The sequence below is a fragment of the Notamacropus eugenii genome, chromosome 4 (assembly GCF_028372415.1).
Source record: "Notamacropus eugenii isolate mMacEug1 chromosome 4, mMacEug1.pri_v2, whole genome shotgun sequence".
NCBI classification, from domain to species: domain Eukaryota; kingdom Metazoa; phylum Chordata; class Mammalia; order Diprotodontia; family Macropodidae; genus Notamacropus; species Notamacropus eugenii.
In genome coordinates, this window is record NC_092875.1 from 168,203,064 (window position 1) to 168,275,152 (window position 72,089).

The following is a 72,089-nucleotide window of genomic DNA, read 5'->3' on the forward strand; positions in this document are numbered from 1 at the left end:
AGGAAGGAAGGAAGGAAGGAAGGAAGGAAGGAAGGAAGGAAGGAAGGAAGGAAGGAAGGAAGGAAGGAAGGAAGGAAGGAAGGAAGGAAGGAAGGAAGGAAGGAAGGAAGGAAGGAAGGGAGGAAGGGAGGAAGGGAGGAAGGGAGGAAGGGAGGGAGGGAGGGAGGGAGGGAGGAAGGGAGGGAGGAAGGGAGGAAAGGAGTGAGGGAAGAAAGGAGGAAGGGATGGAGGAAAGGAGGAAGGGATGGAAGAAAGGAGGGAGGGAGGGAGGAAAGGAGGAAGGGATGGAGGAAAGGAGGGAAGGAGGGAGGAAAGGAGGGAGGAAGAAGGAGGGCTTTGAACATCAAACAGCATTTTGTATTTGATCCTGAAAGCAACAGGAAGCCACCAGAGTTTATTGAGTCAGCAAAGGGTGACATGATCAGACTTAGTTTTAGAAATACGACTTTAGCGGTTGAATGGACTGGAGGATGGACTGAAGTGGAAAGAGACTCAAGGCAGGCAAATTCACCAACAGGATATTGTAATAATCCAGGCATGAAGCGATGAGGGCCTGCCCTGGAATGGTGTCAGAGGAGAGAAAAGGGCATATTCAGGAGATGTTGTGAAAGTAAAATCAACAGGCCTTGGCAACAGTTTGGATATGGGTGATGAGAGATAGTGAATACTCCAGCATGACTCCTAGGTTGACAGCCTGAGGAACAGGAGAGATGGTGTTGTCCTTAATAGTAATAGGGAAGGTAGGAGGTGGAGAGGGTTTGGGGAAAAGATAATGAGTTCTGTTTTGGACGTATTGAGTTTAAGATGCCTAGAGGACGTTCAGTTTGAGATTTCTGAGGATGTAGAGATGTGACTGGAGATCAGCAGAGAGTTTGGGGAAGGATATGTACATTTGAGGACCATAAATATGGTGCTGGTAATTAAATCCATGGGAGCTGATAAGATGACTGAGTGAGGGAGTATAGAGGAAGATGAGAGAAGGGTCCAGGACAAAACCCTGAGGGACACCTACAATTAGAGGGCATGATTTGGAAGAACCACCAAAGGAGACAAAGGAGTGGTTAGAGGGCAGGAGAGTGTTTATCACTAGTGAAACAGTTGTGCTAGCAGAGATTTGATGTAAGGTATGGTTTTTTTTTTTTTAAATTTCCATAGTATTTGAAATAAAGCTATGGTGTGCCTTTCAGGAGTCTTTATGCTTCACCTACCTGAGGAGATGGGGGTGGGGGGCAGCAGGGTTTCTGTATGTATACCTGTGAAGAGCCAGAGTAGCTGAGGGAAAAAAGACCTGAGTCCATAATTCTGCTCATTTGAGTTTATGTAGAATTCACTCAATAAATCTTTTAATAATCACTGTACAGAAGTCACTGGAAAACTCAAAAGGAAGGTTCTTCCTTGGAATCACTCCAAAGCACCTATAGACATACCCCTCAAAATCTTCACTTCCATCCCTGCTAACTGTAGTCCTATATCTCTTCTGCATTTTGAAGATAAACTCGAAAAGGCTTTCTATAACATGTGCCCAGTAGAATGACCATCATCCTGCTCCCCTCTGATCACAAAGATAAAGGGATAGCAGAATTAACATATAAGACTGGATAATTCAAGGAAGCTGTACGACTGAGCTCTTTTGCTTTCCCACTATGGACATTATGGCTTCCATCTATACAAAAATATAGTTATCACACCTGAAGCACAAGATACAAAAGTGGAGTTTCATTCCCTCTGCCTTGTACAATGATCAACAGTACAGGACCCAGTTTCAGAATGGGCATATTCAATATTTAAATAGAGGTTGTAACCTTGGAAAGAAGATCACGTCAGCACAAGTGTGGCTATGGTCACAACAACAACTTTCAGTCATGTTCAACGCTTCATGGCAAAGATACTGGGATGCTTTACCATTTACTTTTCCAGTTCATATTTAGAGATGAGGAACTGAGGCAAACAGAGTTAAGTGTCCTGGCCACAGAGCTGGAAGTGTCTGAGGCCAGAATTGAATACATGAAGATGAGTCTTTCTGCTTCCAAGGCCAGAGCTCTATCCACTGCATCACCTAGCTGTCTCAACATTTTCCTATAATACCAATCAAATATGGGAGTCACAATGCTCAAGCCATTTCTGACTATAGGAAGATGATCTTTAATTACTTTAATTATGTTGTCTACACAATTTAATTCAAGAAACATTTATTAAGTACTACCACTTATCTGGCTCTTTTCTCTATTAGCTTAGCTTAAGACTATTAGCTTCTTAAGGACAAAAAGCATATCTTATATCTCCCTTATTACTTAGTACAGTCTTTTCCAGTAATAGGCATGTATTAAATATTTGTTAAGTGAATTTTAAAAATCCAGTTTGACTAAATTCAGTAAAATGACAAACCCCAAATTCTTTGTGAAAATAAGGTTTCGTTCAGTGTTTTACTTTTCCTTTCGTTGTTCAGGCATCATGCAAAGAGAGACAAGAGATTCAGTCAGGACCACAATGAAACCAAGACACCATACTGCTTACATCCAGAATCAACTTTATCATAAATCAATGGGAAGATACATTTAAAAGTTGTGGCCATATATTAGAGACTATTATACATATTCATATATTAGCAAATACAGCTTTTATAAATGCTCATGAACAGTCTAAATCTGATTCTCAATCAAAGTATTAGGTTACCCTGCCATATAATTACCCTGGCACACCATGAATATTCAAAGAAATTTTGCAAAAAATAATAGTGTTTTGGTTTTTGTTGTTTTAAGATAATGAGTTCCTAAATAAGTAAAGAAGGAGATCTGAAAAGTGTGTCAAAAATAGAGCATAAGAAGGAAGGGTATCAAGTTTACTTTAAAAACCATTTGAAAGACCATGAAATGAAGTCTGAGAATCACTGATCTGAGGTTTACATTTCCCAAGTTTATAGGAAGTTCATTTCTGAAGTTTTACCACAAGGTGGCACAAACTAGCTAAGCTAGTTTGTGTACAATTTTGTCAAAACAAAAACCTTGGTCAGGAGACAGCCCTAGGGACGTAAGTTTCTATTCTGGATACTTGCACAGCTGCTAAGATGACATGATCTATTCAATATATATATGTGTGTATATATATATATATATATATATATATATGCATACATATATGTGTGTGTATATATATATATATGTATATATATACATATATATATATATACACACACATATAAAATCAATTCCACAATATCCTCTTTAGAAACATGAATTCAAGAAGGGAGAGGTCATTTAAAATACAAAGCTCAATCCAAATGTGGCAGAAGAGATAGGGATTGTTATTGAAACTACATGCTTTTCATAAAGTGATGAAAATAGAAGTGTGAATGCCTTTAATACAGCATATAAAATAGGCAAGAATTTACCTTACAACACCTTATTCTGCATCGGTAGCATCTAACCATGAACTCAGTGGCATCAGATTGTTTGAGAGGAACATTCCAAGCAAATGGTATAAAAACAGGAAAACTCTAAATCTGTTTTTTTCCGTGGTGTCCCTGGCCTAGGGACCTGGGTGATTTAAATGCCCTCTGTTCATTTAAATGTTACATTGACTTTTTTTGCATCTCCAACACTTAGTGCAGTGTTTGGCACACAGCAGGTGCTTAATAAATGTTAGCTGATTATTGATTAAATGAAGTAGAAAAATTGGGGGCCATTTTTCACATAATTCAAGCCCCAAGACAGTAAAAGAATGACCCATTATTCACTACACAGCAGGAATATAGACTAAAGAAAGGATTGCCAACAAGACGTGAGGCCACAAGAAGTAAGATGCCATTAGGTGAGTATTGGTTAATAGTGGTTTGCCCAATTCCAAAGACTTATAGGGGCTTCTGCAAGGTCAGTCAGCTAGTCTACTCAGGCAAACACAACATGGCAGCCAAGTAAAATCCATCTCAGATTGAACTATCCAGTCACTTTAAAGAAGCCTGAGTTTGCCAAACCCTAGTTCTCTCTTCCACACTGCAATGAAGGTGTATAAAACTAGACCCAGGAACTGGAGAATTTTCAACAAGACTAAAAATCTAGACTAAAGGATATATAGGTATATATACCTATTATATCCTTATTTATACATGTATATTTGGACCAACACAAAAAAAACCATTAACACACACACAATTTTCATGTAAAATATGTACTGGTTTTCAGTGTTGTACTTTTAATATGTATTAAGTATATGCTAAAGGGCTTATAAATACATTTATGTTAATGGATTTAATGCTGTTTTAGATATACATATGTTGGTGGTACTAGATATGTCCAGAGTTTTAATGCTGGGTATTTTTCCAAAGCAATTCATGAAGAAGAAATATGCTTTAACCCAGTGTATTCTGGAAAAACAGTCTTCAGAATGGAGAGGACTCTACTTTGAGTAAAAACACAAAGATAGAGACTGGACCCATGATTTGGTTGATAGAGGAAACTCCCTTCACAAGTCCAGGTTAATTCCTTCTCTGAGACATACAGTCTAAGACAGTTACCTAGAGCACTGAAAACTGAAGCAATCTGTCACACATCAGGTACATTTCCAAAATGAGACCCGAACACAGGTATCTTCAGCACTGAGCTTGGTTTTCTGTCCATTACCACAAAGCTTCCAAAGGCTTAAAAAAAATGAAGATATTTAAAAGACTTCCCAAATGCGATTGATTGATGACTCAAAAACAATTTTTTTTATTTCTGAAAGATTTTATACTTGAATGTAGGATACATCTTGTCATTAAAAAATAATATTCTTATAAAATAATAGATTAATTAGTAGGAAACTACTATTATCTCTCAAGAAAAAAAAATTCTCTCTTAAAAAATGTTGTACAATGAGGCAAAACTCATTTCCCTGGCACTGATTAACATGTGGTGTGTAAGAAATTGTAAAGCAGTGAGCTACAAAGAAAGCAAAGGCTATCTGGCTTCCAGGACAGTGGAGGCACTGAGCTATTCCTAAGTGTATTGTGGTTGATGAGTCTTCTTCTCATTAGATCTCTTGACTTATCAACCTCAAACATGTGACACAGGTAACATGAGCTGCTCCTTACCAACTGAGCAGATCTGGAACCACAGCAATAAGAACAAAAGCTATGTCTTTAATTTCTAAAGGATCTTCCATTTTGCCTGAAGCAGTTAAAGAAGACCCACTTTCAACCTGATTATCTTCAGAATCTTCTATGATGAAAAAATTATTTTCAAAGAGCCAAAAAAAGAAAAGGCAAGAGAGGATTGTTTGTCTATAACAGGTATCTATTTAGTGATTGTTTAATAAGAAACTAAATCTGTGCCTTCCCCTAAAGGCAAAAGCACTAATTTACCTAATGATGTGGCTTATAGATTACAGCATTATGTAGAGGCAAGTGAAGAAAACTGACACTCTATGGGCAATAATGAGGTATAAGAAGGACCCCCAAATCATTTCAACTAAAACAGCGTTATCTTGATCAAAAGTGGGAGCTTGCATGTAGAATATATACTGACTGAGACAACAGCAAAGCTTAGCAGTTCATAGGTAACATTTGTTCCAGCAAAGGGACTTAGCATCATTCACAAATGACTTCATCACAAGCAAAAGTCATCTTACTGCCACTTTCTAACCCAAACAGGCCTCAGTCAATCCCTACCAATTACTGATTTGATTACACAGAGATTCACTTTTCAGGTTAAACAAGAAGAAATCCACAAGCATATACAAAAATGATGTTCCAAAAGAAATGCATTAAAACAGATACAGTTCTAAGTCAAAAAAAAGAATCATGTCACACAGAGAAAGACCGTAATGGGCCACATGAAACAACACTGGTGAATGCATCTTGGGGAGAGATAATGCACTCCCAGCTCCACCTGGCATAAAGGAATTCTCCTGAGCTGTTTCCATTACTTCATAGCAGGATTCTTTGGAGGGAGGAGTTTGTATGTGTTAAAGTAACCCACCACTTGTTGAGGAACCTCTGCCAGGACACACTGAGCAAGGGCTTCCTTTGGAGCCTTGTTTAAAAAAAAAGAAAGAAAGAAAGAAAAAGAAAACAAGCAAATGTCTGTTAGCAACCATACATTTAAACAACATATTAGGCACCTTAACTTAGACAAGATTGCCTGACACTAAAAAAATTCCATTTTCTCCTTCGGTGGCTCGAGGCTCATTTCTTATCTTGGCATCATCAAGATAAGGAGCAGTATAAGTTAGAAGCCTAGTGCACTTCCTTTTAAAAAAAACATGGCATTCTTTTTTCATGCGATCATTTGTGACAGGACTAGAAAAACAGCACCCAACACTTGTTCACCTTAGAATTGAAAACTAATAGGTAACCAAAGATTGTTACACACAGACTGGACAACAAACCTGAAAAAAAAACTGATCATTGTGGGTTTTTTTTTATTCTTTCCCAATTACATGTAAAAACAATTCTTAACATTCATTTTTTTAAATTCTGAGCTCCAAATTTTCTCTCTTCATCCATAATATGGTAGGCAATCTGACATTGCTTATATATGGGTAATCATGCAAAACATACTTCCATGTGAAAACTGATTATTGCAAGAAAGCAAATTAAACATTTTCCTCAGTTACTCCAAGCAAGCTTAAGATGAATAAGAAAATGGGATTTTCAGCTAGAATATTAGAACTACCACAGTATGGAAGGTAAAGAAAAAAATGCATATCTAAAACATTCACACAGAAAGAGTGAAGTCTTCCTCACCTTATCTTTACGCTAGGAAACTAGCCATACAAACCTGGGAAGAAACTGCCACTCCTTCTAGGGCAAGGATTCTTAACCTAGGGTCTTAGGACTCCTTGGGAATCTGATGAAACCTAGGATTCAGGGGGTCCAGAACTTGGATCCGAAGACAATTATATCTTTATTTTTACTCATCTTTGGTTTTCTTTCAAATCCAAATATTTTGTTTTACGCATTTAAAAACACTATTCTATGAAAAAAAGGCTCCATCAGAATGCAAAAAGGATCATGATGGGGGAAAAAAGGTGACTAATCTCTGTTGTAGTAATTAGAAAAACAGATGTGTTATACATCTGCGATGGCCCAGAAAAATTTAAGAGACCTACTAGACCACCTCCCTCTTAGTCTTATGGTTAAGACCATAGATGCTGGAATGTATCAAAGGAGCCTCTGACTAGAAAAACAATGACAGACTTAAAAACATGGAGTACGCATGATTCTTACTGCCCAAAAGCACTGCAGAGGGGCACAGGCACAGAAATTTCAAGAACTGTATGAGGAAAATGATGTACCCAAGATTGCCAAAGAATGTGACATACCCCGTCCCTGAGCATGGATATCTACTCAGTTGGCCAGCTGTGGAACAACACAGAGGTCCTGCAGTCAGGACACTCAACTCCACACATGGGGCGGGGAGAGGGAAGAAAAGGAGGAGGAGTGGAGGATGGCGATACTCACATTCTGGAATTGTCTGAAAGGAACAAATTGAACAATGTCTCTGATAGCAGTCTCACCACTTGGGGACCTGAGTGCTCCACCATCACCATCAAGGAACTCCATTGCACTGAAGTCTGCACCTCCAACACCAACAATGATGATGGACATGGGGAGTTTGGCAGCATTCACTATGGCTTGCCTGGTTTGATCAAGGTCTGTGATCACACCATCAGTGATGATCAGGAGCACGAAATATTGCTGTAAAATAAGACAAGCTTTGTTACCCTCGTAATCAAATGGTTTGTCAGCAAGGACAAGCTAAGCAGCTGGATGGTGCAGTGGGTAGAGCACTGGACCTGCAAACAAGAAGATCTGACTTCCAATTCTGCCCCAGGTTTCCTAGCTGTATGACTCCAGGCAAGTTACTTAACCTTTGTCTGCCTCAGTTTCCTTATCTGAAATGAGGATTTATTATCCTCATTCTTAACATTCATTTTTTTAAATTCTGAGCTCCAAATTTTCTCTCTTCATCCGTAATATGGTAGGCAATCTGACATTGCTTATATGTGGGTAATCATGCAAAACATACTTCCATGTGAAAACTGATTATTGCAAGAAAGCAAATTAAACATTTTCCTCAGTTACTCCAAGCAAGCTTAAGATGAATAAGAAAATGGGATTTTCAGCTAGAATATTAGAACTACCACAGTATGGAAGGTAAAGAAAAAAATGCATATCTAAAACATTCACACAGAAAGAGTGAAGTCTTCCTCACCTTATCTTTACGCTAGGAAACTAGCCATACAAACCTGGGAAGAAACTGCCTAGATCCCAGGATTCTTGTGAAGATAAAATTAGATTCTATTTGTAAAGCACTTTCCAGACCTTAAAGCACTAAATAAAAGCCAGCTATTAATAACAATAATATTAAAAAGGATAGAGAAGAGGTGGGATCTAGCTGGCAGGCAGAACCCAACACAAACAACACAAAAGGTTATCACTAATTCCTCTGCTGCTTTATCATGCTCCTAAGGTTACTTGATCTCTTTCCCACTGTTCCCCTACTACTGGAATAACCTTGGAATACAATCTATTAAGATCCTGGACAACAGATTGACTTGGCACAGAAAGCAAGAGAAAGGCTATTTAAACTAAAATGGGAAGGTTTTTAAAGAACTGTAATAACAGTCCATAAAACAGATTTGACCTGAGGGTCCCACATCTTAAGCACTAACAGAATTCTGTCCTGCCATCCCACTGTCAGAAAAGGCAAAACAAACTAGGATTTCTACAAAGAAAAAGGAAAAAAAATCAGTTCCTAGTCTTAAGAACTAAAGATACATACATTTATGTATATATATAAAATTAAATGTATAAGTAAATGTACAGTGTAATCAATCAAGAGGAATTTGTGAATTTGTCATTGTTTAGTCATTTCAGCTATGTCAGACACTTCATGACCCCACTGGAGGCAGATATTCTAAAGTAGCTTGCCATTTCCTTCCTTCTCCAGCTCATTTTGCTGATAAGAAACTGAGGCAAAAAGGGTTAAGTGACTTGCCCAGGATCACACAGCTAGCAAGTGTCTGAGGTAATATTTGAACTCAGATCTCCTTAGCTCCAACACTCCTACTATGTGCCAAATAGAAGCCACTTCACTGCATACTTGACCACATCAGTTCATACATTTTCCCAGTTTTTCTCTATATTTCTCAGAGTGGTTGTTCCTAAAGCCTCAATATTTCATTACATTCACATACCAACAATGGATATCCATTTTATTTACAATTCTTTGCTACCAAAAAAAAAAAAAAAAGACTCTGCCTGAATATCTTTGTATATATGGGTCTTTCTCTCTTTGACATCCTATCTACAAATGGGATTTCTGGGTCAGTTTTTGGCACACTTCCAGACTGTTCTCCAAAATAGTACAACCAATTTCCAACTCCACCAACAGTTTATTAGTGTTCCTGTCTTCCTGTAGCCCTTCCAACAATGTCTATCTCTGTCCTTTTTTGTTACCTTTGCCATTTTGCTAAATATGAATGAAATTGAATCAAAATTTCAGAGTTGTATTTAACTTATATTTCTAGGTGGTACAATGGATACAATGGTACACCGGGGTCAGGAAGACCAGAGTTCAAAACTGACTTCAGACACTTATTAATTGTGTGACCCTGAGCAAGTCACTTAATCTCTGACTCAGTTTCTTCAGCTGTAAAATGGAGATAATAATAGCACCTTCCTCCCTAGGGTTGTCATGAGGATCAAATGAAACTATACTTGTAAAACGCTTAGCCCAGTGCCTGGTACATAGTAGGGGCTTACATATACTTGTCTGTTCTGCTCCATTATCTGTGATTTGGAATAGTGTTTAGTATTTAATTTAAAAAGCATTTATTAAGAGCCAGGCCCTATTGCTTACAATCCCTTTAAGAACTACTTGTTCACATTCTTTGACCACTTATCCATAGAGGATTGGCTCTTGGGAGGTCGCTGACTTCATATAAAGAATGAGAATGTTGGGTAAGTAACAGCAATATTGTGTTAAGGACAACTTTGAATGACTAAGTCATTTTGACTATTATAAATACCCAAATTAACTATAAAGGATATATGAAGGAAGGAAGACTCTATCTGCATTCAGAGAAAGAATTGATAAATAGAAGTACATAGAGAATGATTTTATATATACACTTATTTGTATCTAATGGTAGTCACCTGGAGGAGAGGGGAGGAGGAAACAAAGAAATATGCATGATAACTTTATTACATGGTTAAACGGAATAGCAAGTTATACATAATAGATTTGCAGTTTATTATATTATGTTACATTATATATGTTAATATTGTGTTATGCATGTTTATTTCATAAATTAATAAAAAATAAATTTAGTTGTTTTTTTAAAAAAATATTTGATTTATTTATAGTTTTCAACATTCAGTTTTATAAGATTTTAAGTTTTAAATTTTCTCCCCCTGCTTTCCTTTCCCCTTCCTCAAGACAGTGTGCTATCTGATATAGGCCATACACATACAGTCATATTAAACATATAAAATCCCTTTTCAATTCATGTTTAGTCAAGCAAAACAAATTTCCACATATGCCTGTGTTTAAAAGACCAATCTAGATAAATTTAAAGCTACTCAAGACTAGAGTTAGGAACAGGGTTTTTATTATAATTTTCATGAAGATTTTATCTCTCTCTGCCTGCTGTCTATTCCTTGGTTCCTTTGCTTATTGGCTAAGCATCTCATGAAACCATCAACTAAGGCATGGTGAGATCCAGACCTGTGATGGATGGATGACATGCCCTGATGGAAGCATAAATTCTTTTTTTTAATTAATTAATTTGTTTTCAATTTTCAGCAATCACATAAGTTTTAAATTTTCTCCCTCTCCCTTTCCCTTCCCTCCCAGAGAAGGTATGAAATCTTATATGGGTTCTACACATACATTCTTATTAAACACATTTTCACATTAGTCATGTTGCATAGAAGAATTAAAACAAATGGAAAAAAATTTTTTGTTTTGTTTTTTTTTAAAGAATTTCACCCAAATCACCATGGGCCAGGGATAGTCATGCATTCCCCTCTTGGCCCTGTTACTCACTTTCTGGGCTTCAAAACCCTGCCTCTGCTGCTATCATCCTGGAACTTCCCACAGTGTCTGGGGCCTCCTTACCCCAGAACATCCAACCACCCCTGTGGTCTTCTGACATTGGACTATATCTCCACTAGACTCTCCCTGTCTCCCATTGGCGAGTTCCCTCCTTTCTTCATAAAAAGATGTCTCATCTAAACAGACACAGGCCAGAGAAAATGGAATCATTGAGAAGGACCTTCATCCTATCATGGAGCTCGCTAAAACTCAAAGTTCTCTCTTTCTTCTTTTCGTCCTTATCTTTTACAACTCTATCCCCAGCTCCCCTCTTCTCTGTTCCCTTCCCATTGAGAAAAAAAGAAAAATAAAACTGTTGAACCAAATATTCACAGTTAACAAACAAATCTATCATCATAACTTTAGAACTAGACAGAAGCTTAGAGGTCATGTTGCTCAACTCCCTTTTGAAAAGCTGAGGAAACTGAGGCCCAGAAAAGTTAAATGACTTGGCCCAAGTCCCACAGGTAGTAGTATTTGGCAGATCTAGCATTCAAGCTCAGAGGTTCTGACCCCAAATCTAGCATTCTTTCCACTGTTTTCAAGTCATAAAAGTCATGACCAAGGGGGAAATACACCCTCTGGCCCACAAGATGCCACTTACTGATGCTGTCTGTTGCTGAGTGGCTGCAGCAGCAAACCTGGCCACATGATTTATTATTGGAGAAAAGTTAGTTGGCCCATAAAGTCTTATCTGAGGAAGGCAGGTCCGATAGGCTTCTATGATGCCTTGGATTCCTACAGAACAAAAGCAGTAATTGTCACCAAGTATGTCAAATTATCTACAAAACTCTCTTCCTTGGCTAGCACTTCAATTCAGACCCTGTAAACATCTGTTAATCAGAATAAGAAAAAGAATACAACCTTTCTGAAGCAAAGCAATAACTGCTTTTAGTTTATCAGCTTACAATTTCATCAAATCACAATCTTCCTTTTGGGGATGAAATAACCAATGAAACAAGTTTCTATGAAATTGAGATTCAGTGTCAAATTAAAACAAGGGAAGAAATTTCCTTATCTACAACCAAGAGTGTGGGGATCTCTTTACCTTTAGAACCCTAAAGTATTGCTCAGGAGTAAAGATGTACAACACACAATCTTTTTTCTTTAGAGAGCACATTATGTTGAAACTCATTTTGGAAAGCGTTCACTGAATTAGGTTATTTATAACCAAGAGGCACCATGGTATACTGACTGTTGAGCTGTTTCTGACAGTATGAAGGCCTACCTACCTCTGACGTACTGGCTTTGTGAACTTGGGTAAGGAATTTAACTTCTCAGAGCTCTAGGCAACTCCCTAAGGCCGTAACTGTAGAGAAGATAACAATCTATATTGGGAGAGAGAGTTTTTTTCCTCCTGCAGTTCCCCAAACCAATAACATCACAGAACTAATGCCTGTCTTCATCAGTTTTTGTTATACTTAGTCAAAATAACATGTGCATTCAAGAGCTTTAAAAAGTCAAAAATGCAACAAAAACACAAAATGATATTGAAAACAGTAATATGATCCATAATGACATTTGTTGCCAGGATCTGGAAAAAGTTTTAAATACTATAAATATTTTTATTATTTGTCCTAAAATTATAAGAAGAATGATAATGCAATTTTTCAACTTAAATAATTTAGTGTTAAAAATTTCACAGAAATTATTGCTCCTCTTTTTTTCTACCACCAAACATAAAATTTTCAGAGAAAAAGAGGGGGATTTCAAGTTATGTAAAAAATCAGCGCCACTGAGACTTTCAGCTTAAGATCTTCACGTTAATCGTGAAAACTTACCATTACAGAAGGGATTTGCTGAGTTAAAGTTTAGGGGAAATTCATGTGATACCTGTCAACACACAAATAAGAGAATAAGGTTTTGTTCATATTTCAATAAGTAGGGAGCTCTGGGGGTAAAAGTACTTCTTACCTGCCACTGGGGAGGTATCTGGGCCCCAAATCCAAAGGCTGGAAACATCTTATCACTAAAAATAAAGTTTAACAATATGAAATGTTTTGTTTTCTTTGAATATCAGGCAGATTAATGACTGTCTCCAACAGTTTTAAACATACAAGAGCTAGTAGAAAAAATTAAAAGCACATTCACTCGAGATAACAGACCTAGAAAGAAATTGGTAACACAAAACTTTTTCTAATGCTCACCTATTTGTAAAGAGAAACTATAAAACAACAACTACAAATAATTATTGAGTAGCATATTATAAACCAGATATCCTGCTAGGCCCTATAGGGACAAAGAAAAAAAATAGTCTGTCTTAAAATTCAAACCCCATGAGGGCAGAAATTACTTTGCAGCACCATATTTAGAGTTGAAAGGAACTTTAGAGGGAACTGAATCCAACACCCTCACTTTACAAATAAGGTCCACACAGACTAAGTGGATTGTCCAGGGTCACACACCTCAACGTCTAAAGAAGAATCTGAATTCAGATTTCAAGCCCAGAGCTCTATCCACTCTACCCCATGTCTTTTGATTTTTCACTTTGTATCCCTAATGCCTAGCACAGCACCTAGCACCTCACAGGCACTGTACGTACTTTTTAAGTGAATGAATGGAATAAAAGCAGGTGATTTTTTTCTGGGCAGTTATAAAAATCAATGCCATCATTGTTCTAAAATCAATCAACAAACATTTATGAACATATTCTATGTGCCGGGATTTTTCTAAAATCAATCCATAAATATTTATTAAGCACCTCCTATGTACCAGGCATTGTACTTAAGCACTGAGGATACAACAGAGGCAAAAGACAGTCCATGCCCTCAAAGAGCTCACTATTTAACAGGGGAGACAACACACAAATAAATATACACAAAAAAGCTATGTACAGGACAAATGGGAAATAATTAACAGGGAAATGGCACCAGAACTAAGAGGGATTGGGAAAGGCTTCCTGCAAAAGATAGGATTTCAATTGGGACTTACGTATCATAATCCTGAATGACCATCCCAACAGACCAGATAGCAGTCAAGTATTCATTAACTCCATTGGGACTGATATAATGGAGAGAGTCAGGAGATCGAGGATCACCATTTGAGCCAGTGAAGTCTACTCCCACCTGCAATGAACGGTAGGATAACTGCCAAGGCTGGAAGGCACAGAAGTCAGTGCTTGACCTCAGGAAAAATTTCCTGCACCAAACCCATTGCTCACTAAGTCTGTTACTGACTGCTCTAAGAGAAGGCGTATGCCTTGGCATTTCTGTAGACAATTAAATCTAGTGTTTAAAGAGTATTTCTTGGCCTCATCATGAAACTACCTCTCAAACTATTTACATGAAACACATACCTGCTGTTCCCATTATTCCAGAAGCCTTAAATTGTGAATTTCTATTGCACTTAGCCCTTAACTTTGTGAATGTGCTACAATGGTCACCGTTTTCAGTGAACAGTCCTCTGAATTACTGTTTATTACCAAATGAGCACAGATTCTATACATGTCTGCTTGCTCTCAGGAATGACAGATTTTCTTGTTCATAAAACAGAAAACTTGTGACAAGCTCAGAAACTGGATATGGGCAGAGCACATTTAATGAATTTACAGAAAATCTGGTCACACATTCAGTTACAAACAAACAAAAACAGCTTTAAGACAGGCAGTCAAGCCTTTGTATCACAGCCCACCTTATAAAATTCAGTTCAATATACACTGAAATTTATTTCACGTACTGTAAAATTCAGCTGACATCCTCCCATGATGTAGTCAAGGAATGTGCATTCCACTGTAATCTAAACACAGACAGTTAAAGTTAAAACCCTCCCTTTGTAAAATACAGAACAAGGAGTTCCATTCACTTAGGTTTTAAAGAGGACATAAATTATCTTGCTGAGCCAAACTGAATAAACTGTAAATACATGCAAATTGGTGCTAAATTCTAGTCTATGATGTCTCTGCTTCACTAGTCCCTCTATTCCTGAATTTATACCTCCTTCCAAATACATGGGAATAAAGACTCATGTTACAGTATTTGCAAAGCTAATCCATTTTGTCTTACTTTCTTTGCCAACTCCCTAGTAAAACACAAAATTCATTGCTATGCCAACTCATTCCATTCTGGTTGGATTTTAGCACACAAAGCCAGCCCTCTACTTATCAGTTCTTCAGCACTTCTTATTCCACTGAAAGACCTTCTAACATTAATGGTGGCACCTTGGCTCAACATCCCAGGGATGTTCTAGGTGGGATTATATGTCAGGATTACATTTTACTTTCAGTGTAGTGATCTTACTTCCAAAAAGGTAGGATTGAAATGTCACCTCAACCAAAAATGAGGAAAAGTCAATGATTAATTTTAGGAATTTAACAGTGGGTAAAGTAACAAGGGCTTTGTTTGTAGTTTTTACATCCAAATAAAACAGGAAACAACCATCTTATATAATAAGAAGTCTCAGAAACATATAGCCTGGGGAAAAAAAACATTATTAAATCTTCTCATCTTGAAAAGATTAACAGGATGGACAAAACTGGGTCAGGCTAGTCGCACTTCAGTAAGCTTGGAAAATGCTAGGCACCGTGTGCAGGGATACTGGGCCATAATTTTTATCTGCTTTCTGCTGGAAAAGTACCAAATATGTGGAGTGTCCTACAGGTCTTTAGGCAAATGCCCCCACACTTTCTGAGATGTTTTGACTCCTGAATTAAACATACCATTTAAAATATTTTGTTGCAACTCACTATCCCTATTCCCCTCTGCTCCCTGAACATCTCAAAACACAATGAAGATTCAGGTGCCCAGACGTACAGCATGTTGGCTCAGGGAACAGGGAAAACTTTTCAAATTGACCTGAAATGAAAGCAATTAGCCCAATTAGTACTGACCTCACAATGTTTCACACTGACAATACCGGAATTTTTGTAACTTTTCTTCTTCTGCCTCTTCTTTTCATTTATGCATTCAAATTCAACCTATAGGAATTGGAAGATAAATGTAAGCTACAAAAAAATTCCATTACCCCACCAGAAGTCCTAGGAAGGATTTAAGTAATGATTTTTTCCCTCTCCCAACATTACATCTCTCATTCCTATGCCAAAAATCTCCCAAGCCCTGAATTGCTTTATTTATTCATCAAGTATGCAAAATATCACTAATAGCTAATCTTGTCATTGGCATAGGTCTGAAGAACAGGATGACCCTCGTCATTCCAGAGAGAGAGCAAAATGAGTGGCTTGGAAAAAGAAACATGTGATGATTAGAGAATCAAGGAACACCAAAACTACCTCTACCAAATAGCACCACTGCCTTAAAGATAGCTTTTTTAAATTACCAGAGGTATTCATTAAGAGTAGAGCAAACCTTTCTACCATATACAGTCATATTACATGTGATCTGTAGCCTGATCATTCTGTTGTCCTACATTCTACCTTTTATCCCCTCTTCACAGATATCCTCAGCCCATCTGTCAAAAGTCCTTTCTATCCCTCAAGATTTATCTCATCGATAAAGTCTTTCCTGTGCGATCCAACCCTTTGAAATCTCATTACATTTAGAGTCTCTATCAAGGATCAGCAAACTATTGCCTGAAGACCAAATCCAGCCTCAGCCTGCTTTTTGTACTGCCCAAGCCAAGAATGACTTTTATATTTTAAAATACAGTAAGATGCTTAAAATGCGCATTGTAAAAAAGACATTTAAAAATGTAAAATCTAGCCTCAAAGGCCTTACAAAAGCAATAAGATGGCTGTATTTCACCTTCAGACCTCTATATCATACAGTTAAGTGCTTAATTATATATAATGTTGAATTACTCTTATCTTATCCTCACCTCACACTGCTGTTAGTAAAACATAAACTCCTTCAGAGTGAGGACTTTCATTTTTGTCTCTGTGTACTTGGCACCTAGAGGAGTGGTGCCAGTGACATAGTTGGTGCTAAATAAAGACCTATTGAAGGAAAATAGGAAGTAAGGAATGAAATATTTGAATAGGGGTTAATCTTATCTTTCCAACTAAACTATAAATTCTTTAAGGTCAGAGACTATATTTTGCTTCTGTTCCCTGTTCCCACTGAGAGCACAGTTCAATTCAAAGCATTATTCTAGCCAAAGAAAATAAGTAAAATAGTCTCTTCCCACTAGGAGTTTTACATAAAATGTAGTAACTGGTTATAGTCCAGTGGAAATATGCAGTGCAAATCTGAATAACACGACCCCTTCTGGAGATTTCTTCTCCACACTAACAGTGACCTAGCTATAATCAGGCTAAAAAATGAATAAAAATAATGAAAGTTAATGATAAGTACCATAAAAGAACTATAATTATAGCGGTATGACAGGTGAGAGGCAGGAAATATCACATCCTTTGGATAATCAGGAAAGATTTCTTAAAGGGAATTGCATTTGGATGGATAAGATGTTGACAGAGACTGTGAATAAGGAGTACTGGAGAATAAAAAAAACAAAGGTATAGAAGCAGGATGTGCCTGTCAAGTTCAGGGAACAGAATAGTCCAATTTGGCTAATAAGCAGCCAGTGACAGTCAAAGGATATAAAGAGTTTTTCTTTTACTTTATTTTATTTTTAAATACTATTTTATTTTTCTAATTACTTATAAAGACAATTTTCAACATGCATTTCTTTTAATATTCTGAGTTCCAAATTTTTCTCCTTCCCTCATCCCCACCCAAAATGGCAAGCAATTTGATAAACATTATACACATGCAATCATGTAAAACATATTTCCACATTAGTCATGTTGTAAAAGAAAAAACAGAACAAAAGAAAAAAATACACAAAAAAACCCAAAGAGTGAAAACAGTATGGTTCAATCCTCATTCAGATTCTATCAGCTCCTTCTCGGAATGTGGATAGCACTTTCCATCATGAGTCTTTTAGAACTGTTTTGGATCACTGTATTGCTGAGAAGTGCTAATGAACAGGTAGTTTTCAGAAGAAGAAATCAAAGTTATAATCACATAAAAATGCTCTAAACCACTATTGATTAGAAAAATGCAAATTAAAACAATTCTGAGATACCACCTCACACCTGTCAGACTGGCTACATGAGAGAAAAGAAAGATGATAAAAGTTGAAGGGAATATGGAAAAACTGGGACACTAATGCATTAGTGGTGGAGTTGTGAACCATTCTAGAGAATAATTTGGAACTGTGCCCAAAGGGCTATAAAATTGTGCATATCCTTTGACCCAACAATACCATTACTAAGTCTGTAGTAGATTTTTAAAAAAGGGAAAAGGACCTAATTGTACCAAAAATACTTATAGCAGCTCTTTTTGCAGTGTCAAAGAATTGGAAATTAAAGGGAAGCTCATCAATTGGAAAATGACTGAATAAGTTGTAGTATATGATTGTGATGGAATAGTATTATGCTATAAGAACTGATGAGCAGGATGGTTTCAGAAAAACCTGAGAAGATCTGCATGAACTGAGGCAAAGCAAAGTGAGTAGGACCACAAGAACATTATACACAGTAACAATAATACTGTAAGATGATCAGCTGTAAAATATTTAGCTACTCTGATGAAGATAAGGATCCAAGGCAATTCCAGAGGATCTAAAGATGAAAAACACCATCCACCTTCAGAGAGATAACTGATGAACTCTGAGTGCAAACTGAAGGATGCTTTTTTAAAACTTCTTTATTTTGTTTTATTTTGTCTGCATTTTCTTTTGCAACATGGCTAATATGGAAATGTTTTGCATGACCTCATATGTATAATCAATATTAAATAGCTTAATTTCAGCCAGGGGAGGACAGCAAAAGGGAGGGAGAGGATTTGAAACTCAAAATTTTTTTTAAATGATTATTTAAAAAGTTTTACATGTAATTAGGAGATATTCAATGAAATAAAAATAATTTTTTAAATGATGTTTAGTTATGTCCTTATTTAGGGCTTTCTTGGCAAAGAAACTGGAGTGCTTTGCTATTTTCCTTCTCCAGCTCATTTTACAGATGAGGAGAATGAGACAAGGTTAAGTGGCTTGCCCAGGATCACACAGCTAGTGTCAGGCTCAGGAGGATAGGCCTTCCTGACTCAAGGCCCAGCACTCTTATCACTCTTATCACCTAGCTGCCTTCTGAGGATAAGGACAAGAATAGTCTATGTGAAAAATAATAACAGGAAATTAAACTGGAAAAGATGGTTGCTCTACGACTACCAAAAAGGATACCTTTCCCTCCTGGTGTTCCTTTCCTTATCTCCCTCATGGTTCACTTTGGGGGCCTCTTCCTCAATAGATTCCCACATCTCTCCAACCTGTATTCTTCCAAGAATCTTCCCAACTTTTAGATCAGAGAAACCATGTTCTACTTCTCACCCTCAACTCTTCTCTTTTTCCAGTGTGATTTGTTGTCAGGCCTAGAGGCCTAAGGGCTACCCGAGTCTTACCTTACCTATCGCAGGTCTTCGGCTGGCCAAACCGGATAAACGTATGAGAGAAGAGACTTTCCAGAGTCAAACAAGGGTTAGGCTTTATTCAGGGTCTTGGTTACATGTGCAGGGGGAATTCTTCCTTAGGAGAGAGGAATCTCCCAAGGAGGCAAAGATCTTACAGTAAGAGATTGGAAGCGGAAGTGGAAGAAGGAGAGAGGGGAGAGGGAAGAGAGAAGAGAGGAGAGAGGGGCCTTCTGTCCTCTAAGGGCCCCTCAGCGCTAAGAGCGCCTTCAGGCTTTCCTGACCCTACTTAAGCTCTCCCACCGCATAGTTTGCACCTGAATACTGTGCCTGTTAGACAACAATAGGTGTGCTCAGACCCCAGGCCAATCTCGAGGGCGGGGATGCTCTCTCCCAGCACGTTTCCCACGGGAAGAGGCGGAAATGCACGAGATAGCCCGGTCTCACATCTCAATTCCCTCCTGTTCCCTGGGGGGCCTCATGAGAACTCTAAGGTTTAGAAGTCCTCACCTTTACCCACCCGAGACTGTCCACATGGAACTGAGCTTACACCCCCAACAATTTGTTTTTTAATCTCCCTAGCTTTCTTCCTATGTGGGACCTCATTTACTTCCTCAGATATACCCAGGGAATAAAACTGACTCCCTTGCTAAAACAAACAAAAACAAGTGAGAGAAGACCACGTTGGCAAGGGTTTTGAATATAAATTAAGTCCAAATTCCCAGGCTAAAGGGTTTAGGTTTTATTAGATAAGCAATAGGGAACAGGTAAAGGTTCTAAGCAGAGATTAGAGCTATAATAGTGTAGACTGCACAAGTTGAACCACAATAACAAAATAAAAATCAATCCACAAACATTACTAAGCACCTAGTATATGCCAGGCAATGAGCTAGACACTGAGAATACAAGAATAAAGAATGAAACAATCGTTTCTCACAATGTGTTCACATTTTTTTAAGTCCTCTGCATAGAGATGACAGTTAAAACCAGTTTTAGACATATACAGGATGAACTAAACAGGTAACAATGTAGAGGAAAAAAGATGAGTGAGAATGTAACAGTGTCTAAAGGAGATTTTTGTTGTTTAGTCCTGACAGATCTTCAAGACTCCATTTGGGGTTTTCTTGGCAAAGATAATGGAATGGTTTGCCATTCCCTTTTCCAGCTCATTTTCCAGATGAGGAAACTAAGACAAACAGGGTTAAGTAATTTGCCCAGTCACACAGCTTGTAAGTGTCTGAGGCCAGATTTGAACTCAGGAAAATGAATCTTCATGACTTCTGGCCCAACATTTTATCCATTGTACCACCTAGCTGCCCTAAGCAGGTACCAGATAGGTAATAAGGATGTAAACTAGGGCAGTGATAGCGGGAATAGAGAGAAGAAAAACTCACATGACAGTCTAGAGGTAAAGTTTTAAAGATTTTGCTACTCAATATGGATGATAATAAAGAAGGTATAAAAGACAGTACTAAAATTTCAAACCTGGGTGACTGAAAGAATGATGGCACCATTAGTTTAATCAGGAAACTGACTTTGGTTAATGAGGATTACCATTTTTCAGACTTTTGGAATACGATGAAATACACTAAACATTCAGGTGATGTTAAATGAAATTTAATCTTGTCTTCATGGTCCAAAAGACAGACACTTCAGCATCTTGATTATGCCTCAAAACCATCATTACAAACAGCAATTACCATTATAGGATAAATTCCAAAAGTGTCCCTAAAAGACTTTTGGTGACAATAAAATGTTGAATAAAGTGCAATTTAAGTACATTTTTAGTACAAATAAAGTCTCATTAAATCAAAATTATCTTTGTCCTGAGAATTCTACCTACCACAATAAGTTCTTGAAATTCATGTGAGGGGAGGAGAAGAGGGAGTAAACATAATCTGAACATATGCTTCCTTTAAGTCTTTTTTTTTTTTGGTCCTAGTTTAAAAAAAATCCAAAGATTATAAATGAAACAGCAAAATATTGGCCTTGGACATTCAGCAGGAAATATGACTGCTAACTGTTGTAATATCAAACAACCACTTATTTACAGAGATATAACATTATCTCAGATCTGCACTTCTCACTGATGATAAAAATTCTCAAAAGATTTCTATCGCTGGAAGCAGTTTTGTATGAAAGATGCAGTTTGAAAAACTTGCGTTCGCAAATATATAACAACTAATTAAAAGCATAGGGTGATGTGACAAAAAGACCTCATACTTTTCAGTCTAATACATTCTACCAGGGTCACTTGGGAGTGCTCACAAACACTGGAGTAGCATAGAACCAATGTACTCCATCACTGGCCACCAAGTCAATAGCATCACATAAAGCCTGACTGGTTCCAAATGACTTTTTCCTCTTTTCAAAGCACTTCTGCCTTGGCTACTGGTGTCTGAGCCTCAGATGAAATGACCCAAGATCAAAGAGGGGAAACTAACATCAGAATTTGCTTTTTACAACCAAAAACATTTATTCCTTCATTCAGAGCTCTGACAGAAAAGAATGCATATTGGGAAAATCTACCCCAGCTACATTACAAATCTCATGTCCCCAGTTATATAGATATTTCTAAAAAATGCTTTTGTATGAAAAGGTTTTCCTTGTTGAAAGTTACCTAAAAGTCACTACTCAATGTAATGGTAATTTAAATGGGAAGATCTTTCCCATTCATTAATAGGCCCATGTGACCTGCTTAAATCACATGGAAACCTACATCACATGTGGTGGAAGGAGCTTGCTGAATGGGTGGAAAAGGAAGGGTTGAGCAGAACTGAGAGAAAGTGAGTGAAAGCAGTTAAGGTGGAGAAAGAGAGGACACAGGCAAGCAGACAGCTAGGCTCCTGAGTATTTGTTTGTGGGAAGACCCCAGCAGGGGGAGGAGGCTTGGGAATCGCTTTGTCTCCTGCAGTGCTAATGTGTATTGACTTTTTGGCTACTATGACATATTTGGCTTTCTAGTGTCTGAATAAAATGTTTTTCTTCTGCCTTCTATATGCAGAGTCTGTTATACTTTGTGATTGAAAACTCCATCAGTGCTGTGAATATTGCCTTGCAAATACTCAGTCATAAAACAAGATAAAATAAATATTCAAGAACTTCTACATATTATACTAATATATAGAATATATTATTTTTAGATGGTATTTATTTATAGATTATGTTTTATATCCACCTCAAAAATCAGATTCTAGTGCATTATAAAGAAAATGGCATCCCCCTGGCTTGAGCTAAAAGAACAAAAATTCTACTAGGCCATAACTACAATTCGTAGCCAAATGAAACTGAACCTCTAAAATTAAATATAAAGCAAGAATACCAACTCACACTTCGTGTTCTTTTACTAGACTTAAAAAGATTTAAAGTATTCTATGTAATTATATGGAAGGTACATGCTGAGTTTCTATCACACTGACAGAAAAAACCCCAACGAAAAATTTATTTATTTAAAAATAAAAGAGGTATGTACAAATTCAAAAAGTTACTCACAGGAGAGTTTCGGGAGGCTTCTTTTAGTTTTGTCATAGTGGTTTGAAAAGTTCCAATGAGATCATGTGAGCCATCACTATCATAATCATAACACTCTACCTGAAAATAAGCATAATTAAAAATAAAAATCAACATCTTTCTGATTAACAAGGTCATATGGGAATAAATGTGATCTGATAACACCTACCCTTTACCTCTTAGGATGCCAAAAACTTTGCATTTAGGCATTAGACTAACAAAATCAAGAGATTTAAAATATGCTCCCTGCCAAATTATTGACACACATAGCCTGAACTAGTAGGATACGGCTTCCATGGAAAAGGCATCTACTCACCTATCTCAATCATCCATAGTACAAAGACAAAGAGAGCAGAGGTAAGTAAAATACTTGGATCATTTTTTAAAATATAATTAAAAATGCCCCTCTCCCTCTAAAAATCTTTTCAAAAATTTTAACAAGTAGCAAAATGAGCTGATTTTTATCTTCTTTTCTATCCTTTTCTGAATTCTCTTGTGGCAGCAGACAAAAAAGTCATTACTTCCAAGGAAAGCAGGGGCAAAGTCAGAATGTTGGGGTATTTTCATACACTATTTTACTATCAAACCTTGAGCAATGAACAATTCCCCTTCACTGGCTTTTCCCTAGTGAGACTTATCTAATATCAGTTAGACTGCCTAAGGCCTTCTTAGTGTCACACTGAGAATCCAAACTGTCAAAAGGAAAAAGAAAAAAAGCCAGAGAACCACACCGAAATCAATGAATGGGCTATCTCAATTGTTTGTTATTTGTTCTTCATCGGTGCAACTCAGGCTGGTAAAGCTTTTGACAGGGAAGATACTAAGTGCCTTAGCCTTGGCTTTCATCTCTCTGCTGCACTCCAATAGCCAAGGGTCTCCATTTTCCACTTCCTCTGACTGTAAGTAAGGCTGCCTCCTTTGCATTAAATAGAACTCCAAGTTATAGATTTACTCTGAGTTTTTCCTTCTTAGCCTTGCTAAATTCAGAATAGGAGGAAATGATGAAAAGGCCTATCCTTGTAACAGAAAGAACTGCAGAGGAAGGGGCAGCTAGGTGGCACAGCGGCTAGATCAGCAGCTTTCTAGTCAGGAGGACCAGAGTTCAAGTCCAGTGTCAGACACTTATTAGCTGTATGACCCTGACCAAATCACTTAACCCTCAACTGCCTCAAGAAAAAAAAAAAAGCTGAGGCCTCCCACCTACCCTGTTTTAGAACATAACAAGGATGAAACGATCTTCAACTCTATGCATTAATAAAAACAAGGATGAGAATGCAGGCCTAGATGATCACTAAGGTCTCTCCTATAGTGATTCTATAGTATCTGACCTGTAATTTATGAAATACTGCCTAGTAAGGACAGTGAGGTGGCATAGTGGATAGAGAATTAGCCCTGGAATCAGGATGACTCATGTTCAAATCGAGCCTCCAACACTTACTAGCTGTGTGACCCTGGCCAAGTCATTTAACCCTGATTGACTAAAAAAAAAGAAAGAAAAGAAAAGAAATACCACCTTGAAAACCTCTGAATTCTCTTAGGATATGTAGTCCTCACAAAAATTCTTTAGTTGAAAAGCTATTCAGTTTTACCCCAACATTTCTGTGACTTCTGCTCTACAAGAGCCAAATTAAATAATTTTTTTCTTTTCATTTTAATTATGGTTATCTATCTTACCAGGAGGTCTTTCATTCCTAACTTAAACCTCCCTGTAGGAGACTAAGAAAACATAGAAAATAAAAAAAGGAGGCAGCATGTTACCATGGGAAGAACACTGGATTTGGAGTTGAAGACTTATGTTTAAATTCTGGTTTTCTCACTTAATAGCCTGTGTAACTTTGGACAAGTCACTTACCTTATTTCTTAGTTTCCCATCTGTAAAATGAAGGGGTTGGACTACATGGCTTTGATGGTGCCTTACAGCACTAAATCTTTGACTTTGTAATGTGCAACAACTGATGACTTCACATAATGATATTTAAAGTGAAAAAGATGTTTCTAACACTTAGAACCACCATCATTTCCAACATTTTGCCTGCTCTGCCCCACTTACTCTATTTCCAAGCCCCAAATCTTTACTTTTTTCTTAAAACTTTAGAGTGGAAGGAAAATGAATGACTTTAATTCAAGCTTCCTGCTTTTCCTAAAAACAGAAATACAAAATATAATACAATCTTAATTTTAAACAAACTTAATAAGTTTTCAGTTATTTTCCAATAGTGGGAACTTTTAGAACAAAATTTCACATTGTACATGTACATGCAAATGCTATTTCACACACAAGCTTTGGAAAGAAAAGAACTTACAGAAGAAAAATGTTATAAAGGAGTAGTAATTGCTCATATGTTTAGTTTCCCCTAGAGGTTAACTTCTCTCCAAAAAAATTCTTTTAAGGTTGTGATCCTTGGCTATAATCAGTGCACATGGCACATTCTAATTTCTCTCCTCAATTTATACTTTATGTTTGTCTAGCACCTTCTGATTTCAAAACACTTATACAATGTTTTCTAATATCCTTATCCTACCTGTAAGGTAGACAAGGCAAACAGGCCCCATTTCATATCAAGGGAGAACGGAGATTTAGAAAGGTTAAGTGAATTGTCTAAAATCACTCGGTTAATTAATGGTAAAGCTGGGCCTTGAACTCAGGCCTGAGAGTCTTTCTATGTATGGCATAGGATTCATTTTTAAAAAGGCAGGGGAGGAAGAGGTGCAGACATGACTGTGACACTCACTGGAATACAGTGAAGATAACGCCATAGGATTCCTCCTTTAAAATGCATGGATCACGTCATTACTTGGTGTCTATCAATAAGAAGAAAAAGTGATACAAGGACACTCTCAAGGTCCCTCTTAAGAACTTTGGAATTGACATGGGAGACACTGGCACAGGACCAAGCAGCATGGCATGCCCACATCAGAGAAGGCGCTGTGCTTTATGAACAAAGCACAACTGAAGTAGCTCAAAAGAAACAAGAGATGTGCAAATTTAGAGAATCCACCCCAAATGTTCACATGTACCCAACCCATGGTGGAGCATTCTGAGCTCATATTGGTCTGATCAGCCACAGTCAGAAGCCCTATAATTTGACTTAGCATAGTGATGTCATTTTGGTCCTCTGAGAATGAAGGACAACAACCAGCCAATCAACCAGAAGTAGCATTTGAAAAATTTAGAGTTTAACATTTAAACACATGCACAATACACACACACACACACACACACACATACACAAAGACAGACATATAGAAATATATAAAGAAGCCCCCATACCACACAGCTCCACAACATATGATGCATTCACATTCTTGGAAAGGTGGCAAGCATGCATGATTTTTTCTCCTTCTGTCTGCTTGATGTTATGGCAATGATACATGCTAAAAGCCCAACACTTGGCAAGTTCATAGGGTACAGAAGTCACTGCTGACTTCGAGAGCAGCTTGTCCTCCTCGACCCCTCAACTGCTCATTTCTGTTAGTTCTCAAAGCAGAAAGACTTGCAGATCTATAAAACTTCCTAAGACTCACTGCAAACACACATACACGCACAATTTAGAAGAAATGTAACTGACAATGTAGGCAGTCAGTTTGTGCATTTTTTGTCAACACACAAACTGAGGGATTTTGAAATGAAGAGAGGCATTCACTAGAGAAAGCTCAGAAAACCAGTTTACTTACTATAATAAAATAGCCCATTAAGCATGCCACTGTGAGCAGAAAAGTTTAAAAGCATTATTTAATCTTTAACACACCATTAGAAATTAAAAACAAGAGTCATAATTGGGGCAGCTCCAATATTCTCTGCCTGCTCAGGTCCTATGGATGGAGCCCCAAGTTTTTATATTTGAGGAAACAGTAAAAACTCAATAGATATAATGCTGCATATAGGCATTTTAAGCTGTTTTCATGGATTTTCTTTTATTTCTAGATTATTACTCCTAGTGGTGGCTAAAATGCTTCAGAAATAAAATATATTCTCTGCAAGACAAAAGTTTATGAATCCAAGATGGAGCATCCAAATCTATACACTCCTGCTTTATTCAAATTAACTGCAACATTACAACTACTTTGTAGTTCTTTCTGAGTGAGGGGAAAAACCATCCTTGGAAATGCACAAAGAGAACTCTAAATTTAATTTACTTTTTTGTGTCATTCAGTTTTAATAAGAGTTTATGCAGCCTTGATCCCAGGATGACAGACATCACTCAATCTCTTCCTTTTGGATTATCCTATAGACTCATCCTACTATTCTAAAGTTCTAAATAAATGAGATAATTGTGCTTTCTTTTGAAAATGATGAATGGAAATATCAAAACCCTCCCTCATTTCTTGAATATTGGGCTGTGGGCTTCACCTTGGTTAAAACAGAGTACACACTTAAAAAGTTCCTGGACTCAAAGCAAGAGAATTCTAATTAAATACAAAGACTAACCAAACAGCTGGATTTTTTTTCATTAGAAACAGGGAGGGAAATTAAAAACTGTTTATGACACTGAATTGGTAGAGATAAGGATAAAAGGCTATGCTACATTATTTCAGACTCTTTGATTCACTTCCCTGGAGACAAGCTTCGTCCTCTGGAATTCTCTAGATACGAATATGAATCCTGCTCCATAGATATCTGTTATACATACATACGTCCTACTTTTTCATACATTGCTTCACATTTCAAAAAGAATGAACACAGACAACATTCACGTTACCTTAATGGTTTTGTCCATATCACCATAGCACAGAGAGTTAAGAGAAATTTTAAAAGGTCTCCAAACAGGATTCAAATTGTTTTTAATGACCTATGAAAAGAAACGGAAAAGGAATGTAAAAAGATTGACTAGAAACAATCCCCAACTTAATCAAATCGGCTTTGCTTGCACTTTCCCCTTTCAGATTCTTCCATCTGCTCTCTTTGTATCTTGTATTAATCTAGTTATTTATATGTTGTCTCTTCCATTAGACTATAAGTTCCACGGTGGGGGAGGGGAGAAAAGGGGGGAGGGTAAGATTGCTTCTTGGCTTTCTTTGTATCTCCAGCACTCAGTACAGTGTCTAATGCATGGTAAACAATTCAAAAATGTTTATTGATTAACTGACTACTGATTTTCATGCAACTATTAATCCTCCTTTTTTTGTTTGCTGAACTTTTCATGCTTTTCTTAAAAGAAAATCCAAAGTGGGATCTATTTTTCAACCTCTATGAAAACCATACATAGAAAACACAGTCTGGTAATGTTATGAAGAAAAAATAGCTATTGGGGCAGTATGTTCATTCCTTACAAAACTTTTAAGGGTAATAAAGATGGCAGTCAGGAGACATATATTACCATTTACATGTAGGGGGAAAAAATGAGTTAAAAAAGAAATGTAAACTTCCAACATTAGACACTGTTTCATCTAATTACAACTAAATCAGTGTATCTCCTTGCTTGCTGGAAAACAAGAAAAAAGGCTAGTACATATTAATCCAAATATAGACCAGACTTTTTTACCTAAATCTGACTTCCATAAAACCTAAGTGCAGGTTTTTTCTCCCCAATATATAACTATGTACTTGACTTTGATCTGTGAGAGCTCTCACTTTAAGGAGATGTCCTATATTTAACAGTAGCCTGCCTGTATCTGAACTAGTCAAATAACAGGTTGGCATTGTTGTGAGATGACTATAATATACCCTAGAATTCTTAAAAATCATAAGAGGACGTACTGAATGCTGTAATACCCTCTAACTTTTTTTAAACATATATACATTTTAAGGAGGATGTATAATGAATAATTTGTGCAGCTTAGCCTTTGCAAGTCTGGACTTCAATGGCTATTTTTTTCTAAGGTAGGTACTGAATTTAAGAAAATGCTCAGGAGTAAAGAGGTAGAAGAATAACAGTCGATGACAAAAACAATCTAAATATATGCATGTGTATGTACGTATATGTATATATACATAATAATAACATAAATATAAACACAAGCCTAATTAGCAAGAAAACTCAAGTCAAACATGACAGACAATGTTGGTATCAAGTATGAAAGTTAAAGCACACATCCTTTCTTTGGGTAACAATAGGTTAAGCTACAACAGTAGAAAGTGGCAGGTCCTAATCAGGTACAGTCCTTGTGTGGAGGATTCTGCTTAACTGATTCCTGGAGAATGTAAGTGGTGGAAGGTTTGTTTGTTTTGGAATTCTCAGCTCTGTCCAGAGAAAACATATCAATTGGAAGAAAAAGAAAGAAAACAGGCAGAATATTGATACACCATTGAAAGCAACTTCCTTCTGAAACATAATTTTCACCCTTATACCCCACTAACTTACCTCGGTTCTGTGTACCATTAGCCACTGTCCATCTGATGTCTGCTTGTGAAATTCCAGGTAGGGATCAGATTTTCCAAATAAATCCTAAAAATAAAGCAGTGAAACCATCTGCAACCATAGTGTACATGTGCTGAGCTACATGAAGTTAGAATCAGCTCAAGTATACATTTGTATTAATTAAATTTTAAAAAAAATCCTACTATCTACCTCCCCAACCACGAATGTGCCAGAAAACACGTAAACTTAGAAATCTCTTTGCAGTGATAGATGTTCCCTAAGGAAAAAGTTGCCTTAGAGAGCAGATGGCATTAAGAATCTGCCCTCACACATTGAAAAAAATGCTATCCTTCTGATACAAAGATAGTTACTTTGACCACCAATGAATAAAGCGTAAATTTTGAACTATTTTTCTAGTAGAGATGATAGATTTGTATTGATCACCTACTCTTCATTATGACTGATGCATGATAGCTATTTGGCTAACATGGACACGGGTTCAGTCTATGGATAAAGAAAATAAAGCTAACTTGATAATAAAGAATACAACAGTAGTCTCTGTTGGCTATTTGCTTTAAACAAATAAGCTAACAAGTAACACAAAAAATTCAGGAGCTCAAAGTGACTTAACTGATCAGCTAAAATCGACACAAACTCTACATTTATATTTTGCTTGAAAATTATTGTACTGGCACCTAAGTTTTTTTTCCTGGATGCTTTTCCTCCTTTCATTAACTCCATTTACTGTCCCAGCCCCTAAATCTTTCTTCCTACCCATTAGTACAGAGACTCCATGATATGAGCATGTTCTGGGTTGGTGGCGGTGGTGATGGTGGTAGTCTGATTTTCTAAAGCCTTTGAGAGCTATTATTTCATTTTATCCTCATTACCACCAACAACAACTGCTAATGCTTTCTCCTTTAACATTGCCTCGTATCTACTCTGAATATACCTTGATATGCCTGTTTGTATACATATTACATCCTCCATTAGGATGTAAGCTCCCTGAGGGCAAGTATTGTTTTCTCTCTCTTTTTTGGACCCACAACATTTAGCACAGTGGTTGGCACATAGTAAGTCTCAGAGATTATGGGTTCAGATAAAAAATGTGGAGTTCGTATCAGAAGTAAAATTAGAATCTGAGAGAAATTAACTACCTAATCAATACTCAATTTATACATATCACAATATTCCAGAACTCATCTCCCTTCTGTTCTTCTTACAAGAGGCACATTACTAGGCTTTGTTTGAAACCAAATCTCTCTCCAGAAGGGAAAGTATTACCACATTATTGAAATCTTTACATTCTACCAACCTTGTTATCCAGTTTTCTTGCTTCTATTTCAAATAAGACCACTCTGTTATCCTTTACTTCTTCAGCTGAAATCTAATAATAGACAATTTAAATAAGAAAAAAAATAGGATCTCTGTAGGACTCAGGTGTATTTTTCTAGTACTGAAAAGATGTTTAGGAAAGGTGTGCCATGGTAAATGAAGAAAAAAGTCTGAAACATCAAAGAATTGTTCTTAATGTGTCAACCCCACTATATTTAAATGAACTACAAAAGGAAATACATCCAATATTCTTTTTCTAATCTGGTTGTCCCCACCAATTAAGGAATGGCTAAACAAATTGTTTACATGCAATAGAATACAGCAGTGGATATAAGAAATGACATCTATGAAGAATTCAGGGTTGATGCAGAGTGAAGTGAAACAAATCAAGAATATGATATGCACAATAACTACAATAATATAAACAAAAAGAACAATAAAAACAAAACTAATTTGTAAAATTAAAATGATTAAGTTTTGCCCTGGAGAAGAGTTGAGAAAATACACTTTTCTCCCTTTTTTTCTTAGGTGAAGGACCACACTGTCAAAAACTATTAATGGATTTATTGGCTTTACTAAACTGCTTTTTTCCCTTTATTCATTTATCTACTGGGAAACATTTTATAATGTAAAATCTCAGTAAGAAACCACGTAAAATGACATAAATATCCACTTTACATAAAAGTCCCAAAAGAAACCCCATACAGAATATCAATTTTAATTATAAAACATAAGAATATGAACACAACATTGTAAAATAATCTCAGATTATCTAGCAATTCATTACATCATTACAAGAAACAAGTCTGATTTTAAGAAAAGTTTAATCTTATGAAAAACTTAACTTGGACGGTTTGTTCTTAGAAGAGTTCAAACATGTTTTTAAAAAAGGGGGAGCTCTGGCTAGGTTTTACTCTAAAACACCTGTGTACAAAATGGAGAATAAAATGCCAAAGCTCTATAGATATAAGAAGAAATGGGTTGTTGCTTTTTTTTTAAATCTTCGATGGATCCCTCATCACTGAAAATGACAAATTACTGAAAGACCAAAGTAAGCTTTAAAATAACACAGAATAGCTCGGTTGAATCTCAACTGGAAAAATTTCTGTTGAGGAAGGCATCAATTTTCCTAAACTAGAACTACTTTTACTTTATTTAAATTGGTAATAAAGTCACATATGTGATCCTTAATTTTTTTAATCTTTATTACAAGGAATGCCTTACTGTATGGGGAAAAGAAAGAAAGAAGGAAGGAAGGAAGGAAGGAAGGAAGGAAGGAAGGAAGGAAGGAAGGAAGGAAGGAAGGAAGGAAGGAAGGGAGGGAGGGAGGGAGGGAGGGAGGGAGGGAGGGAGGAAGGAAGGAAGGAAGGAAGGAAGGAAGGAAGGAAGGAAGGAAGGAAGGAAGGAAGGAAGGAAGAGAGAAAGAAAGAGAGAGAGAGAAAGAAAGAGAGATGGAAATCAATAAGCTGTAAAAACAGAAGAGATCTATCAAAAATAATGATACCCCCCCCAAAATATGACTGTCTAGATATCAGTGGACCGAAGAAGAGAGGCAAGCAGTAGAGGTCTGAAATTACATCATTATCTATAAGGTCCTCTAACTACCAAGGACAGTTCTCCAAAAAACTCTTCTTAAAATTGAGTTATGGTATTTTTTACTTCATGAACTTGAAAATACTAATCCTATCATGAACTTGGAATTTCAGTGGCTCAGGGTCTCACAGCAATAAAACTAACTGTAACATGGTTTTCCCCAGAGGAATTTTCAATGTTCTTAACAGAGAGGTCTGTGGGAATCACAAAGAGATTGACAAAAACTGCATAAGATCCAATAATCCAGTAATTCAAAAAAGAGAGACCTATTTTGATATTTGAAAATAAAAAATATAAAATTAGAAATCTGTTTGCTATAATGTACAGTCCCTGAAGGCAAGAACTATGGAGTTTTTTCTTTGTATCTTCTAGTGCAGAGCACCATCCCTAGAACATGGAAGGTGTTTAATGGCTGCCACATTTTATAGAATCTCCATTCTTGGACAAGATATGTATTGTAACAAAAGAAAATAAGTGATAGACAAAGCTGAAAAAAGGAGTATATTTTAATATCTAAGATAGTAGTAAAAGACGGATAGCTTGGGAATATGTGTGACCATATGTTATATGTCTCTGCAGAATGGGTAGTTAAGATAGGAAGAGGAGAGAAGAGGATACAGGAATGGCTACATCTCAAGATACCACCCAAAATATTTCACAGAGGTGTTCTTTTCAATTACATATATAGTCTGTTGGTTTAAGAAAGTATGCTCAAATTAAAGAGCCAAAATGTGCCCCTTAGCTTGTGTATCACTTCCCAATTAGCTGGTCATGTTACAGGGCTGAGGCTATGCAGGAAATGTTATTTCCACTGGCACTGGAGAGGTAGGAAAGAACATGTGGAGATAGTTGGCACAGGTCTCACATGGCAAACACACAAATTTCCAGCGCAGCTGAGCTCCTGTTTCTTAAGCATCCTGTAACTAAAAGAAGAAATTTCCAGAGCAGAGTTCTAAGAGATCAAGGAATCCCTACATGGCAAGAATAGCCTTTTTTTTTCTTTTTCCAAACATTTGAAGCCCAACTCTATTTGGCAAAAAAAATTTTTTCATTTGCTTAGAAGAAAATGATAAAATGTTACTGAAAAACAGCTGTCTTGTGGTTTGTTTGGTTGGTTATTATTCTTTTTTTCCCTAAAGACTTGTGATTTCATTTATCTAAGCTGCTCCTGGAAAGAAACTCCCTCTTATAAATACTGATTGGCACCTTCTCTACAACTTAAGAGTCTCAGAGTTGCTGAAAGCACTGAGAGATTAAGGGACTCATCCAAGGTCACCCAGCAAGTATGTGGCACTGGCAGAACTCGAATCTATATCTTCATGGTATTGAGGCCAACTCTCTAGTCACTACACCATGCTGCCTCTTATATATCTTGCCATAATGTTACCACTTTCTTCTAAATAATTTAACAAAAGCCTTGTCTTACCGTGATGCTCCCTTTCCCTGCAGGTTTTCCATTTTTGAGAATTAATGGTCGAGTTAACTTCTTACTAGAAACAATCTGTTAGAATCAAAAAAACAAACAAAAAAAACTATAATGAAAATCAATTTTACTTCATTGAAGAAGCTTTGAAATTGAAATTTTTAGTCATGAGAAATGAAAACATTAAATGTTCTCCATGTGGATTTGGAAATTATAAAAAAACACTTAAAACATAGCTATTCATACAGCATTTATTAGAAATTTTCAAAGTGGCTACCCAAATAGACACCATCTCCTAACCCACCCTAATTCATATTCTTACAGATGAAGATTTTATAACTTCTGACTTTTAATGGAAAAAGAGGGCAAGACTCTCATCTCAGATTCAAATCACACCCAAGTCCCCTCCAGGTCAAAAGATTTGATAATGGCATCTAAGGCAACTTCAGCTTTTCAACTTTTAAACAACTTCAACATTCAATCCCCAGGAAATACTTTTTTGACAAAATAATGTACAGCATATTTCTTTGGATTATCATCTTGTCTAGATCTATACCCACAAGTCTAATCCTTAGCAGAATTATGTTTCTAAGCTACATAGAAATATATTATTCTCAAAAAGCTAAGGCTCACTTTAACTACTAGTTGTGATAGTATCTGACCTAGTTCAAATAAGATGTATACTACAGAGTTATAGGAATCAAACAGTATATTCCCCCATGGTAGAAGACACTAATACCGACAAATGTGTACCAAAAATAATCCACCCCTGAGGAATAAAAAGATTCATACGGGCAATTTTTTTTGTTTTTTGCTGACTAAAAATAAATACTGCATAAAATAATCTCTAGCCCTCTAAAATATTATTCTATAAAATATCTTATTACAAACTACATATCTTATATATTATACAGAAAAGTTCTAACAGGATTTAAATATATAAGTAAATGAGTATGATTTTGAATAAGATTTATCTTAATGAACTTCAGCAAAAGTAATCTAATGCTATTCTTATGTCAGCAAAGAGAAGCAGTGAATTATAAGTACTACTACATCAATTGATATAGAAATGTTTAAAATTAAGTTTTTTAAAAGGGTGGGTTCAAAACTCAATTCAAGAGTGATGTGCTAAGAGCAGTTGAGGAATTAATACTTCAAAAGATCTTTTCAACATTCTTACCAGCGCTTACTCTATGGTAACAAAGCATGGAATACAACTGCCTACAATGAACTAAAAATGAGTATCACAGGGAGGGAGATGAAGAGGTGCATGGGGGGTGTGAGCATGCTACAATGTATAATCAAAGAGGAACTCTGAGAAAGAACAGGAGTAAAAAGATGTCATTAAGGAATTGTATGATAAGAAAAGATGATGGGCTTCTAATGTTGCATGAATGAGGAAGGCCAAATAGACAATCTATGTTCCACAGATATTCTTATACTATCAAGAGAAAATGATGAAAGTCTCCAATACATTGAAAGGACTCTATGTCCAACTTATGAGAAGACAAGCCTACAAGTCACCCATATAACTAGGGAATTACCAAATCAATGTGATTAGAGGTCCATTTGAGTTCCTTTAAAAAAAAATAAAAGAAAAGAAGACCAGGTGATAAAGTGGAAAGAACGCTGGATTTGAAGGTTGGGGACTTGAGTTCAAAGCCTGGCGCTGCCACTTAACATCTGTGTGAATTTGTGCAAGGCACTTAAATTCCCCTGAGCCTTATTTTCTTTATCTATAGAATGAGTCAGTCGGAATAAGTAACCTTAAAGGTCTGTTCTAAATCTATGATGGCATGATCAGTGATTTCCTCATGCAGATGGTCCCTCCAGTGATGCAGATTGTATCTCTTCCTTATCTAGGGTAGTAATTCCTGAATTATACCTTGAAAATTCTGTCACCTGGGAGTTCCCATCTATTGAGGAACATAAACGAATTATGGCATATGAATGCAAATTGAACATTACTGTGTCATTATAAATGACAAAACGGAGAGTTCAAAGAAAACTGGGAAGATGTGTACAAACAGTAACAAATGAAGCGAGCAGAATCAGGACTCATACAAAAATAACATTATAAAGAAAAATGATTTTTAAAGCCTTGAGAATTCTGATCAATGCAATAATAAATCATGATCCCTGAGGACCAAAAAAGAAACACACTACCCACATCCTGCCAGAAAAGATGGATTCACAATGCAGAAGGAGACAGATATTTTTGAACAATGCAGTAATTTGCTTTGCTCATCTAGGCATATTTGTCATGAAGGTTTTATTTTCTTTTTTGTTTTCCAATTGGGCAGATGGGACAAAGAGAAAATAAATTTTTGCTCATAGATAAACTGAACTTTAAAAACTATCATTTGGTGGTATTTGGTGACAGAGCAAGGCTTTTTGACCTTGTTAAAATTAACGAGGCTATCTTAGATAACATAGTTGTCCATCAGGCCTTTCCAGCTTGGTAGCCTGTGCCTGAACTTGTGCATAAGCTTCAAGGAACATGCGTCATAATGAGGTGTACTAAGACTTCATAGGAGAACATTTTGACAAAATTGTGTAGACTTAAACTTAAGGATTCAGAATTAGATTACAGCAGAGTGAAAAGGAATGTTATAGGTCATCTATTACAACCTATAACTAAAGAGAAATTCCCTTTACCCAACTGGATTCCAAATCTTTCACAAACTAGCTCTTTGATCTTGGATAAGTGACCTTCTTGAACTTCATTTCCTCAGTTACAAAAAGGGGATAATATAACTTTACCTATCTGCCTTCTGCAGTTGCTTTGAGAACAGTGATGTGAAAGTACATTTGAGCTACATAAAACAGCAGCTGTTACCTCAAATTCATTTCCCTCCATAGTGGCATCTCAGTCAAGGTCAGAATAGAGCTAGCATCTTGTATTTCTAAGCATGCATAGTTAGCAGTGGAGTTCAATATTAAGAAAAATGTCCTAACAGTTAGAATTATGTAGAAGCAGAATGTGTCAGGATGGTTTCTGAGTTTCCTAGCACTAGAGGGCTTCAAGACCGGATATTTGTCTAAGATACTATAGGGAGGAATAAAGACGGATTCAAGTATGAACATGTTACATCAGTTCCAACCTCAAGAACTTTGTGAGAATCATGTCACTGTATCATTACAGGATCAAACAGAACAGATCAGACTTGGATATTTCAGAACTGGATTCTTTTTTAATATTTCTCAGTTAAAGTTGGAAATACTTTATATGATTCCAAACTTCATAAAACTTACAGTCTAACTGAGAAAAAGCTCATCATTCCAAAGGCTCGGCTATGAAGAAAAACTTGGGGTTTTAGAGATTTAATGTTTTAAGCCTAATTCTCACAGTAGTAAACTCTTTCTTAGAAGTATACATTAAATTACGTTAATAATAATCATAACTATCATTTCTATAACAATTTAAGGTTTGCAAGTTACTTTACATATGTTTTCTCATTCGATCCCCACAGTGAGTATTATATTATTTACAGATGAGAAAACTGAGCCTGAAAGATTTAGAGCAGGCATGGGGAACCTGTAGCCTTGAGGTCACAAATGGCCCTCTAGATCCTCAAGAGAGGATCTAGACTGAATCAAAGGGCCACACTTGAGGATCTAGAGAGCCACATGTGCCCTCAAGGCCACAGGTTCCTCATCCAGATTTAGTGATTTGCTGAGAGTGACAAAGCTAGTAAGTGACTGAGGGAGGATTCACATTCAGGTTTTCAGCTCTCCACATCCAGAGCTTTGTTCGCTATGCCATCTAGTTGCCTTGGATGTCAAAGATATAGGCCAGAACATTTATAGAAGCCCTTTTATGGCAATCAAGAATTGGAAGCAAAATAGATTCCCATCAATTGTAGAATGGCTAAAAAAAATGGTACACAAAGATAGCTAAATATTATTGCACTACTCATATCATGGATACCCTATACAACAAATGTAAAGAATTCAGAGAAGCAAAGACTTAGAGGAACAAGTGCAGGGTGAAACAAATAAAACCAGGAAAACTACATATGTGTGTGTGTGTAAATCTGTGTGCATAGGCATTCATGTACATATGTATATACATGTGTATATACACATCTACAACAAAATTTTAAATGGAAAGAGCAAAATTAATCCTTCATGCTGATTAATTTAATGACCAAGGCTAAACCTGGAGAAGAGCTGCAAAATTGCACCTCCTTTTCTTTAAAGAGGTAGAAGACAGTGGATGTGGAATATTATATGTACAGTTTAGAACAGGCTCATGAATTGGTTGGTTTTGTTAAATTATTCTTTTCCTCTATTTTTTAATCTTTATCAATAGGGAATGAAGAAGGGAACACAGCTGGAAACAAAAGTGATAAAAGAACAGAATGATATTAAAAGTGAGGCAGTGACGTTGTGCAGTGGATGGAGCACCAGGCCTGGAGTCAGGGGGTCCTGAGTTCAAATCGAGCCTCAGACACTTATTAGCTATGTGACCCTGGACAATTCACTGAACCCCAGTGGGCTCAGTTTCCTCATTTGTAAAATGATCTGGAGAAGGAAATGACAAACCACTCCAGTATCTTTGTCAAGAAAATCCCAAAAGGGGTCACGAAGAGTCAGACATTAACTAAACAACGATGCTAAAAGTAAAAAAAAAAAAATTTAATGAATTTCTTTGTGAATTTTTAAATGCATATGAAAGTTGCCACAAAAGCAATAAGACTGTTAAAGAGCACAATAAGTCATACTTACTTGTCCCAAAGTACCTTCAAATTCTCCCAAAAAATCATCATCACTCAAATCAATGGTTTTGTTATCAATGTCATAAATTCCAAACTTTAGCCTCTGAACCACTTCGAAATAGTAATCAATTAAAAATTTTTTGGTAAATGAGGGATTCAAACAATTTTTAATCCTTTCTGTACGTTCAACCTGTGGAGAATATAAGATAATGGTATAGTCACCAGATCACAGAAACATATTTTGGAGCTCAAAGTTTCAATTTTCATTTTTATTGAACAAACCTGATTAATATTCCTAATGGCTAATGGGAATTCTGTATATAGAAAATATACTTAGTGAATGACTTAAAGAACAGACTAAATGTGTTTGCTTTAATTACAAAAAAAAAATAGGATTCATTTTAGATTGGTGGGTCATTACTGTTAAAAACCTCTTTCCATTATCAAAAGTACAATCAGACCACCCTTCCCTCCAAAAGGATTTTTTAACGTTTTACCTCATACCACTGCTGCCCATTGGTATTCAATAACAATACACACAGAGGGTCTGACTTTGAGCCTACGTCTTTATCCAAAAGATTTTCACAAGAAACACTCAGCTCCACCTTCGTCACACATTGTGCCGCCATCTGTTAAACTAGAGGATAAGGAAAAAACAAACAATGAAATAAAACATTGAGAAAAATTTTAATTCTAAAAGGAAATAGTTGAATTATCATTACAATCTATTGCTCTTCAACAAATCATAAGAGTAGGATAGTCTCATGAAGTTGCCAGACCACTTCAGGGATCATAAATGCCGTCTGGGAGTTCAATGACATATTAACCCATTCCAATCATATTATTTCACTGAGCCTTTCTAAGATGAAATTTCCTCATATTATTGTAAAGCAAATCTTTTAGTATATCACAGGAGAGATGTTAATCTAATTATCTTACCATAAATTGATTAATTTAGAAACTTGGAAAAGTTAAAATATGATCTTAATTACTCACTTGAAAAATGACTATAAATTTACCACAAAAAAATAATTTCCATTACTCATGTTACTTTTAATCTGCCTCCACTTTAGATGGGACTTATATGTCAATTAAAATTACTAATCTGGCCAGCACAAACACAAATTCCTATTAACAGAACCATTTTTTAATAGCAAATAAATCATACTCTGTATTTTTTTGTCTTTAAATTCTTTAAAGTTATCATTCTGAACTTAATTAAAACCAATGTGAAGTATACTAGAAGTCAAAAATGTCTAAAGGACATTAAAAATAACTGGATTGTTTTACTAATTCTAACACTCAAGGACACATTTATGTATATTAACCTGTTGTGAGAATTATTCTTTAATGATCAAAGAAAATTATGAAACCGTTTTTCACTCCCTGCTTGCCCCAACAAGGGACATTACCGCTCCTACTATATGAAAGTTTGCTGAGGAAAGGAGCTATTTCTTTTGTATTTTTATATCTGTAACAACTAGCACTAGTGCTTTGCACATAGTAGGCACTGAATAAATGCATGTTAAAGTGAAATGAATGTTCATGAAAAAAATGGAATCCTAAAACTGAAGAGGTCTTAATTTAGTCCAATGTACAGATGATGTATGAATCCCCTCTACTACAGTTTGACAAATGGGTACTCTACCTCCACTTGGAGAGCTCCAGTGACTTATCACCACCCACAATCAACCTATTCCATTTTGGAGAAGTTCCAATTGTCCAAAAAAAATGTTCAGTAGTACTGAGCTGAAATGTTCCAACTATCATTCTTGCCTGTTAAGCATAGATCTGCCCACCTAGAGCTATGCCTAATCTCTTTTCCTAATGATAATTCTTCCAATATTCTCTTTCTCAAACTAAATGTTCTCAGTATTTTCCAACCTTTTTTTCTGTGGCATAGTTTCTAGCCACCGCATGGTTCTGCTCACTTTCCTCTGAGCATGTTTGAACTTATAAATGTGGTGCCCCAAAGTGGACTAAATATTCACAGAATTTCAAAGTTAAAAGGGCACTCAGAGACCAGCTAGTCCAACGCTTTCCTGAATAGGAATTCCTACTACAGCTCACTTGCCAAGCAGGCATCCAGCTATGGCTAGAAAACCTCCAGCAAGTGAAATATGTCCTGATGTGATCTGAACAAAGCTGAATATAAAGGGCCTATTGCCTCTTAATTTTGGAAATGATGCTTCCATTAATGCAGCCTAAAATCATATTAGAATTTTGACTGCCACATCATACATATTGACTTGCATTCAGCTAGAAACTTAGAGAATCATTAAAACTTCTAGGATGTTTTCCCAAATGTTAATCTAGCAACTTCTCTCTCACATGGTACTTGTACAGTTCATATTTTTTAGCCTAACTGTAGGATTTTCATTTTATATCTAATAGTTACCACTCTAACCTTTAAAGATTAAAGAAAAACTCTCCAAGTTCAATGAAACATTAAGTATTTACTGAGCAATTTTCATTGTACAAGGTGTCTGGGGGAGTTGTTTTTGTGTTGTTTAAGTCATGTCTGACTCTCTGTGACCGCATTTTGAGGTTTTCTTGGCAAAGATTCTAGAGTGGTTTACTTCTCCAGATCATTTTACAGATGAGGGAACTGAGGCAAACAGTGTTAAGTGACTTGCCCAGGGTCACACAGCTAGTAGGTATCTGAAGCCGAAGCTGAATTTGAACTTATGAAGGTGTATCTTCCTTATTTCAAGTTTAGTAGACTATGGATTATGCCACTTGGCTGTCCCTAGGGGAGCTATAAAACAAGGTTAAGACATGGTCTGCCCCATGTACAACTTAGTTCAGAAGGCAAAGATGAATGCAAGTGATAAAAAAAGCAACTGAAGGCTAAACTCTAAATTATTCACTACAAATGCAGTAAGTCCAAAGAAAAAAGGTCTAATCAGAGGGTACTGATGAGATGTGAGTACCAAATCTAGCAAGATAATGAGATTTCCCAATGATGAGTTTCCTGGAGAAGAAAGGCACAATAGAAAAGTCCAAAGATAAGTCTAAAAGCAATAGAGCTGGTAGAAAATAAAAAATAAGCAGAAACAGGAGTTGGTGTCTCTGAGGTGTTGTTACCAAAATAATCATCACCCTACAATCAACTTCATCATGAACTTGCTCTAACTTATTTGGGGTAGACCTCAGAAGGCATACATGAAATTCCTTACCAGGCCAACTCCAAGTCTTTATTGCTTGCTCAGAGCTACCAGACTTTGGACTCCATAAGCATCTCCTCTAATACCTGAGAGTCATCTCCATGGGATATCAGAGCAAGACATCCATATAGTACCACTCTCTTTCCAAAAGAATTAATTGTATCAGAAGGGTTTTCTTTTTCCCCTAACATGATTACAATTGATGATTACAATTCAACCTCAACCCAAACTATTGTTCTCCAATGGATTATTCTCTATCTCTTTGCTTATGTCACTTTCTTTATGTGGAATATTCTCCTGCCTATTACAATCAAACCAAGAACAAGCTCATACAAGCAGATATACCTAATTACTTGGAAAATTAGTGATGGTCCTGATAATGAATCACTACCGGTAACCTAATTTCTTCTGTTAACATCCTTATTTTGTTTTTGTCCAAATATCTTCAACTCCAGCCACTCTCCTGCATCTAAATGTCAGTTGTGAAAAAATTATGCAAGCCCTAAAGCCTAGTATCCACTTAATCACAATTTTTATTTTTCAGTTTGTGTAATTAAGAAATATACAATTTTTACAGTAGCTTCAATTATTATGACCAAGAACCAGAAGGAAAATACTTGATTTTCAGGAAGGACATTGATAAGCTGAACAATATTCAGGGGAGGACAATAACATTAAAGAAACTAGAGATTCTTATCCTAAGAACAGAAGACTTGGTGAGGATAAAAGAACTGTCTCTGAGTACTTGGAGGGCTCTCCCAATGAAAATGGATTAGATTTCTTCTACTTGGCTTCAGAAGGCAGAATTAGGAAAAATGGGCAGAAGTTGCAAAGAGGAAAATATAGTCTGGATGTCCAGGAAAACTTCCTAACAGTTAGACCTATACAAAAGTGGAATAGGCTGCTACTGGAGGCAACATGCTTGCCCTCATTGGAGCTCACAGGCTAAAGAGGAGATGCTTCTCAATTAGAGCTAACTGGCATTACACATTGGATTCGATAGCAACTGAATAAGTCTCCCTGCAGTTTATCTATCTTGTTTGTCTGTTATCCCTTTGAACATGTTGTCTCTTTGAGCTTCTTGAGGGCAGGACTAGTTTTGTCTTTCTTTGTATCCCCAGAGCTTAGTACATTGCTTGGTACATAGCTAAAGGATGCTTGCTGACTTGTTATTGAACACCTCTACCCTGAGGCTGCCTTCTCTGGAGAGCACAGGCTGGGCAGAATGTACCTAGCTTTTCCAGCTCAAGAGTGGGAAGATCATTGGCCTGGGAGTTGGGGGGCACCTTTTCCATCTGTGAAATTTAGTTTGCACTATTTGCAATACCGTTTGCCTCACAGGCAGCTGCAAAGAAAGCACATTGCAAAGGGCAAATTAGATCAAATGGCAGCTAGGTGAAGCACTGGTAAGAGCACAAGACTCGGAATCAGGGAGACCTGAGTTCAAATCTAGTCTCAGATGCTTACTAGCTGTTTGACCATAAGCAAGTCGCCTAACCTCACTCAGTCTCAGTTTCTTCATCTGTAAAACAGGATAATTATAGTACTTACCTACTAGACCATACATGCACAATATTTTGTAAATATTAGTGCTATATAACTTGCTACTTGTTGTTACTGCTGATGACAATGATAATTATCAATATGAATTCATAAGTAGTAAGGGGAATGGTATCAGCAGCAATGGTGATCACTACCAGTTCTTCCTGCAATCGCCTGTGATGGATGTACAAAGGTCATTCCTATGGAAGTTGCTCAGGTCACTGAAGCTTCAGAAGAGGCAGTTGTGAACAGATGAAGAGTACAGTTAGGGCAGACATTTCTACATTCCTGAGTAATGGTTTAATATATTTACCATGCACTGTGCCAAATTCACTCTTTCTCCAGATATGATCATAATTTTTAATGAACCCTGAGGGCTATAATGCCACTTTAAAAAAATTTAGGAGGATGGGGGTGGAGGATAATTACATGCTACTGAACAATGACTCCAAGAATGTTGCTCTTTGGTGGACTAAATTAATAGAGGAAGAGACTTGTGCTGAAAGCAAGCAATAGATTTCTTCCCCTAAAAAAAAAAACAAAAACAAAAACAAAAACAAAACGTCCTTCCTTCTCTAACTCACATTTATTCCACCAACTGGGAATTCATATGAGTTAACAAACTTTTTTCTTTTTTACTAAGACTATATCCTCAGGAAGAGTTAATTTTATGAGTAATTCTCACCTTACTATCAATTGCTTTAATCAGATAATCAAAAAGCAGAGAGCTCAGCTCCAGGGAACTTGGAATTTAGATTAATCTTGCATTAGGTTAGCAGTGTCTGAATTGGGGTGTCAGGACTAGTTTAGAAGGCTGTACAACTCTGTCTACCCCAGATATACCCAGTCTGCCTCCTCCAATTCAGTACAGCATCTCCTCATTTGGTTTCCCACTCTTAGCCCTCCAGGGAAAAGAGAAGAGGAATAAAAGCAGAGATGGAAAAAAGATGGTGAAGAGGATGAGATGTATCCTTAACTGCCAAAAAAAAAAAAAGATGAAAATTCTAAACTCCTGTTCTCATAGTGACCTTTTCTCAATTCTCTTCCCTTTTCATCTTTATTTTTTATTGTCACCATCATCTTCATGAACATGGGGATGATGATAACAATAACTGCCATTTATATAGTACACTGAGGCTGGTAAAGGGCTTGCATGTTATCTGATTTGGTCCTCAACAACCCTGAGAGGTAGATGTTATTATTTTCTCTTTTTTACAGATGAGGAAGCTCAAGTGACTTGCTCAAGTCACATACTATTATTGCTCAGGATTTGAACTCAGGCCTTTCTAACTCCAAGTCTAGCACTTTGGCCACTGAAGTCCTTGAGGAGTCTTTTGTTCTTAGGAAAATGGCATGAACCTGGAACATTTCCTTCTCATAGTCACTTTCCTGACACTATTCTCTACATCTACAGTATGACAACCTGCCAACTTAGAGAACCACAAATTAACATTATCTATGTTTTATTGTATTTTCATTTATTTTGGCAAACATTTCCCAATTACATTTTAATCTAGTTCAGACTGCATTCTGGAACTCCCAGCTAAGAATGCAACATCTCTAATTGGCAATAGATAATCACTTCTCCGAGATTCTACCTCACAAAGTCATAATACTTACCACACTATATGGAAATATTTCTATACCACATACATTCATAATTTGAAAGTTATTCTACAGAATATTGAAATTATACAATGGGTAAATTAAGACATGCAAATAAATGACCATTCTGTTATAATTTGCTGGCAGGAACTACATGAGTCTATGGTTTTATGATCATTTAGAACACATATTATCCTGATATATAGAGTACCCAAGATGACTTTGAAAGAATCAAAGCCCCAAAATGTTCCTTTCCAGGAAACTGGATAGAACCAGATACAGCGCAAGTATCCCTGGCAAAAAATAAGTATCCATATTTACATAGAGTTTTAAGGTTTATAAAGTGCTTTCCTCACAAAAACCCTGGGATGTAGGTTTCACAAATGGTATTATCAGCTGAGGAAACTTGTACTTAGAGATCTTAAGTGACTTACCTAGGAACACATTAATTTAGCAAGTGACGGAGTCAGGGTTTGAACATAAATCTAACTTCATAGATTAAGAGCTGGAAGGGGCCTCAGAGGACATGTAGTCCAAAACTTTCATATTACACTTGAGTTAACTGACACCTACAAAGGATAAGTCACTTCCTCAAAGTCACATGACACAAGTCATGTGTCAAAGGCAGGATTTGAACCCAGGTCCTCTGACTTCATAATCAGTACTGTACCTCACTGCTGCTTTTTTCAAACCCAACGCTCTTTCTTCCAAGTCTGAGTCAAGCAGGCTCCTCCACACAGACTGGCTTATTCTACATGAGAGGGACACTTAGAACTCTCAACCAGGGTAGAGAGATCAAGCAGGTGGACTAGAGGGTAGTCTTTTACAGTTTGTACTAGTTATTTATTTGGGAAGCAAGATTTGGGGTAGCAATATTGTGGAGGCAGAATCAACAGTATTTGGCAACTAGGTTGCACTTAGGAATTTAGAGAAAGAGAAAAAGAAAAGATAATTACAAGATTTCAAGCCTAGATTACTGAGAAGATAATGGCATTAACAATAAAACAAAGGAAGTTGGGAGAAGAGACAGACTTACAGAGGTCAAAATCTGTTTTGCATATGTTTAAGTTAAGGTGCTAGGAAGACATTCAGGTAGAAATGACCAACCAAGAGTTAGAGATGAGGAACAAGAGCTCAAAAGATGGGGAAGGAAGGAAGGAAGGAAGGAAGGAAGGAAGGAAGGAAGGAAGGAAGGAAGGAAGGAAGGAAGGAAGGAAGGAAGGGAGGGAGGGAGGGAGGGAGGGAGGGAAGGAGGGAGGGAGGGAGGGAGGGAGGAAGGAAGGAAGGAAGGAAGGAAGGAAGGAAGGAAGGAAGGAAGGAAGGAAGGAAGGAAGGAAGGAAGGAAGGAAGGAAAGTTGCAATGCCCAATGAACTGGCCAATTGGGTCCCCAGTGGGGCAGCTATCACTACTTACAGGTTGCTGCTTGTCCTTCATTCTCAAAGAAGACCATGACATCAGGAAGCTGATGCCATGACTTGCAAGTGAATTGGATTCAAGTGAGGGAGGGCTGTACAAAGGAGAGAGTGAGGGTGCTGTACAGATAAGATGATAGCTTGAGGGCAAAGCAAAGGTTCAGGAAGAATGGAGGCTATGTGGAGAATGAACGATGATAGACAAGACAGTCAACCTTCCTGGTATGCAAATGTTCTGTAAAATGAAGCATACCACCATATACCATTGCTGGAATGTAATGATCTATTCAGTGGTATGCAGGGAGAAAGTCTAAACAGAAAACATAATCACTAACATTTCAAAAGAGTTATATATCTAAGTAAGGAAATGAGAAAAAAAAAATTATACCCCCAAAACAAATATAAGTGAACTTTGCAGATTAATTTGAATGAGAAAATAAAATGAGAAAGCATCACCAGATTTGTCCACTGTGTTGTATGAGAAAAAGTAAAGTTAGCATTATATATTCTCTCATTTTTAAGTGATAAAGTTCATTAAGAAACATTTCTCTTTAAATTTCCACTCCTGAAAATCCAAATCTCAGCAATTACACCAAGCTAATTTAAATTTTACATGAAGCAGCATAAGGCTCTAGAAACATTTAAGTAACTGGTAGCAAATGCCCCTTTCCCATCTTTTTAGGGAAAGTAAATGAGATAATGAAATTTTCCTCATATTAGGTAACAAGATATTGCTGGAGAACAAGGACAGAACTCAGTTCATGTTTCGTCTAATTCTTTTTAATGAACCAAGTTCTCTGATTCTTTTTCTTTTGGGGCCATTTATTTATCGAAGGACAGGAAATCTAAGAACTTCATTTTCAAATTAATGCCCTGAATCAGGAAGAGGAGTAACTAACAAGGAAATAGCTGTTTGTAGTTACAGCAGCAGCCAACAATAGCACAGAGTAGTTACCTAATAGACATTTGAACAAAGGATAACTGGGGATATAATATAGAGAGGATATTTATTCTTAGTCAGGTAAAGAGCAAGGTCCCTTTCAGCTCTGAGATTCTGTGAACTGAATTAGTAAGAAAAGGTAAAGATATAGTGGAAAAACCACCGGTTTTATAGTGAGAGGATATGGATTCAAATCTTGCCTCTGCCATTTGCTACTGGGATTTTTCAAGACTTCAATTTCCTTATAAAATGAGGGAAGTTGGGCCAGATGACATCTACGTACCTTCTAGTTTTAAATTTACAATCTTAAGGGGAGTGGGAAGAACTCCCACTTTAATCTCATTTGGTGCTTTATGAATCCTGATACTTCCTTGCCTATTTCATTAGAAATCCTTTAAGCCCATTCTTTTAAAAATTCCATATATGCTCATAACTAAGATCTTCTAAGAGACTGCCCTCAAGTACTGAGTCCAATATTGAATAATATCACTTTTGTGACCAATAGACCAGACACCCTACTGGAAAAAAAAAAGACCTTGGTAGGCACATTTTGGGAAATCTAGACATGAATTTATATACCTTGATTACAGTTAGGTGGCATAGTGGATAAAGAATTGGATTTGGATTAGCGAAGACCTGAATTCAAATCCTGCCTCAAAAATTACTTACTGAGAGATTTTATACAAATCACTTCACTTTTCTGGTCCTCCCTTTCTTCATGTGTAAAATGGAAATCATCACCTACCTCACTGTTATTGTGAGGATGAAATGAAATAACATACATAAAGAAGATAACTTCTACAGGTGTTGTCTTCATTCTATAAATGAATGAATGAAACTAAAACTTCAGAGAAGTTAAGTAATTTGCCCTTTATTGCATAATTAAGTATTGAAGGTAGACTCTAAACCCTTACTCCAAGTCTAGTATGCAATCCATTACACAGATTATGAATCTCTGTCTGCTGACTTTTAGTTGTCAGACTGGGGAGGTAAGCTTTTCTTATGTTTGGCCCATTCCCTGAACTCATTTCCAAAAACTGACAGCAGGGATTGAGCTAAGAAAGGACAAAGAAAATCAGTATCTTTGATCAAATCCAAAACAGTTCATTAACCTGCACCTAATATGGGAATGAGCCTTTCGGAACTTAGCTAGTCTGTTCCTAAATATATAGTCCATCTGTACATCTAGAAATACATACATATATATGTGTGCTTACATATACATTATATATAATATACATATACGTATAGTGACCAGGGTCACCATAGTAAGTAGGCCTTTAATGCAAAGGAGGTAATATAGACTAATGAACAGATCCTGAACTAAGAGGGAGGCATTACAGCAGAATATAAAAAGCATAAATAACAAGCAGTTCCATCATTCTAAATCACGTCCTACCACTGCTGGCCTTTACTATCCTCAGGCACATTGCTCTAACTCTGTTAATGACACCATTTGTCATTTACCATTGATTAAAGAGCTAATATTAGAGTACTCAAAGCATCCTAGAAGGATGGCACTATACAGCTACTGCAATATTAGTTGTTGTTCAGTCACTGAGTTTTTAACTCTTCATGACCCCATGGACTATCCCTTCTATCCTCCATTATCTCCCAAAGTCTGTCCAAGCTCACATTCATCGCTTCCATGATACTGTGTATCCAAGTCATCCTCTGCCACTCCCTTTTCCTTTTGTTTTCAATCTTTCCCAACATCAAGGTCTTTTCCAATGAGTCCTGTCTTCTCATTATGCGGCCAAAGTAAGCTTAGGGTTCAGTATTTGACCTTCCAGCAAACAGCCTGAGTTAATTTAAGTATTGACTGATATGATCTCTTTGCTGTCCAAGAGACTCTCAAAAATTTTCTCCAGCACCACAATTTGAAAGCAGTGATTCTGAGGCACTCAGTTTCCCTTATAGTCCAAATCTGACAGCCTTGTACACTGCTACTGGAAAAACCATGCTTTTTTCTTCTCAGCAATGCCATGATCTAAGACAATTCCAAAAGACTCATGATGGAAAATACTATCCATCCAAAGGACTATGAAGTCTGAATGCAGATTGAAGCACACTATTTTCACCTTTTTGGGTTGTTTTTTCTTTCTCTTGGTTTTTCCTTTTGTTCTGATTCTTCTTTCACAACACAACTAATGTGGAAATTAAAAAAAAAAACCATAACTTTGACTATACCGACTTTTGTTAGCAACGAGATCTCTTGCCTTTTAGTATGCTGTCCAGATTTGATTTCCTTCCAAGGAGCAAGCATCTTTTAATTTTGTGGCTGCAGCCACCATCTGCAGTGACCTTTGAGCCCAAGGATATAAAACTGCTTTCATTTCTTTTCCCTCTATTTGCTAGAAAGTGATGGGACCAATTGCCAAGATCTTAGGTTTTTCAGTGTTAAATTTGAAGCCATTTTACACTCTTCTCTTTCACCTTCATCAAAAAGCTTCTTAATTCTTCACTTTTTGCTATCAGAGTGGTATCTAATGCACATCTGAGATTGTGGATATTTCTCCCAGTAACCTTAATTCAGTTTTTGGTTAGTCTAACCCAGCATTTTGTAGGATGGACTTTGTAGATAAGTTAAATAAAGTGACTTGAACTCAGTCAAAAGGTCACACCCAAGGACCTCAGTTCCCCACCCCTGGTACAGAGCTTCTCTACTTTTGGCTCCAAAGTACATAATCTGATTTCTATACTGACCATCTGGTGATATCCATGTGTAGAGTCATCCTCTGGGTTGTTTAAAAAAAAGTGACTGATAGGACCAACAAGCTATTTTGACAAAATTCTTTATCAGCCTCTGCCTTGCTTCATTGTTTACTTCAAGGCCAAACTTGCCTGTTATTCCAATTGTCTCTTAATTTCCTACTTCTGCATTCCAATCCTCTATGATGAATTTGACATCCTTTTTTTATTGATGGGGGTGGGGAAAGTAATTATTTCTAAATGTAGCTCTTCATAGAACTGATCAATTTTTGCCTCTTTGGCTTTAGAGCAAGGATTTATATAATGATGTTGAATAGTTTGCCTTGGATTTGAACTGATCATTCTGTCTGCAAATATCATTCATTATTGCTTTTCTCACTCTTTTATTGACTATGAGGGTTACTCCTACGGGATTCTTGCCGACAGTAATATATTTAGTGATCATCTGAATTAAATTCACCCATTCCCATCCATTTAAGTTCACTAATGCTCAAGATGTTGATGCATAATCTTTTCATTTCCTGTCTGACCACATCCAGCTTATCTTGGTTCATAGACCTTACATCACAGGTTCCCACTGATCTCTGCAGCAGAGTACTTTTCTTTCATCACTAGACACATCCACAACTGAGTTTCCTTTCAGCTTTGGCCTAGTTGCTTCATTCTTCCTGGAGCTACTTGTTCTTCCCCAGTAGTATGTTAGATATCTTCCACCTTCTGGTGTCATTTATTTTATCATTCTAATACTGTCCATTGAGCTTTTTTTTAGCAAAGAAACTGGAGTAGTTTGTCAGGTCCATCTCCAGTGGATCACCTTTTGCCAGAACTCTCTACTATGACTTGTCCATCTGGGATAACCCTGCACAGCATAGCTTATGGTTTCATCGAGCCTCTATTGGAGTGGTTTGCCATTTCCTTCTCCAGTGCATTTTATAGACAAATGCATATACATTTAAGCAAACAGGGTCAAGTGACTTGCCCAGGGTCACACATCTAGAAAGAGTCTAAGATCACATTTGAACTCAAGTTCTCCTGATTCCAGGACCAGCACTCTATCCACTGCAGCATCTAACAGCTTTATCATGACACCTCGCTGTTTCACAAAGACATTGTGGCAAGCTAGATCAGAGAGCTTTCCTCTCCGTTCTGCTTTAAGTGCTTCTACATTTCAAGGTTATTTAATGATCGGTAACACAGAAATCAAGTTGTTAAAATGAATACAATTGGCCAAAACGGTAAATGTGGAACTTTCAGAGACATTTTCACGTTTGGATTTTAGCAAAACAACAGAAACACGAGTGACTTGAAATCTATCTTTAAAAAAAAAAGGCTCACTAACTGGAGACTCTAGAGAATGTGCATGTGTGTAGGTTGTAATCTATAGAACAAAGAATCCGGTTACATTGTAATTTTGGAGTTGAGGGTGAGAAAGGATTGAGTATAGTATGTAATTCCTCTGAACCTGTCCTGGCACGCTAAGGAGAACAGGCTCTAACAAGGAATTGTCCTCCCAGCCAGTTATACTGGGAGCTGAAAGTAAAGTCAACCTATGAACTTTCTGACAAGCACAAATCTTTAAAACTATATGGTTGAATTATATTGGGAGTTGTTTTTATTAATAGCTATTTAAGCAATTTGAGAAGAAAAAAAGACAATGTATTTGTAAATATTTTAATGTGGTAAACTCTAGCTATATACTATTTTTCTAACGCTTAGTAATATTCAATGTTTATATTTTTTAAGGTAGCTGTCTAAATATTAACCCTGTAATTTAGATTATACTCACTAATTTGCCTTGGATTGAATATTAACTCTTCCCTGCTACCTCTCTCTTATCCTCATCTAGCACAGACCTAGCCCTCCCCAATCCCTAATACTTTTCTGTCCTCCTGTTCCACTAAGTGCTATGGAATTAGCACTCTTTTCATAATAAATCATCCTGGATCTATTCTTCCTTTCAATATCCTTCCATCTTCTGGTGTTTACTGAAGCCTGTCATTTTCCTAAAAGATACTATATCCTTTGCCAACATCTCCAACACTGACTGCTACTCTCATGCCAACCCTGTTCCTCTTTCTGCCTTCTGCTCTCACTCTCCTTTTCTCTCTCTTTCTCTGTTCCTCCTTCTCCTTCTTCTCCTTCTACTTCTTCTTTCTCTCTCTCTCTCTGTCTCTCTCTCTGTCTCTGTCTCTCTCTCACACACACACACACACCCACACACACCCACACCCACACACACACCCACACACACACACACACACACACACACATCCAGGAAGAGCTGATATGTTCCTTGCTCCCCACTGACACTTCCTGACCTACAAACTAAAACCCATAATCAGTAACAGTAATGAGTAATAATAATAACAGTATATAACAGTTGCATCGTGTCTCTTATGTGCCAAACTATACCAAATGCATTACAAATATTTCACAACAACCCCGTGTTACTCTGTCATTTCAGTCATGAAGGATTCTTTGTGGCCCCACTTGGAATTTTCTTGGCAAAGATACTGGAGTGGTTTGCCTTTTCTTTCTCCAGTTAATTTTACAGATGAGGTAATTGAGCAAATAAGGTTAAATGACTTGCCCAGGGTCACACAGCTAATAAGAATCTGAGGCCAGATTTAAACTCAGGTCTTCCTGATTCCATGCCCAGTGCTCTTATACACTGCACCACCTAGCTTCCCTACAACATTGTGAGATAGGTGCTAGTATTACCCCCATTTTACAGATGAGGAAGCAGAAGTAAACAGAAGTTAAGTAATTTGACCAGGTTCACACTGCTAGTTTCTATTTTTCTTCATTATAAGGGAGGATTCCACTATTTTCCTTCAGACAGGATTGTGATGTAAGGAAAAAGATCTTAAATCTTTTTTTTTTTTTTAGCTGATACACATAAAAAAATAACTAGAGAAAGCAATTTCAGTTGAAGGATAAAGTTAAAAACAAGACTACAATGTATTGAGAAACGGAAGAGAAAGTAGTTTCAATGAGTATTTTTTTCTAGGAGTCTGACTGTGAAAGGGAAAAGAGATAGAAGACAAAGTCTGAAGGAATAATAGGAATAATGGATAAGATTAAGGACAGAGAAAACCTGGGCACATTTGTGGCCCTCACAGATGGAAGGAGAAGAAAAGATAAGAAGATAATGAAGTTATGAATGCTGGGCAAAAAGAGATGTCCAAAGGGGCATGCTCCTGAAGCAGATCAAAGGCCCACGCAGAAGGATTGACTTTGAAGAGAAGGGTTACCTCTTCAGAGCATGGAACAAAGAGGGCAGAAGTATTTATTTATGATAAAGGGCAGGATTTGGACTTCCCAACTCATTCCACTTTCCATCTGCAGCTCCAAAGCAGATTCAACTCCATGTTATGTGCCTCCTCTCTTTCCAGCTTCCTTCTATGCGTTGCAAGCACCCTCAGGCTGTGAGCTCCCTGAGGGCAGGGAGCTTATTTATATCCCCAGCGCTTAGCATAGTACCTGGCCCATAGTAGGCACTTAATAAATATTTGTTGAATGTTTGACAGGCACTTAATAAAAGTTTGTTAAATTTAATGTTTGTCAAATTGGCTCTTCTTATATCTGGGCAGTTGCAGTATTTAATTTAGTTGGACTGCAACTGAACTGTAACCTTATGATCCCAAACTTTGGAAGTAAGACTTTTCATGGATGCTTTAGGATTATAACTTTAGAGCTGAAAGGGATTTGAATTCATGAAAATGAGTCTTCCTGACTCCAGGCCCAGCACTCTATGTACCAGTGGCACCTAGCTGCTTTTCTTTAAATTATCTGCACTTTAAATCACATCTGATCTATGGAGAGGCAGAGTGGAGTAGCAGATAGAGAAATGGACTCTAGAGACAGGAAGCTCTGGGTTCTAATCCCACTTGTGACGCACACTGACTCTGCATTGCTGAATGAGGGTTCTAAGCAGCTATCTAACACAAAGTTAAGGGAAGGTGCTCACTTGCATCAGTAGAGGGAGCTTCCTCACATGGGAATTTCCAAAACCAACAAGATCATAGGTCTTATTCCTACAGTGATTATACTGAGAACAAGGAGTACCCAAACATAAGGATTATACCCTAAAAGAATCTTTCCATGTGGAAACTTTGCATTTTTACAATTTTCTGCCCACACATGATCTTCAATTTTAGCTGTAATTTCCTCTAGCACTTCATTAAAACAGCTTGGAAGCACCACAGCTTCATGGGATATTTAGGGTCATTTTGTCAACACCATTTAGGACAATAGTCTGGCATAATGAAAGGCTCTTTAATTTTGTTTGAATCAATAAATTTTCTTAGCTACCTGACCTAGATCTAAAGGTGGAGATTCAGTACCCTCTCTACAAGTTAAAAGAAATAAACACCGAAAATGAGGAGTAGATAGAGGTGTTAATATAGGTGTAAAGATGTGTCCTCATCATGTGATACCTTGGCCTGGAGAAGATGGACCAAGCTCCTGGCATCATCTAAAAAGAGTGAGCTTCTTTTTGTGGTGGCCAAGAATTAGAAATTGAAGGGACGGCCATCACTTGAGAAATGGTATATGAATGCAGTGGAATACCACTATTGCTAAAGAAATGATGAGCAGGCAGACTTCAGAAAAATCTAGAAAGATTTATATGAACTAATGGTAGGTGAAATGAGCAAAACCAGGGGAACATCGTATGCAGTAATAGCCACATTGTGCAATGACTAACTTTGATAGACTTGGTACTTCTCAGCAATGCAAGGACCTAAGACAACTCCAAAAGACTCATGATGGAAAATGCTAGCCATATCCAGAAAAAGAACTATGGAGGCTGAATGCAGATTGAAGCATACTATTCGCGCTCTGTCGCTGTCTCTCTCTCTCTCTCTTTGGTTTCTTATTTCTCATGGTTCCTCCCACTGATTCTAATTCTTCTTTACAACACCACTAATGTGAAACGTTGTTTAATATGAATGAATATGTACAGCCTACATCAGATTGCACACCATCTTGGGGAAGGGGTAGAAGAGGGAGGGGGAGAAAATTTAGAATTCAAAATCTTATGGAATTGAATGCTGAAAACTAAAAATAAATAAACTAATAAAAAAAAAAAAAGGTTGAGCTCGTCAGCTGTGGAGGCAGTCCAGACAGGAGCCAGCAGTCAAGGAAAAGCAGATCCTGGGATGGAACAGCTCTTCACCTTTCAGGATATAGGGAGAGAGAGTGAGAGGGGAAGAGATCTCCTTCTCTGCTCTCACTCCCGGCCCCCAGTGATGGCATTTGGCAGCACTGCTATTTCTCCTATTTAGAGAGGTACATTTAAGATTATCCAAATGGGAGAGAAACATACATATCTCAGGCATATATACATATATGTGTATGTAAATATGTATAGATATGTGTGTTTATAGTATATGTGCATATATGTATATATACATGCACATATATGTATGTGTGTATAAAAGCAAGCACCCTGACATACACAGGAGGGCCTGCTGTACAGGTTCTTAGATCTGCTTTTCTAAAAAGAAAGGCAACTTTTGAGGGGGTCAACAATCACTTTAATCAAGCACATGTATCATTCACTTAGTTCTGGGGAAAAAGTCAGCATGCTGAACTTCAGAGAAATCAAAATCAACAGACAGAGCTTCCAATTGTCTGACAGTAAGCAATACACACATCATAGATCAACAGACAGATCCACCTGTCTGACCATACACAGTTATCAGAGAGAGAAGCACCAACATTTGGGTTTTCAAAGTCAAGGGGCTCCTTAGGGGCTGCCCAGAGTCTCATCTGACCAAAGAAACACTTCCAATGAGTAAGCCCCAAAGTAAAACCTGACCTCAGAGTATATATACACTTTTCAGAGCAAGAGGGCATCACATCCCTTGAGAATTAGTGCCTCATTAGAAAATTAACAAAAGGTGTGGGCCTTCCTACAAATCTCCCCTAATCAAACTCCCCTTACTGAGTAGGCCCATTAATGGGTGGAGAATTCCATCAGTTAAGAAACTATGATATCAGAAGGATGCATTGCCAGGGCAACATGTGCTCCTGTCATTTGTACCTCACCAGAAACTCCAAGCCTGTTCCTTATCTTCCCACTGATGCTTTATTATGTATCTGTGGGAGACTGAAAGCCAGGTTTATGAGAGGAGCATTTTATAGTGCTTTCTATGGCATCTTAGTAAATGCTTTTGTTTTGAGCTGACTGTGGCTGCTGGATTGCCATTTAAAATAAGTTCATTAGTAGAGGCTTGTGAGCTATGGTGATAGAAGCACATACAGTGTAAGTATGAGCTGACGTAGTAGTCCCAAAGGGAGTGCTACAAACAAAATTGAGAAAATATTTCTAATACCAACTTCATAGAGTTGGTGTGAGGATTAAATAAAAAAGGTATGCAAAGTGATTTATTACTATAAAGTGCCATATAAATGTAAGCAATTGGTATTAATATGAAAAAGTATGGAAATGATAATTTTATTCTGATTTATACTTCTTCCTAAACATTCTTGTTACTAAACAACAAAATAAGGCAGTTTATAAATGTTTATGGTCAACTATTTCTTATGTTGTTATTGCTGTAGATTTTTAAAAAATAAGTGGTACACCAAACAAAAGTAATGAAACTAAAGTAGTAAACAAGTTGTTAGGATGACTATTATGCAAAGACAATTATTTACCTGTTGCAATTTGATTTTCATTTGCTAGAAAGGATATTGCTTCCCTCTCCCCCTTTGGGCAATAGGACATTGCAAAATACACATAGGACCATGACTTTAAGTATTTTTCTCAATTTTTTAATTGCAGAAGTTGAATTAAAACTGGCATTCACCTTTAATCAGCAGTGACAGAATTAAACAAAACTGTGACCATCTCAGATCTGTCTTTTTCTAAATGCTACATATTTGTGGAATTTGAATTGCTACAGTAAGATAACATCAAACAAAAAAAATTCCAGTGCTTTTATAATTTTCTTCCAATTTTTAGGGAAGTGTAATAACCTATTACAAAATGTCATTTAATACCAACACAATATTTCCAAGCTCTGTAAATAGAATTGACTCAGTGAACATAACCTGGATAAATAAAATCTATAAAATATTGCATTTTAGTTAACAGTCTAAACTTCCCTCCCAATAGTTACCAAAGTCTATGAAATTTAAAAAATAAATGTTAAAAAAAAAAATCTATCAAACAGCAAAATTGATTAATTTGGATATCAACTAGATAACCTTTTTTAGTAACAAAAGAAAGGACAAGCTTAAAGGGCAGAGAACTAGGTTAAAGGGGAGAAATAAATGAGTAAAGATGAAATATGAGAACAAAATTAAATGGGATGCCAAAGTTTGAATTTCCCAAAGTGGTTAATGATCTTATCCAACACATATGTAATTATCATCAGACCGTTATTGACCTTCATTTCAGTCACTTATCTGAAAATAAGTTCTTTTCTTCAATAGTGATGGCTCTTTATATAAATAAGAAAATGAAATATCATTTAATCAGTTTCCCAACTAAGACTAAGAAGTAGAGTAGAAAAATAAAATTCTGGACTTGAAGTCAGGACATCTGAGTTCAATTCTTGTCTCAATTACTTATTTGTGCCTCAGAAAATCACTTAACCTCCCACATCCTGTTTCATCATCCACAAAATTAGAATAATAATAACTGTACCACCTACCTGAGGGGTTCTTATAAGTACTAGCTGGATGTTGTTTAGGGCAGTTGGGTAGCACAGTTGAGTGCCAGGTCTGTAGTTCAGGAAGACTCCTCTTCTTTAGTTGAAATCTTGCCTCAAGACACTTACTAGTTGTGTAAGCAAGCCACTTACTTAACCCTGTTTGCCTCAGTTTCCTCATCTGTAAAATGAAGGAAATGGCAAACCACTCCAGTATCTTTGCCAAGAAAACCCTAAATGGGGTCACATAGAGTCATACATGACTGAAAGGACTGAACAACAATAACAACAGATATTGGTTGTTATTGGTCTTTTTTTTTAAGACTAACCTCACAGAGAAGCAATGTCATGTAATAGTTGGAAGGATTCCACAAGGAGAGTTCCTTAAGTTGATGAACTCAAAGGTCCAAAGCAAAACCTTATATGAATGTTTCTAGTATAATGGTCAAATAGATCATTTTTAAATGGTGGTGAGTGAGGGTGGGGGCAGTAAGGCAATACTAAGTGAGAAGAAACGAGAAGTGGAAATGGTACTTCCCAACATCTACCACAAATGAGAACAGATAGAAATTGAGGAAAAGTAGTTCACAGGCACAGGTTTCCCAAAGACTATAATGACAGATTGCTAAGAAATTAAAGATAAATTTGGTTTAAATGTTTTACAGTTTCCATCAATTTATGTGGAAGATGGGCAACATTTATTTTATATAAAATTTCTCATTTTATCAGTTCAGGAGGTTAGAAAAGTTTTCTATGTTATTCTCAGTCCAAAGACAGGTTTCAAGGAAAAGATTATGATTTTCCCTTTCTCAGTTCCTTCACTGACTTTCTGTATCCATTTCTACTTTAAAAATCAGATAATCTGCTTCTAGTGCCACTGAAAACTGCTAAAACAGTGTCAATGTCATTTCACATCATATGCAGCTTTCTTTTTTTTTCTGTCTTCTGTCAATTATAGAGGAATATTTATATGCTTCGTTCCTCTCCTCCTCCTACCTATGCTTTTGGTCTGCCTGCCACAACTGGCATATTGCTTAGGTCTGCAGTCGTTTCTGACGGTTAATGAGACTGCTGATCTCAGGTGTAAAATAAAAAAAACGGAACTGATATCTAATCTAATGTTACTATAGTAGGTGTGAAAAGAATTACAATCTGCTCTTAATTATCTCTAGTAAGGGATATGTGAAAACTCCCATTAAAATAATAATATTAATAAGGCTTGCACATATTTACAAAGCGCTTTGCAAGTATTATCTTTTTATTCCCACAACAATTGTGGGAGGTATATACTATTATATTACTCTCATTTTATGAAAGGGAAATCTAGGTCAGATAGAGCTTTTAAGTGACTTGTCCAGGATCACACAGCTATTAAGTATCTGAGGCTGGATCTGAACTCTGGATTTCCTAAATTCATGTCTAATATTCAATTAATTCCATAATTTTGATCTCATTCTCAAGAATGCCTACAACTGCAAAACTGACCCAACTCTATTTCCTCTGCAGCCCTGCCTGTTTCTGGTGAGCAAAGACAGGACCAAAAGACCTGAATGAAACTTTGGGTCATGTCAGAGAAATGGATAAGCCAACTCAAAGCAGGTGAAAAATTTCTGTGGCAGTAAAAGAAGTCGAGGTACAAATCCTGAACTCTGTAAACACTCTGAAATCAACTTCATTTTTAAAAAGGGCAGTTGTTCACTTACATTAATTGAATATATTAAAATCCGGATAATGCCAAAATATTCACATGGCTTTTATGATCGCTCAAGTTTTTCTAAGTAATTCACCTTCACCAAGGCCAGGTATAATCAGCCATCCCATCTCCTTTGATGCCTATTAGCATCAGAAGCAACTTCGTCTCTCCGCCTTCCCCCTCCCCGACCTGAGAGGCGGGAGCGGAGGAAGTACAGCGATCAACAGCAGATTTCTTCCCAGGTGAGGTGCCCTAAGGACTTCAAAGGCTTTTGCAGCCCCAGTAGCCCGCTCCAGCTCCACCTGGCAAATTGCAAAGTAGCCGCAAAAGGGGAGCCAATCTAAGGTCAAGTTTGACGCTGCCACCCACACGGGCATTACCGAACTGCGCCCAAACCCTCCAGAAGCACCCAATCCTGGAAGGTACTGAGGAGTCATCAGGACTGGGAGAAAAGGCCTTAGGAGAGGTACCATCCCTGACGAGGGAGGCTAGCACTGCGGGCCTTTCCCTTCCCGGAAAGGGAGCTTGAGAGCTGAGGGAGCCCTGGAGTCCTGGTTTCTTTCGTGTCGCCCTCATTCACTTACTTTCTTCCTCCTCTCCCTCCTGAAGGAAGACTATGGGGCTCCCTTGTGCCACCACACCGCACTCACCTCCCGAAGTCTGGGACCTGCCACGGGTGGAAGAGGCAGAAGTCAGCAGAACAAGCCTTCCAGTAGTAGCCTCGGCCCAGGCCCAGGGTTTACAGGAACCAAAAGCCAAACCAGCAGAGGCGGAGCTGTGACCGCGCTCCGCCCTCGTTTGGTCTCTGAACCTCTCCCCCCCACCCCACCCCCAAATCTCCGCCCCATCTCCTATCAACCCGTAAAGCGCTGCTCCTCCAGTCTCAAGACCAGAGGTGTGATAGCTATCGCCGCTGGAATGTCTATCTAGAATCTCCTCACATGCGGGTGCTGGACTCGTGGGCCCCTGCACTGTGGTCTACGAAGCCATCGCAGCTATCACGGGTCAGGATTGGATCCTCTGTACACCCCAGCTTCCTCGCCGTTAGTAGATTCCAGCCTGCCACTTTTCTTTGAATTCCGAAGTGACCTGGAGTACGGAGAACGCAGATCTACCAATGCATTTCTGCACGAGTCCAGCTGACTACATGCACTTTTATAATGTACCTTTAATTTTGGTCTTGGTGCATGTTATGCTAGATCACAGACAGCAGTAACTAAATGGCAAATGTCAAGACTACCAGGGGACGGAGTACCACAGTTTTAGAGTTGTCTGCCTCAGCAATGTTAGAAGAGCAAAGAGGTCATTAGGATGACGAAGGGATTTTTGTGATTTTAGACTGCACCTCACAATGTGCTATTGGATTAATTTCAATTCAACACGCATGTATTTAGTGCCTACTAAATGCCTGCTGTGAGGTGTGGTCTTGTTCCTTTTTACATGTATCTGTTAATTTCCCCCAAACTACTGTGTAAGCACTGCAGAGGTAAGCAGATACTTTTTATTTTTGTTACTGGGCCTAAATGGGCAATGTTTGGTGAATGAACAGATGAAGGAAAAAAACACTGGAAAAGGAATACTTACCATAAAAGTGAACTTACCATTTACTTACAAACTTCCTAGGATTGAAATCAGTAGGTCCTTGGCTGAAGAAAGCAATTCTGAATAGATTTTATTTACATCTCTGTGATGCAATGGATAAGAGAGATCTAATCCTGGAGTCATGACAGACCTTAGAAATCCATCTTCAGACTCTTTGACTCTGGACAAGTCACTTAAAAAAAAAACTTTGCCTCAGTTTCTTTATCTATAAAAAGGAAATGATAATTAGCACCTACCTCCCAAGAGTGCTTTAAGGATAAAGTGAAATGACATTTGTATAGTTCTTTGCAAACCTAAAAGTACTATATAAATGCTAGATATTACTTAATGAACACTATAGACATAGAACAGAAAACTAACTTTAAAATCTGGGAAAGGAAAGTGGTGGCAAAGAATCAGGAAAATAACTGATAAATGAGAAAAGCTTGGCTTTCTCTGGATCCTAAGAATTCCTCCCCCCATGCAGTTATTTAGTTCACATGTCATCCTATTTTTATGCTCCTGAAGGTAGCAGGCAACCCTACTCTTCTGCTCTCCTTACTTTAGACACATTACAAGGGATCACACCTTATTTTACTTTTGTTACAATTCACATTGGGGTTGCTTTGAGTGTTTTGGGAGATAGCCTTCTCATCAATAGTTCTCTACAATTTAATCCCGAATCATGATTTACATGCAAGAAGTGACAGAAAAGATATCAAAGACATGTATGACAGAAAAAAACTTCAGGAGAAGTAGCCAGCATATAGTGAATAGAGAGCTAGCCTTCAAATCACAAAGGCCTAGATGCAAGGTCTGCCTCTAACAAAAGAAGGTAAGTTTTGATGGTTGAAGCCTACCTTGATATCATGGGGTTTACTGACTAGGTTTCTTTCTTAAAGACCATGCCTAAACTCAGTTCACTCCAGCTATCCTGGATTGTCCAACAATAGGTCCCTGCCCAAGCATCACTTAATCATTATTTTAGGGGCCTAAATGGCTCAGAGTGAATGTAAATTCTGTTTTGCTTTTGACCAGAAACAACCCTGAAGGTCTACCCCTCCCATTTTGATTTTTTTTTTTTAACTATTCATTGAATGAGCGTTATCGCACTCAAAGTGAGATTCTCAAAAGACTTTAGCCTAAAAGAGATAGAGTCTCTCATTGCATCCTGGGCCATCTCTAGTCATCCTGATGAATATCAGGCCACTGGACTCAAATGACTCTGGAGGAGAAAGTGAGGCTGGTGACCTTGCACAGCCTTCCCTCACTCAAACCCAAGTCAACTGCAAGTCATGTCATCATTCCCTGATGTCATGGTCCTCTGCCAGAACTAAGGACAAATACAACAACCTGATTTTTTTTTTTTTTCAGTTAAAGGGTTATCCCTTAGTTCACTTCCTAAACAACCCTAATCACGAAATGGGCTTTATTTCAATCAAATTGAGAACTCAGAAAGACTTTACCTTAAAAAGGCCAAGGTCTCTCACTGCATTCTGGGCCATCTCCAGTGGATCTGATGAATATATCTGACCACTGGACCCAGGTGGCTCTGGAGGAGAAAGTGAGGCTGGTAACTTTGCACAGCTCTCTCTCACTGTAATCAAATTCACCTGCTAGTCATGGCATCAACTTCCTGAAGTCATGGTCCCCTTCAAGAATGAAGGACGAACCACATGCACCCAACTTTAACACATACAGGCTGGGAAATTTTCAGCAAGTCCCTTAACCTCTCAGTGCTCTTACGCAACTTTATAAAAAGAAAAATTACAAAACTGGTGCTGATCTGTATATTTTATGTGGAGTTCCCTATACCAATAAAATCACTGGTTTAGTGACATGTCTAAATAGATATGTATGGCATATATTTGGTTCTATATGTACATATATGTATATTTAATGATATATCTAAAGATAGGATGGTTATATAGCAAGAGTAAAAATAACGGATGGACAGAGTGCTGCATTTGTCCCCACAAAATATTAAAATACTTTGAGTAATGTTCCAAAGAATTAAGTAAATCAGCTATGGAAGATTTACACAAGGACATAGACAAGAATTACACAGGGTGAGAAGGCTCTGATGAGTTCCCTGCACTAGTATTGAAGGTATTCACATTGATTGATCATAAATCCATTGAAGTTTTTAAGCATTTTTAAAATATTAAGCTAAGAATGAGGATATAGACAGAAAAAAATGATGCAGTTCCTATCCTTAAGAGACTTAAATCTAATAGGGAGGGGATAATGAGACCTAAACATCAATAAACTATTAAGTAACAAATTTAATGTATAAAAAATCAAACGGATTAGGATAAGAAAACAATCTTGGGACAAGAAAGGACAGAATTTTAAAAAAGCTAATAGGGAATTGATAGCTGCCCTTGATGAATTCAAGTAACCTGGACCTTATAAATGCACTCTGGATGTCATAACTGGCCAATAATAAGCCCTGTTTGGTCATTATATGGACCCTGATTAGCTTAGAATGAATGTAAATAGCAATTTTTTCTGTTTTAAAACGTCAGAAACCCTGAGGGTCTTCTCCCCCAGATCTATTTTTTTTTTAAAAAGAGGCTATTCTTTGCCTCATTTCTTATTAAGCTTTAATCATTAAATGGCTGGTGCCTCATTCAAACTGAGACCCCTTAAAGACATTACCTTGAAAGGTCAAGGTCCCCTTATGCATTCTGGGCACTCTCCATATCGCCAATGTCCCCCACTGCATCCTGGGCACTATATCTGGCCACTGGATCCAGATGGCTCTGGAGGAGAAAGTGAGGCTGATAATTTTGCACAGCCCTCCCTCACTATAATCCAATTCATTTGCTAGTCACAGCATCACCTCCCTAATGTCTAATCCTCTTAGAGAATGAAGGACAAACAGCAGCAACCTAATAAATGCAACGATCAGGCACTGAAAGGACTGGCATCTGTTATTGCTGAGCCACTACCAAAGATATCTAAAAGATCATGGGAAATGGGGAAGGTACCAAAAGATTAGAGAAGGGCAAATGTCCTGATTTTCAAAATAGACAACAGTCTGTAAACTATAGGCCAATGAGCCTGACTTCAATTCCTGGTGTGGGAAACAAGGAAATTCTGTTTCCACAGTTCCAGGTGATCGGGTTGTGACCTAGTACAGTCAGGTGAAGGTCAGAAACTACTGCAAAAGCTTGATGAGCTGTTTGAGGGAAAGCCTATCTGAGAGGACAACATGAAGTCACATGGCCATAGGACAGTGGCCCGCGAGATTTAAAGTTCGAAATTCTATAAGAAACTTGCCTTATTCTGACCTTGTGGTAGTCTCTGGTACCCATACTGGAGACCACCCGTTCATTCAAAGGAATGAATGTAAAAGGTCCCCCCTCCTCTGAACTCCATTTTAAATAAATTTTCCTTGATAGTTTTTTGTATGTCAAATGCATCTCTAACACGGGGAAGAACCTAGAATGAACCATTAAATAGACAATTGGCCAGCATCTTAAAAAAGAGTAACTTCCAAGAGCCTACATAACTTCATCAAGAATAGGTCATCCCTATATGTACAAAAATATTTATAGCCTCTTTTTTTGTGGTGGCAAAGAACTGGAAATTGAGAGGACAACCATCAACTGGGGAATGGCTTAATAAGTTATGGGATAAAAATGTGATAGAATAGTATTTTTATATACAAAATGACTAGAAGAATGGTTTCAGAAAAACCCGTGGAGACGTATATGGACTGATGCAAAATTAAGTGAACAGAATTCAAAGAATATTGTATATAGTAACAATACTATCGTAACTATGATCAACTGTGAAAGGCTTAGCTACTCTGATCAATTCAATGATCAAAGACAACCTGGAAGAACTCATGATGAAAAATGCTATATACCTCCAAAGAGAGAACTGAGGAACTCTGAATGCAAATTGAAATATGATTTTTTATTTTCTTAATTTTTCTTGGTCTTTTTTTTAAACATAGCCAACATGGAATTGATATATAGTATACCTTCTCAATGGGTGTGGGAGGACTTCTAGAGAGGGAGAGAATTGGGAACTCAAAATTTTTAAAAGATGAATGCTAAAAATAAATTAAAATTTTAAAAAAGGTCATGCCAGAGTAATCTCATATTAATGATATGGCTATAGTTTGCCTGATTTTAGCCAAGCTTTTGATCCAGTATTTCATAGTATAGTCTTGTAGAGGAGAAAGAGATATGGATTAAAGAGATCAACTGTTCTGGAAGTATGGTCCAAGACAACCCCCCCACAAACTGACACACAAAAGGGGTCCTTGAGGTAAAAATTATTTTTACAATATGTTTGCACTTCTAATACAGTAAATATCATTAGCTATAACCAGCATAAGCAAAAACTCTTTGGAGGGAGAGTCTTTGATAATTTTTAAGAAAGTAAAAGAGATTAGAGACCAGAAAATCTGAGAACCACTGAAGTAGTCATACAGAAACATCAGTTCTGATAGGCTCAGAACTGGTTTTATGGCTGTACTCAAAGAGTGTTTGTTAATAATACTGAAAATACATGATGGATATGACTATCTTCCCTAAGGAAGAGAAGGATATAGTGGTAGAGGGTCTAAGGCAGTACCCTGGCCAGAAACATTATCAAAGTTGAGAGCAGTGAGTTGAATCAACACTGTGACAAGGGGACCTTGTTGAGTCTCTCCTAGGTATGGTGCATTATCCTGCCCTTATGAGTACTTAGGGATGGTATGAAGTGGGAGGTTTTATGAGGAGGAAAAGCACATCTTACCTGGTTGTAATAGGCTGATCAGTTGCTATCAGAGGGAGCAATTCAGATCCAAATGATCATCTGGGGTTCAAAAAAGGGCATGACTCCATTACTGGGATTCTAAAATACCTTTCCCAATAAAGATATGTTTCTGTGTGTCTCATCACACCAACCCTTGAGAAGGCAATTAAAGTAATCTTGTTTGCATTACTGTTTCTCTCTGAGCATTTTGTGTACCATGGCTATTCTTGGTCTTTCATCATTGGTTAAAAGTTAGCTTTTGATTATTTGAGAAATCTATGAACCTAAAGCCTTCATAATACAGCCCCCATACATCACTGATATGCTAAATGTAGCTCTGCCCCTCCAATCACAAAGGTGGTCTGAGAAACTCAAGCATTATTCTTATTACCTCCTTGCAGATCTGCCTCTGCCTTGAAGCTCCGAGTAGTCCTATTCTGGTCAGGCCTGCCATTAACTAAACTCAGATTATGAAAACATGCTAAAGTTTAGAATATTTCTAGCCCAGAAACAGGATATCCAGTGACCCTCTATCCAGAACCATTAGTCAAGAGCAATCAGTGAAATTGATTACATGGGTTGACCATATATCAAAAGGAGATAAACACCCAGTTTAAGAGAAAAGTCTTTAGCTTTTCCAGGTTGCCTCTTTAAGACATAATCCTTTTTTTCTCTGTTGCTTTTTCAATAACACTTATATTGCCCTTTAAGATTTACAAAGCACTTATCTTACAACAATCAATCCCTCAAAAATGGACTAGGTGCATTCTATATACATGGTGCTAATATGAAAGTGCTAGGTAATAGGATTCACTTAACCCTGTTTACCTCAGTTTCCACATCTGTAAAATGAGCTGGAGAAGGAAATGGCAAACTATTCTAGAGTCTTTGCCAAGAAAACACCAAATAGAATTAGGAAGAGTTGGACACAAATGAAAAAACTGTACAACACACTGGAGTCTCAGAGACAAAAATTAAACAGTCCTTGCCTTCAAAAGACTTCTGGGTAGGTAATATAAATATTAGTATCCTGTTTTACCAGTGAGGAAGCTAAGTCTTAGAAAGTCTAAGTGCTTGCCTAAGGTTATATAACTACTAAGGGATAGAACCAAGACTGGAATCCAAATCTACTAAGAAGTAAGTGTTCAAGAGATGCAAATCAAAACAACTCTGAGGTACCATATCACACCTATCAGATTGGCTAACATGACAAAACAGGAAGATGATAAATGTTGGAGAAGATGTGGAAGAGTCGGAACACTAATTCATTGTTGGTGGAGCTGTGAGCTGATTCTGGAGAGCAATTTGGAACTACGCCCAAAGGGCTACAAAAATGTGTATACCCTTTGACCCATCAATACCACTTCCAGGGCTGTACTCCAAAGAGATCATAAAAACAGGAAAAGACCCCACACATACAAAAATATTTATAGCAGCTCTCTTTGTGGCCAAGAACTGGAAATAGAGGGGACTAATCAATTGGGGAATGGCTGAACAAGTTGAAGTTAATGGAATACTATTGTGCTGTAAGAAATGACGGACAGACAGACTTCAGAAAAACCTGGAAAGACACATGTGAACTGATGCTGAGTGAAGTGAGCAGAACCAGGAGAACAGTATACATAGTAAGAGCCACAGTGTGTGAGGACTGCTTCTGATAGATTTAGCCCTTCACAGCAATGCAAGCACCTAAAACATTTCCAAAGGACTCATGATGCAAAATGCCATCCACATCCAGAGAAAGGACTGTGGAGCTGGAATGCAGAATAAAGCAGACTATTTTTCTCTTTGTTATGGTTTGTTTTGTTTTTCTCATGCTTTCTCCCATTCATTTTAATTCCTCTATGCAACATGACTAATGTGAAAAGGTGTTTAATAGGGATGTATGTGTAGAACCCATATAAGATTCTATGCCATCTTGTGAAGGGAGGGGGAGAAAACTGGGAACTTATGGAAGTTATTGTTGAAAACTGAAAACAAATAAATTTGGGGGAAAAAAAGAAGTCAGTGTTCTTTCCATTATATCACACTGCCTTTTCAGATTCATCATGAAACCCAGTCGTGTATGGAACTGAGAACTGTACATTTACTTGCTGACTAAACTTGGGTATAATCCATAATTAACCTGCCAAAAGGAAAATCTAATGACTGGGTTATATCCTAACTGTTAGGCCACAGCACAAAAGATAATGTGTTTCTTTTAACAATGACTAATATACTTCCAAGGCAGCTAGAGGGTGCAGTGATTAGAGTCCTGGGCCTGGGGTCAGGAATATTCCTCTTCCTGAGTTCAAATTTGACCTCAGACACTTACTAGCTATGTGACCTTGGGCAAGTCATTAATTCCATTTGTCTCTGGTTGATGTATTGACTCATGCATGAATTGGATTTAAGTGAGGCAGAGTTGCACAAACTCATCAGCCTTACTCTTCTAGAGTCATCATAGTCCAGAGGCAAGATGTAAGTCAGGATGACTGGAATGCAGGAGATGACCTTGCTCTCTTTAACATCTGACCAAGCTCTAAGTGCTTCAGCTGCCTTTGTGGCCATTGAAACAAATTGTTCTCACGTAATCATTTATATTTTTAATATATTTTTTGTGGAATTAATGTATTTTTAATGTAATGGGAAGATCTTTTCCATCTATTAATAGGTCTATATGACCAGCTTAAGTCACATGGAAGCCTTAGTCACATGAGTTTGAGTCACATGAAGCCTGTAGTGGGAGGAGCTTGCTGAACAGGTAGAACAGGAAGAGGCAGAGCTAGAGCAGAGCTGAGAGGAAGTTGGTCAGACTAGTTAGAGCTGGGATAGAGAGAGAAAACAGACAGCTGGCTGTGAGTGAGAGAAGGGCATTTTGCTTGAGGATGTTCATTTGTGGGAAGACCTGATAATGTGTATAGACTTCTTGCTTATTATGGTGGATTTCTTTGTTGCTATGATGGATTTGGCTTTCTGATGTCTGAGTAAATGTTTTTCTTCTGCCTTCTACGTGGAGAGTCAGTTATACTAAGCGATTCAGAATTGTACCAGCATATTCATCATCACTGTCCATGCTGTGAATATTGCTTTGGTACTAACCATTCTGCCTGGGGAAGCCTTCACATGCTTGGGTTAGACACTACTCTAAATCACTGATGGGTTTAAAGACTGTTGGTTACCCTCAACCAGGTTTAGCCCATCTGCCAAGATGGTTTTTACAAGAGTATCTCTGTTGTACATGCTATAGCTTTTTGGAGCCCCAGATGAGAGTTGAGTGCCAGGTGGGCACAGATGAGCAGCTCTGAAAAGGGCTTGGCAAGCCCTCACACTAGAGGTGCTAGCTGGCATAATTCAAAGAAACTATTACCTCTGATTCTGGATCCTAGGTTTCTCTATGAAGTCTAAGATTTAATTACCTTCTTTGACTGCTGTAACATACTATTGACTCATGTTAAGCTTGTATTCCGTTAAAATCCCCAGATCTTTTTCAGATAAACTGCTTGAAGGTATGTTGTTGTTATTGAGTTGTTTCAGTCATGTCCAACTCTCCATGACCCCATTTGGGATTTTCTTGGCAAAGATACTGGAGTGGTTTGCTATTTCCTTCTCCAGCTCATTTTATGGATAAGGAACTGAGGAAGGAGAAGAGAAAAGGGCCCAGGACAGTAAAACCCTAAGGGATACCTAAAGTTAGAGGGCATGATTTGGAAGAGGATCAAGCAAAGGAGAAAAAAAGAAGCAGTCAGATAGGTAGGAAGAGCACCAGGAAAGAGTGGTGTCCCAAAAACCTAGAGAGAAGAGAGAGTGATTAACGTTGTCAAAGACTGCAGAAAGGTCGAGATCTGGCTTTCAGTGCTAACTGCAAGGAGGCTGCATTTAGCCAACCCAAGAATCCAATGCACAGGCTCACAACAAAATTTAAGCCCACATTACAATCTCCCCAGGACTGTGGAGACCTGGATTCCAGCCTTCAGAAGTTTGTTTGCTCAAGCACTGTGGGAGTACTTCAGGGCAGAAACTTGCTGGGCCTGGTGGGAGGGAAGGAGAAAGAAAGGGCAGCAGTTTGCACTCTGCAACAGAACTATGAACAGAGGGAAATGGAAAGGGGCAAGACACATCTGAGCTTGAAACAGGGCTCAACACACCACACCATATCACCATCTCCCTAGAGTCTCTGAGTCCCAAGTTACAGAAATCAACCACACAGCATCACTGTAGAAGCTCTCTGAACTGTTCTGATAAGCCAGAGAAATGAGAAATGATGTCACGAGCCACACCACTGAACAGTTCACCATGTGTGTGAGGAAAAACTGCTCAGCCTTCCAGCTGAGTCCAGAGAGCTAGGCACAATCCTAGAACTAGGATTGTGAATGGCCCAGTGTGAGTTGCTTTGAGACCTAGCCTCCAAGGAAACCACCATCTGAGCACAGGGATTTAGACAGTGACCAAACAATAGGGGAAAATAGTAAGGGGAAGTGTGTGTGTGTGTGGGGGGGGGGCTGAAATTACCCAAGATCTCAGGAAGAAGAAAACTCAAAAACATTGCACATGAACAGATAAATCATATGAACAGCAGAAAGAAATATGACCTTCAGATTGAACAAAATTCAGGTGTCTATAAATAAATACTGTTGCAACCTGAGTCCCGTATTAATGGCTTTGGAGAGTGTGACTACACTACAAAAAAAAAAAGAAAATGATCCAGCACTTGATGAAACAGAGTACCCTATGGAATTTAAAAGAACAAGGAACCACAATATACTTTTCCAGAGTGGTTTAAAAGACAAATGAGAATTATGAGAGAAGACTTTATGGCCTGCATAGCAAAAATAATGGGCAGAATAGAAAAAACTAGAATGTACAATGGTATCTCACCAAAGAAATAAAAGACAGAATAATACATTGGGAATACAAATACACAGAAGCGAAGGACAATCTAGAAGAGGAGAAAAAATAATAATAACAAGAGAAAATATGTTCACTACGCAAGCAAAATATATTGATTTCAAAGACAGGATGCAGAAAGAAAATCTAAGGATCATAGATTTTCCAGAATAACGCAACAGGGCAAAAAAACCCAAAAACCAAAACCCAAAACCTTAATACTACAATTCAGGAAATAACAGAATAGAAGAGAACTTCTGAACATAGAAAATGAAGCAGTAATTAAAAGAATTCATAGCTTGCCTCCAGAAAAAAAAATCCAAGGCTGCAACCTCCAAGACAAATCATGGATAAATTTAATAATTCAATTCAGAAACGAGTTCTGTAGAAATCCCTGTAAATACAAAGTCAAGGACAGTCCAGTAACACAATACTATTTTGTATACACCTTAAACACAGGAGACAATGAAATTGTGTGTTCCAAAGAACTAAATTTTAGGCAGAATGCACCCCAGAGTAAACTAACCAGCAAATCTGAGTTTACCCATAAGTAAAAAAAATTTTTAAAAAGGTTAACATTCAATTATAAAGAGAAATTTGAAACATTCTTAAAAAGAAAACCAGACCTAACAAAATTATTTGCTTCTTGAACACACAGACAGTAGAGATACAAGAGGTGTGAATGAATGCAGCAGCCAAGGCCAGCAAGAGAGACACAATGATAGGAGAGATACCAGTACAAGGCTTCTTTCTAAATGAATACAAGATAGAGGTGAAGGCAAAAGTCAGGTGGAGGTTAACAGTGGCATTACTGACAAAACTTGGTGACACCTTTGATGAGCTGATGGGACCTTGACCCCCTGAAAGGAAAAGACCATGTCTTTGAGAGCAACCCAGTCCCTGAATTTTCCCATATAGTAGCCCAGATCAAGGCATCTGACCCACCGAAGGCTACCTAGATCACTTAATTAGCCTACTTGACAGTCCTTTCACTCTTGCACCTGGACCCCCACTCCTCCCCCAGACTATTTACCACTCCTTAACCTCATCCAGATCCTTTCACTGTCCTTTTTGTAAATAAATATCAGTCTCACTAAGTCCCATTAAGTAGTAGATTCCCTAAGAATCTTGGCCAAACTATTTCATTACAATAAATTTTGCCACTTTGACTGGAAGATGGTTTGAGTGAGTGAACTCATTTCAGGTAGACACCATCCTGTACCCTGATATTTTGGGGTTCCAGCAACCCCACAATGGATCACCTTGCCTACAAATGAATCAATATGTTTTTATTGAATTATACTATAAAAAGAATGAATGAAAGTGAGGGAAGGGAGTAAGGGACAGAGGGGAGTGTGTGAGATGTATATGGGTCAAATCAAGGGCTTGCAATGAAGGGAAGGTCAGGAAGAGAAAGCCTATAAGGCACTGGATGAAAAGGAGAGAAGGAGGTTTAAAAAGAAAGGAGGAGAGAGAACTTGTTTTGGTAGTAGGAGAGGACTCTCATGGGTAAAGAGAGATATTCTTTGAAAGAAGATGGGGACATTATGTGTTGTGGTTTAAGGGATTTGGTGCTTGAAAAGATCACTTGCTCTATCTTGAGAGGAAGAAGCTGGAATTCCTAGGGTCAACTGGCACTTGGGAGAGTGGGAGGGCATGAACCTAGGGAGAATATTTTGAGGTAAATGAAGCAAATAAGATAACTGGGATGATAAATATGGAGAAGAGAGGAGAACTGGATAATTATAAAGGTAATAAAACAGAAAATGAGGGTCTAGAGTAGGGGTGGGGAATCTTTGACCTCAAAGTCACATGTGGCCTTCAAGGTCTTTGGG

The 72,089-nt window shown here is 37.5% G+C and overlaps 1 protein-coding gene across 3 annotated transcripts; it reads right to left on the reverse strand.

Annotated features, from left to right (window-relative positions):
* Positions 1 to 4,679: 4,679 nt before the first annotated feature.
* On the reverse strand, positions 4,680 to 59,820 carry CPNE3 (copine 3). 3 transcript variants are annotated; one of them, XM_072603630.1, is made up of 17 exons: positions 59,700 to 59,792; positions 57,360 to 57,537; positions 38,811 to 38,950; positions 38,324 to 38,503; positions 33,596 to 33,670; positions 30,557 to 30,628; positions 29,245 to 29,328; positions 27,643 to 27,732; positions 22,925 to 23,023; positions 15,901 to 15,987; positions 14,751 to 14,810; positions 14,007 to 14,140; positions 12,990 to 13,044; positions 12,857 to 12,908; positions 11,680 to 11,813; positions 7,436 to 7,672; positions 4,680 to 6,005 (listed from the first exon to the last, which is right to left on the reverse strand). In XM_072603630.1, the coding sequence occupies exons 3-17, from the start codon at positions 38,940 to 38,942 to the stop codon at positions 5,895 to 5,897; spliced, it is 1,602 nt and encodes a 533-aa protein (XP_072459731.1). In that variant the 5' UTR covers positions 38,943 to 38,950; positions 57,360 to 57,537; positions 59,700 to 59,792; the 3' UTR covers positions 4,680 to 5,894. The 3 variants fall into 3 exon arrangements, with proteins under 3 accessions (XP_072459731.1, XP_072459730.1, XP_072459732.1); XM_072603629.1 differs by lacking the exon at positions 57,360 to 57,537 and having other exon boundaries at positions 59,700 to 59,820; XM_072603631.1 differs by lacking the exons at positions 57,360 to 57,537; positions 59,700 to 59,792 and adding an exon at positions 59,634 to 59,658.
* Positions 59,821 to 72,089: the final 12,269 nt, after the last annotated feature.

Coding starts and splice junctions, on each gene's coding strand:
- CPNE3 (XM_072603629.1), bottom strand. CDS start 38,942: ATGGCGGCACAATGTGTGACGAAGGTGGAGCTGAGTGTTTCTTGTGAA. Junction 27,733..29,244: donor TAATGGTACACAGAACCGAG/GTAAGTTAGTGG, acceptor TTCTTTTCATAG/GTCATTAAAAACAATTTGAA. Junction 13,045..14,006: donor GTCATTCAGGATTATGATAC/GTAAGTCCCAAT, acceptor CTTTATTTTTAG/TGATAAGATGTTTCCAGCCT.